We start from the raw sequence: 60,948 nt of genomic DNA on the forward strand, positions 1-60,948 counted from the left end.
TTAAGATTATGTTTTTGTTCTCACATGCCGACAGTATTGCATGTATAATATTATTGCGGAAGTGGAAGAACTGTTCTTTGTATGCCTGTTCTAGCAGCATCCTATGACTTTCACGAGATAAAAAAAAAAACAAAGGCAGGCTTCTGTAATAGTAAAAAAGAAAGCAGTCGGTGGCCTGTATATTCAATGTACAATGTTATGCGCCCTACACCATTCGCTTTGCTAAAGCATTTTCCATTAGTGGTATTAGCTTTGCTAAGCCTTGGAATGAAATTGACATGCAATTGGGTTATTAATTAACTGATGAATATCTGTCTTAATAAATAAAAAGTAAAGGGTTCAAATTTAGGTACCTTCTGTCCTTTTGGAATTTATAAACTTGTTGTGTGGTAAAAAATAAATGAAACAGATAGAAAATACTGCAATCTCCTTAGAATTTGATAGTACTATGTTATCATTTTTACCAGAGCATCTTTATATGAGTTACCGAAGCATTTTGTAGCCACATTTGTTAGTATTTGGGTTGATTTGGGTCTTTATTTGTAGGTCTTTCATCTCCTGCAATTTGTCTATTTCAAATGGAATCTTGATTTCATATATAAAAAGAAAAAGAGAAAAATAATAAAGGTGAATTTCTCTGATTCTGTAATACTTATACGAATTCCTTTTTTATGAGAGAAAGTATTGAAAAGTATTTGAGCAAGAAATTCTTTTAGTAGGAATCAAGAAAAACAGATTCTTTCAAGTTATAAGCGAGGACCTGATGTCCAGGGTATACTCGAAAACCAGTCCCACTATCCAAAATTCGAACTTGATTTGATTTTAAATTTCACTGCCTTTAGGGTTAAAAAAGAAATTCACTTTTACATAAAACGAGGGTTGTCTTACAGAAAACCACTAAACATACCTACTCGATACATGGGGATTATATAATTAGAGAACTGGAAAAAAAAGAATAATAAATAAAAGAGACCCTGAACTCTTCTGATACTTGTCTTGGAACTGCATCAGTTTTCTTGATGCATCTCGGCATGCATTTGAAAAAAAAAAAAAAGGAAAAGAAAAAAACAGAGAAAGCTTGGAACTTGTTCCCTTATGCTGGAATGGTTGTCCTGTTCCTGTAGTGATCTCCAAGTTCTGCTATGCTTTGTATTGGTCCAAATTCTAGTCATTAAATGAATATTATAGCAACATTTCAAGTCTTGTAGTTTATGTAATTTTTCCCTTAGATTTTCTTTCCCTTTCTTATTGTATTTTTAGAAAGTAAACTGGAGTAGTAGTGGGTTTAGTTACTCTTGTGGCATGCATTAGTTTGAGAAGTCATTATCAAAATTTGGCCTTAAGTTTTTGTTGGGACTTTGTGAAATTGTGTTATTAAGTACAAACTATAAAATGCTAAAGAGCTAAGTCATCACAATTTCTTTTCTCTGGCCATTAGGAGTAGAAACTTTTATAAAAAGAGGAGGCATCTTATCTTCATTTGGTACCAAGTTCTTGATAAGATGAGAAACCACCACATGGCATTAATCTAAAAGACAGTTGTATTTTTAGAGGACCACATTGGGTCTATTTCATCTCATCATTTGGTGCTCAATTGTTTTCTGCTAAATTAACAAAATCCTTACTTAAATTTTATTTTTTATTTTGATGATTTTATTTTACCAAATTTCCTTGACAATGAGTGCATTAAATATTTACAACACTCAACTCTTTCATAACACAGGCAATGGTTTGTTGGCAGCATAGGCCCTTTATTTTCTGTAGGCCTACAGTTTGGTGGGTAGCAATATGTTTCTCCCCTTAACTCTTACCTAATGCAAGCCAAACATTTTAAGAAGCATAATTGAGTAATTAATTGCTTATTCCAACTATTTTATCCAATTTTAGCATTCATTTTCCACATTTAAAAAAGAAAAAATGACACTGTATTTATTTGCATGTCAATGTAAATAAATATTAGTTAATTAGCCTCGACAAGGAATTCACTTGTACAACTGTAGAAAATGAGAATCTGAGTAACTAAAAATATAATAGAAGAAGCAGTCCTACTATAGCAAATAACAACATAAAAACAATAATGCAACGAGCATCTTCATCAAAAAGTGTCCATGAATGTACAAGAGAATTTTAATTTTAAGTTAATTAGCACTAGAAACTGGTAGAAAGTTTGAGTTTGAATTTTTTATTTATAAAAAATTGATGAGACTTTATTGTTTTTATATTAAGTGTAATATTTTATATATTAATCTCTTGAGTTTAATAATAAAATGATACCGCATGGAAATATTAATGTATTTGTAAGTACATTTTCTTTAATTGGAATGAAAAAAAGGAAAAAAAAGAAATGGGCTCTTTACGTAGAAAATTTATGTACCTCTACTGGTTAATACTAATCGACTCAACTAAAGTAACACCATTATAATAGTTCAAAGGTCTATGAAAAAACAGTGACATGAACGGACCTGCCATTGGCAAAAAGTGTGGACCTTCACTACAATGCTTGCTCATTTTATTTTCTTCGGATTCTCGATTCTCGTGCTCCAGGGACCCATCTATTAACATTTAACCCTAGTTACATTTTTCAATAAATTTAATTTACATTTGACAAAATATATATTATAATATTTATGCTGCCGACGGAATTTATAGCACAATAGAACTTGACATTAGTCCTAAATTCCTGGAATTACAATCCGTAATTTGCGTGGGTTTTTATTCTATTTATAATAATAATACAATTCTTTTTTTCTTTTCCTCTCCGTCCCTTTCCATTTTCGCTTTACCAACAGGCAGCAGGGGCTCTGTTTGCAGTTTACTTTCCACTATTCCGTTTCTTTATTTCACTGTTTATTCTCTTTTCATTACTTATATTTTATACTAAAAAACTAGTTCTTTTTAGACTGTTTTAAAAATAAATATTAGAATATTAAACTTACCAAACTTAAAAGGAAATAATTGAACACACACTAATTTTTAAATTCTTAAATGGAAAATATTCAAATTATATAAATATGAAATAAATAAATTTTATCGAATACGATTTTCGGTTTTAGTGGGTTCGAAGGAACTTTCTCATTTTTTCAACCTAAATTTACGGAGATAATTAATAATATCAATACAATATTATTACATTATGTATTACGTTTTCTGTTCCTTTGTCAACTTTCAGCTTAAAAAATGAATGCATACATTAATAAAATTATTAAAGTCCCAGTGTGTTTATACCTTATATATATATATAATACAGTTGTGTCTCTTGGTAGAATGTGATTTTGATGGCCATGCTGGTGATGATGATATACACCAACATTCATGCTTTTTATTTTTTATTTTTCAGTATTTTATTACATAAATAAATTTATGAATATTCAATTATATTATTTCCACTTGTAATAATAATTGATATAATTTTCATCAGTTATTTTAAAATATTAATTTGGTTACGAGACAATGAATTTCTGATGTAATAGAAGTAACTTGCATATTATAAGTCACATACAATAATACATTGAAAATAAAAGGTTAATGAAAATTGTTGCTTGTTCCAATTATATTCTTCTTTCATTTTTTATTTTTTTTTTACCCCTTCTCTTCTCTTTTCGGATAGGATTCTAACTCTTTTGATTTCATATTCCATTGAATAGCAAGAAAATTAAAAATAGAATAAATATATTTCTAAGTCCTTCAATTGTTTAATTTTATTTTGTTAAACTTCTTAATTATATTCTACTTTATTAAGTTTTTATAATGTTTTTTACTATAATCAATCTAAAAAATATAAAAACTCAATTGAAAAAATAAAAATTTTAATTAATGTAAATTATAAATAAAAATTAAAAATACAGCAAATAAAATACAATAAAAATTTGGAAATTTAGTAAAATAAAACAGAGAGTATATAATTAATTAGTTTTGGGGGAAAAAGAATCAATACAAGAAAGGCAAAAGGAAATGTAGTTGTAGAGAAAATCCAAGACGCGTGGAGTTGATGCAGATAATCATTAGCCTACGCACTTTTGTTGACTCTTATACATTGTCTTTTTACCAAAAACATACGTCTCTAATTATCTTCTAGCAACAATTAAAAATTTGGATTTTTATTTAATTTTAACATTGATAACCTAATTATTAAGATAATATCATGTTTAATTAACATCTACAAATTTCATAATTCTTAACACATAAACTAACTAATTAAAAATATAACCTGTTCAAAGGATACGGTCATGTAATTCCAATAAAACACATTTGATTATTATATGTATTATTTCATATATTTCTTAAATATGTATAAGATTATATCAGAACTCTCAAAATATATACTAAATAAATAAAATTTTATAAATATCAATTAAAATAATAAATTTATGTAAATATTATGTAATATATATATATATTAATGTAAAGATTATTATACTTAATAGATGTAGGGTGGGGGTAGACTAGAGGGGTTCATTTGGTCTAAAAGTTTGTTGTTGGAAGGATTTGAAAGGCAAGCCGAGTATAGGGGCCAAAATGGGCCTTTGTCCGTCAATTTTATTTGATGAATGAGTAAATACGGCGGTTGCGGCAGCCAAGAGAGAGAGGGTAAATGGTATGGCTCGGAATTAGGAATTAGGAATTAGGAAAGAGTCCGTGTCTTGTTTGCCACTCTTAGCATTTGGCGTCTAGAGTTGCTTAACAGCTGCATGAGGAAACTCGATTATGACGTACCTCTTTTTATTTTCTTCTTATTGACACGTGTCCTCCTTGAGCTTCACAGCTGGCATTTGTCTTCGACATCTTACGTGGCTCATCGGTCCCACACGCTCTAGCCGTATTATCCATTTCCATCTTTTGGATTTATACTTTGTACAACAAAAACAACCATATGTATCATTTGGTTTTTTTATTTTCTTATTTAGATTCTTCCCGCTACAACTTGATGTTTAAGAAAAACTGTTGTTTAGCATTTTGTGTTTAATTAAGGTTAAGCTTTTTTATTATTTTAAATTAGGGAAAATAACCAAAAAAGTTAAAATGGTTTTAGAATTAGTTTGCTAACACTTTATAATAATTTTAGTTTAGTTACGGCACCTTGAAATGGTTATAAGAATAACAAAACCAATCATTTGCAAGTCATATACTTTAATTAACTAAGAAGGTCAAAATCTAAATTCATTTAGTTTTAATGTAAAACGTAATTGTTTATGTTTTTCTAAATTAGAAGAAATTGTTCAATATTTTTTAATCAAAATATTGAATAATATTTTAAGTGAAGAACACACTCAAAATAAGTTATCCTTGATGTATTTGATATATTTACTGAAAATAAATAAACCTCCTAATATTGTTAAAATTAATGGTAGAAGAGTGAAAACTAAATATGTATTAAAAAAGAAAAGAAAAATATGAATATAAATGCAATATAAAAAACAGAATATTTAAAGAAAGCAATGTCATTGACTAGAAAATAGGATGTCAATACTGTTACATCATTCCTAACAGAAAGCATAAGAATAACAAAGATTTGTTTTCTTTGCTTTTCTTTTTCCTTCTTTTGTCTTTTAATTCTGTGGAATTTTAAATTAGTTAAAAAGCGAAAACGCGTTTAAAGCTAAACCTAGTTATAGCAAGTAAGCAAAGGCTTATTCCGGTGGAGGGCCATTTTCGTCCACAAATATAAGAGAAAAGCTCAAGAAATTGAGAACGTTGACGCGTACAGGAACGCGGTGCACCACACCAGAGTGGGACCCTCTTTTTTTTCAAAACGCCGACGATCCAGCCGCGCGGAACGTGATGCATGGGCCCCTCAAAACACTTTGCTTGACGATGTCGTTTTCTCTCATTGGCGCTTTAGATGCTGAGGGACCCATGCCTACCCTCTCTTCATACTCTATAAACTGAAACGGCACTTGCTGCTAAATTTAATGGTTTATTTATTAATTTATTAATAAATATTTATTTATCTATATATTATATTTTTTATTTTAATTATAATATTAATTATAAACTTATAATATTTAATATAAATAAAAAATTACTTTTAAATGTTTCTAATTTTTTAAAATTTAAATTTTGATTAATATGATATTATATAAATTATTTTAGAAATATTTATTAATTATTTTAATATTATATAACTTAATACTGTATTTAATTACTTATTATTTTTAAAATTAGAATTTTATTATATAATAAAAATTAATTGTTATTAAATAATAATATTAAAAATATCATTTAAAACGTTATTTATAAAATTATAATTATTATATAATTAAAAATTAGTTAATTAATTAATATAATATTAAAATATAATTAATATGTAATTTTAATGATAGAATTAGTATTATTGTCTGATTAGCAAACTATTTATTAGTTAATGTAATATTAAAATATAATTAATATGATATTCTTTAAGACTATAGTTAATATTTAATTAATAATATAATTTATTAATCAATAAATTATTATAAAATTATAAAATTACATTTAAATTTAAATTATATGTATAAAAAATAATACATATAATAAAATAAAAATTCTATGTATTAAAAAAGTTTAGATTTTAAAAATTAATATATATATAAATATATAAATTAATAAAATATATAATCATAGTCAATTTGTCATCATCAAATATCAAACAAAATGTTTGATAATCATCCAATTCCAATGATAAAGACTAGTAACATGCATAATGGGGTCTCTCAATATGTTGCATTTTCTTTTTCATTTGATTGATGTTAATAATGTGAAAGTAACTTTGTCTTATGATTCGGTTATATTTTGTTTCATTTTGATAGGTAATCTCACTATCTGCTTACCATAACTAACAATTGATGATGATTTTTAGGGAGGAAGAAAATGAAAGATATCTGAACTAAACCAAATTCCTTCTTCGTTTTCTTTTATGAGAAATACAATTATGATTTGTGTTCAAAAGAAATGCCAAGACGAGCGTGCATTAAATTAACCAATGATTTAACGTGGTGATAAAATATTTTTTGCATTTAAAATACCACCATTATAAATTCAATTTCTAAAAAAAAAAAAAAAGTTCTCTACAATAAGATTTTATTATTTTTCTATTGTGACATTATTAACATTTGATTATTTTCTTTCCTAATAATTCTAAAGAGATTCATTGATTCAGTATATTTCATTTGATTTCAAGAATACATATATGAGATGGTTAATCAAGATTTCGAGTTCAAATTTTAGATATGCAGCTGCATTAAAACTCTCAAAAAAGTGTTTTGCTATTCATAAAACTCCTATTCCGCACGCCCTAGATTAATTCTAGATATGTGTATATTAAAAGTTAATTATATTAACTATTCTTAGAATAATCAAATATTAATTAACAATAAAAAGATTTTATTAATTAGAATAATATTTTTAAATAATAATTTTATTTTTAATTGCATTGAACCAAGCTGAATGTAATTCTTATAAATATAAAATACAATCAAAGGATGGATAGCTGTAAATAAAACAGGTTATATTACTATTAATTTGTTCTTCTAGTATGCAAAAGCTAGGTCAAATTACATTTGTTTTATTGAAAATGCAATAGGTTCCTTAGTTGTTAGTAGTTTACTAATAACAATAAAGAATAAAGAGTAATTTTATAAATCGGTGGGTCGTTAGCTATATTCTAGAATTCGATAATTTTTCTTCCTTTTTCTTTTTTCAGAAAAATAATAAAGAATTATATAACAGATATTAATTGTTGCTTCTTTAATGAATGGTGGCCAGCCATGGACGACTTTGACTGTATTTGATTTTGAAAATTAAATGCAAACTGTTATTCTACATATTAGAGTTTTGTTTTCTTACCAAAATCACCATATAATATAAATAATCTTCATTTCTGTTCATTTTTAAAAAGGAGGATTATTTAACTATAAAAAAAACTTTTCTAAATTTTCTATCTATTCGCTATATTAGTTAAATATAATCAAAAAATATAAAATATTTTAGCCTTGTTCCGGTCGCATAAAATAAATTTAATATGCTAAACTACATTTAATCATTATTATGTGAATACATAGCTTCATAATATTTATTTAACTTCTTTTAATAAAAAATATTTATTTAACTTTACTTTTATCATCAAACTCTTTATTTACAATAATTATGACTCTTTCATCACTCGTTATTATCATCATTCAGCACTGTCGTCACTATAATAAATAAATATAAAATTATTAATTTATCATTAACACTCTATATATTTTCATTATGTTCATATTTAAATACATATATTAAATAATGATGATCATTTTTCACCGGTAACATATTGTATAAAATAAAATAATCATAATCCAAATGAATGATCTTAAAAAAATGGAAAATAAGAAAAGAAATGAAAGGAAGGAAAAGTAGAAGATAATTATGTAAATTATATGAATATGTGTGTTGTAATCATTATAGAGTTTTATTTTTCTCTTATTCTTAATGATTGGTATTGTTTTGTCTTTGCTTTTATAAGTGTCAAAGACGCAATGCATCGCTGTATAGACTAAAATGGTAGCCTGATGTGTAGAGTTGAATCTCTTTTTGTATTATCATTTTGGAATATTTTTCTATAAAATAGTTCAATTTTACATTTACCTTTGGGCTGCAAAATCATTGCTAATAAAACTTGAAGAATGGTATGTATTTGTTTTTCCATAGATAAAAAGAAATAGCAATATTAATGAGACAAAAGTAGGGATGTTTATTTATAGAAAATTTTATTATTTTTTTATAAAAAATTAAAAATAAAAATTTATATTTATTTGTGCTATTTTTTTTAAAATAAAAATAGTAAATAGATATGCTTGCTTATAGAAAATTATGTTAATTTCTAATATACTTTTCAAATGAAAATAAAAATAGAATAATTTCTAAAATACTTTTCAAATGAAAATAAAAATAGAACTTCATATTTACTTGCGATATTTTTCTTAAATAAAAAAATATTTTTTATATTTTTAAAATTATTAACTAAACTTTAAAAAACTTATGAATATAAGTTTAATATATTTTGTATATTTTGCTTTATAAAATAAGTCACTTGTTTTTAAATGAAAATAAAAAAATTTGACTTTATTTATCTAAGTCTACAATTTATACTTAAACTATTACTTAAATATAAAATAGAAATTTTTTATAAAATAAACATATTTTATAAATTTTATAATTTTTTATGAAAATAGAAAATATTTATTTCTAAAATTAAAAGATAAAATAGAAATTTTTTCTATAAATAAACATTTACTTATGTTTTTAAGATTATAACTAAATCTTAAAATAAATTTAACATGTTTTTTATTTATTTTTATATAAAAAGTCAATTATTTTCAGGTAAAAATAAGAGTTTTTATTTGAAATATTATCTAAATATAAAATAATTTTTAAAAAGTAACATGTTGTACAATTTTTATAAAATTTCTATAAAAATGATATTTTTTAGATTTTTTTAAAATTAGAAAAATAAAAAAAATCTCTATAAATTGATTGAACACATGAAAAAGTTCTTAGGTGAATTTTATTCTGTTAGTGGCATATAAATATGTTGTTTTTTTTAAAAAAAAAATGTTTATGCCTATATTAATATTAATTAAAAAAGAAAAAATTATTTCGCATCTAAAGAAATAACAGGTAGAAAAAAGTTTGAAAAAATAAATTATTTTAATATTTTAAATTTTAAATTTTAAATTAACACTAAATTTTATTAAAAGTCTTAATTTTTTTATTTAATCTAGTAAATATATAAATTTTTATATATTATTGAATAAAATTATATATTAAAAGAGAGTTAAATAATAAAATTTAAATGTTGAGAAAAATATTGAGCTAAAAAACTTTAATAAAGTTAAAAAAAAAGAGATCTTAAAATAAAAAATTGGACTAATAACTAGCAATGAAAATGATAAAGTAAAATCCGTCGAAATTAAAAGAGAAAATATATGTTCACAGCAAATGCTACCTGCAATGTAATTATCCCTCTCACAAGCCGTACCAAATGCAACCCAAAAGAGGTTAAAAGTGGAACCCATTCGATTTATATAAAAAGAAAAGGAGTTATTTTACTTACCGGCAGTTCATTTATTCTGAAGTAACAAGTCTGATTTGACAATTGACACCCACACCACCACTAATCTTACCATATTCTCGTGCAAATTTCACATTCATCTCGTGATATCATACCCGCTACCTGCCGGTTCAGTTCAAAAAAAATTTAATGGTCAACCATGCCGGAATTTGGTACCACCGACTATTTTTATTAACAACTCTAGATTTTTTGTTTTCTTCTTCTTTCTGCATTGTAACAGCAAATTCTTTTAAATGATGAACAATAATTAGCACTGATATTTTTTTAAAAGTGTTAGCTGATTCAGCTGAATAGGAAAGGGGTTTGAAAAAATAAAATATATTTTTTTTATAAAAGGTAGTGTATTATTAGTGCTGTTGGTATAACAGTCTTTTATTTTATTTTGTTTATTAGTTGAATGTGAATGTGGTTTTAAATTAAGGAAAGAAAATCATATAAAAAAGTGGCAAATAATGAAATATACACACACATATTTGTAGATTTTTTGAAAAAGAAAAAGAGAGAAAATTGAAGAGAGAGACTGAGAATCTGGTGGGCTTTGAGCTGTGACATAGCTGTCCTTTTTTATTACATTATTTCTCTTCACACACATCTCCAAAATCCCTAGAAAAAAACCCTCTCTCTCTCTCTCTACCTTTGTCTCAGATCTCTCTCTTCCTCTCTAAACTCTAAACTGCATTTCCTCTAAAGCTACATTTACAAATTCTCGGTGCATCAAATCATACAGAGAGATAGAGATAGCAAAGAGCCAAGATACAAACACAAACAAGAACAAGAGGGAAGAGAAAAATAAATAAAACTTGGCATTTGGGTATATCAGATGTCTCATGTGAGATGAAGAAGGCCACCACTACCAGTACCCATTTGTCTCTTCTTCTTCTCATTGCCATCTTCCTCTGCATTTCCTTTTCTTCTTCTTCTGCTCAAAACATCCCCACCCGCAGCCATGGTCGCTTAACCGACGCCGAAGCTTTATACATCAGGAAGCGCCAGCTTCTTTATTACAAAGATGAGTTCGGAGACAGAGGAGAGAGGGTCACTGTCGACCCATCTCTTGTTTTCGAGAACCCAAGACTCAGAAATGCTTATATCGCATTACAAGCTTGGAAACAGGCTATTGTATCTGATCCAAATAATATCACTGTCAATTGGGTTGGATCTAATGTTTGTGGCTACGAAGGTGTTTACTGTGCTCCAGCTCTCGATAACATGACTGAAAGGACAGTTGCCGGCATTGACCTCAACCACGGTGATATTGCTGGTTACTTACCGGAGGAACTTGGGTTGTTGGTGGATCTTGCATTGTTTCACATCAATACCAACAGGTTTTGCGGTACTGTACCACGTAAGTTGGAAAACTGGAAGCTGCTGTTTGAGTTGGATCTTAGCAACAATCGTTTCGCTGGAAAATTCCCACTAGTGGTCCTGAAGCTTCCTGTGCTCAAATTCTTGGATCTCAGATTCAATGAATTTGAGGGTACAGTGCCAAAAGAGCTGTTCGATAAAGATTTGGATGCAATCTTCATCAACCATAACAGGTTCGTGTTCGATATCCCTGACAATTTTGGTAATTCTCCGGTTTCGGTCATTGTTTTGGCCAACAACAGGTTCCATGGTTGTGTGCCTTCAAGTTTGGGTAACATGTCTAATCTTAACGAAATTATTCTGATGAATAATAACCTCAAGTCGTGCTTGCCACCGGAGATTGGTATGCTCAAGAACTTGACGGTTTTTGATGTGAGCTTTAATCAGTTAATGGGTCCACTGCCAGAAACAATTGGAGGAATGTTTAGCCTTGAACAGCTCAATGTGGCTCATAATATGCTGTCTGGAAGTATTCCGGCGAGTATTTGTCAGCTACCAAATTTGGAAAACTTTACCTATTCTTATAACTTCTTCACTGGAGAGCCGCCTGTGTGCTTGAGCCTCGGGGACTTTGATGATTCGAAGAATTGCTTGGCAGGTAGGCCGTCACAGAGATCTGCAGCCCAATGCAGGGCGTTTAAGCCTGTTGATTGTAGCTCTTTTAGATGTAAGCCTTTTGTTCCTACTTTGCCTGCTCCTCCTCCACCTTCACCACCAATGCCAGTGCCTTCTCCTCCTGTTTACTTGCCTCCACCTGTTTACTCTCCACCTCCCCCACCCCCTGTGTACTCGCCGCCTCCACCTCCACCTTCACCTCCGCCACCAGTATATTCACCTCCTCCACCACCACCGCCAGTATATTCACCTCCTCCACCACCGCCGGTATATTCACCTCCTCCGCCTCCACCTTCCCCCCCACCGCCACCCCCACCAGTATACTCACCTCCTCCACCACCTTCTCCACCACCGCCTTCTCCTCCACCACCAGTATATTCACCTCCGCCTCCTCCTCCATCTCCTCCACCACCATCTCCACCACCGCCCTCACCCTTGCCACCCTGTGTACGTCCCCCACCACCGCCACCACCAAACTCCCCACCACCTCCACCGCCATTATTCTCTCCACCACCACCAACTCCTTACTATTACAGCTCACCACCACCACCTTCACCACCACACTCACCACCTCCACCCCCACATTCCCCTCCACCACCTATCTATCCCTACTTATCACCACCCCCGCCGCCACATCCTGTCTATTCTCCCCCCCCTCCACCAGTTTATTCACCACCACCTCCTCCCTCTCCGCCTCCTTGTATAGAACCACCTCCACCGCCACCATGTGCAGAATATTCTCCACCTCCACCATCCCCATCACCACCCCCACCAACACAGTACAAGCCACCACCATCCCCATCACCACCACCACCACCAGTTCACTACTACTCGCCACCGCCGCCATCTCAATCACCGCCACCTCCAGCACCAGTGTACGAGGGGCCATTGCCACCAATAACAGGAGTCTCATATGCTTCACCGCCACCACCTCCCTACTACTATTGATTCTTTTTGAGAAATTTTCCTCTAACCTTTCCATCAAATTCTATCCAAAGAAACCAAAACAAATTTATGATCTCTTTATCTGTGAGCAATTCTCATCGCTCATAGAGAAAGGAAATAACAGTTCTCTCCAAGCAAAAACAAATGATATGGGCATTATCAAGCAGAGATCATGATGATGATGAGGATGATAGAGAGGTAAGAGGAGAATGTTTCTCTCCATATTTATTCGATTGTTATGGAATATTTGAGTCTCAGAAAACAAAAATAAAATAAAAAAATGGGCAGAAAGAGTTTAGGTTTGCAGAGAAAAAAAAAAAGAAGCTGTAATGTATAGTGATGGGATCGGAGACCATAATCAGAGCTTACTACTACTGAGTACTGGCTGCTGGTTTCGGGCTTTTTTTTTTTTTTATTTTTTTCCTTTTTTAATTGTCATTATCTCTTCTTTCTTCTTCTTCTTCTTCTTCTTCCTTTTGATATCATACTTTTGTTTCTTTATTTTTATAGTATCATCATCAACATTTTATTCACTTGTATTGATTTCCAGAATTCTTCTTATTGCCTTTTCTTCTTTGTGGTACTGTCCTCCATTTCTTTTTTAGTATCTACTTGTACTTATATATTGGATAATCTAGCAGTGTACTGGTGGTTATATTAAAGAGTACATAACTCCATGTGCTTGCTGTGTGCCATTCCCTTAGATATCAATTGTCTGTTCTGGAAATTCATATCATCCAAGTTGAATTTCTTGAATTTGCCATTGAGCCAAGAATTTCCTGCTTCTGCGGCTGACCATAATATATTTGTATTCTTGTAGAAATTGTTTTTGGGGAGATTAGGGAGTGGTCAATGCACTCGTGATAGAAGACCTAAAGCTTTTGTGTTGTTTTCCATGTGGAATTTACAAATTTTCTATGGAGGTTGCAGATTGTAATTGAGATTTTGGTAGGACCCAGAAACAGCCCATGCCCATTTCTCCTTGATTGGTGGCTGATTATCAGTCCCATGTGCATACCCGCTCTCTAATTGTGTTTCTAGGTTTGAAATTTTAAACTTTTAAAAACCCTTGCAAAAACCTGTAAAATGTCGAATCATAAAAAGCTTAAAAAGTTGAAGTCAAATTGGGGAGAAAGTGAGTGAGAGAGAGAGATTATATAAATGAGAACTCTTTCAAATTGTTCCTCTTGTGGAACTTTCTTTTTCTTTTCAGGGTTAAACAGTGACTTGTGCTATTTGCTCACAATATATTATATCTTAATTGATTTTGAATCATGAAAAGCTTTAAAAGGTTCATGTAACATTGCAGAGAGAGATCTCTTTCAGATTGTTCCTCTTGTGGATCTCTCCTTTTCTTTTAGGTTCTATAGTGCTACTACTATTGATTGCTGCCGCTTCTTATGTTGTGTGCCTTTTCTTTTCTCTAAATATCATTTCTTGTGAAAAAGCTGCAACAAAAACTTCATGTCTGCACTTTATAGAGTTAGAAATTTTGATGATCACTAGCAGCATTAGAAATTTCTTCTTTTTCTTTCCCTTGGGATCATTTTCCCTTCACCTGATTAAACATAAACTTTCTCACTGCTGATATTTGTCAAGATGATGAAGCTCATCAAAACAAAAGACGTTGATGCCTTTGCCGCCACCACCACCACCCTCTTAGCCCCACATAGACACCTAATTGCATGGCACCATTTTTATTCATTGGTATCAACAAATTGTGCTCCTAGCTAGCAACTTGAGTGAAAAAGCCCACGATTCCCTTCTAGACAATGTTATGGCACAACTTGGCATCTTCCTCTAGATTGAGAAAGCCATATAATCAGGGCAAGTGATAGTCCCTTTGTGTAAAAGATAAAGGGACCCACACATCACATTAGATAACGACTACACCAATTTTGGTAGAATTTTTGTTTTTGTGTTGTTGGCCGATTTAAAGGCAAGGGCACAAAAGATTTCATGGGTGCTTTCTTCCAAAAATATGGTTTCTATTCCTTAATAAGTTCTCCTTTGAAGGTTTGAGGGAAGATTGCCCCCACAATTTCTTCTACCACTTACAGAGGCGTCCATGTGCATAAGTATCAACCGTTCCTTTTTAAAACCCAAGTTGTGCTTTCCTTTCGTTAAAATTTCTTCATATGAATTGAATTTTTCACTCGTAGGGATGCTACAAGTTTGTCCATATTTATACCCATTAGACTTAAAATTAAAAAAGTCAAAGAAAAAAAAAACAGACCCTTTGATTCTTGGTCAATTTATAATTATGTAGCAAGATTGGATGGGTTAAGTTGTGCATTTTAAGCAAATCCATACCAGTCTTTAAATTTTAGGCGTCTATTGTTGTTTGTAAACTGTATTATACTATTAGAGTTGTAATTATGGCCAAACTTGATCCCTTAGCTATCTTACAAGGTACTATGATTGCTGAAATATATATTACCATGGAATTGGTAGAGAATACCATAAATGAATGTCCCCTTGTGTAGGGAAAAGAAAAAGAAAGAGATGCCGTCTAATTAAAGGCAGTGACAAAATGGCATAATTAGGTTGGGCGTGTCATCATAATAACATGGCAATACTTATATCTCTTACCATTTACTATTTTACTATTTACTATTTACCGACTGCCCATACTTTTTGTGAATGCGATTGAGTCTGTCATCTTGATAGATCTCAAAAATGAATAATTTTGGACCAACAATTTTTTAGATAATAATATTAATAATTTAAATCGTAAAGTTGGGAATCTAAATCTCAATAAGCATCATCTATTTTAGATTTACGATTGTAGTGGGTCAATTTTCCTTCTCTCTTCATCATACGATACGAGAATATAATTGTATCCTACCAAACGATAGTGATAAAAACAAACAGGGCCTACATTAGATGATGATCACATACGCTGTTAGGGTTTTCCACATCAAGTGATCTTAAATTCAACACGTAAGTTAGTTGACTTGTTTTCCAAATGGGACATAACTATCATTTAATTACAGGCTCTACGGACAGGCTGTGATTAGGTCAAAATATTAATGCCACGCTCATGCAATTGACTCCATACTTTAAAACGAATTCAAAACCTTAAACTAATGTTTAATTCTCCGCCAAATCCCCTCAATAATCAGAAATCTCCCCCCATCACAACTATTACCATAATAAGAATTGCCTTAATATGTTTTTCATTTTTAAAAAAATATTTATGGAAAACTTAATCAACTATAGACAATAATTATTAGTTGTTATTCTCTTCTACTTATTATAAAAATGACAACATATTCAAAGGAAACGTTTGGTTTGGTTTATCAATATAGCTGGTATTCGGTGGTTGATAGCTGATAAATTAAATCATTTGATAAAATTTTGTTAGCGATTGCTGTCAATATGTTAAATGACCATTGACTATATAATTTATCGTAAAATATATATTATTTTATTATATTATATCTAACGATATAAATTAATAAAAATAACTTATAGTAGTTAAAAATATTATAGTTAATTTTCTTTAGCTCAGTTATTTTTATTGTTAAAAATAATTGAGGTAAAAATTATATTATAAGTAGAAATTTAAATTTAAATCTTACTAATAGAAATATCTAATTTCTAATTTCAAATATCATAATTATAAATATTATAATTATTTAAGAATAATTTTAAAATAATAATTATTTATTATAAAATTTAAGAATTTAATTATCTGGTATTAATTTAAAGTAAGTTATTATTAATAAGTTTTAGTAAGGATAACTGTGTCCAAATAAATTTTTTTAAAAAAATCAAATCAACGATCAGCTGATCAGAAAGAACTCTAAATTAGAAATGACACAATCAGCAGTTGATTGAGATTAAATCAGATATCGGTTATTGTTTCTTAAATCTTCACAAAAGGCTTTAATATAATTGTTCAGTGAAAAATAACTATTAACTGCTTCAAATCTCTAAACCAACATCCTCTTAGTGTAGAGTAGAGGACTTAAACTCAAACCTTTTAAGACTAGTTAAAGTTAATCTCTAAGTGTATTTGCCATTGGATAAGTAACTCAACAATCCTTTTATATTATGACAATTATTTTCCTATAATATTTGTTTAAATGGCAGAAAGAAAAAAAAAATATATATATATATATATATATAAGATAAAAGTTCAAAAAGTGAAAGTGATTGTTTGTTTAATATAGAAAAACAAGTTAATTTCAGACACTATTTTTTAAAAAAAATCTTATTGGTAGAAAAATAATGTTTAAATCCATGGGTGGGATTGAAACGGTCATCTTAGATAGAAGCCACTTAGATGCATATAAATATAAAGGAAAGCTGCCAAAAGGAAAATATAAAGGTTAAATTCAAAATCAATGGTGATGAGCAAACAGTTAGTTAAATGAGAAGGGACGGCAAGGCTAACTAATTCACGTGCAATTACTTAATCATAGGCATCAAGATTGCAATATTCTTAAATTGTTTGCTTATATTAATTTAGGTTATGAATAGGGCATTTTATTTGTGTTATTATTTGCTTGTGAGCCCATCTGCATTATTCAATAATGCCAGCTAATATTCTCCCTGGCTTACACTATAAGAACCTTTGAGAAAAAAAAAAAAAAATACTCTAGCAATCATTAAAAATGACAAAAAGTAACAGAGTTTATCATTCCTCAAGCCCTGTTACCTGTCTAAAAATATAATAATTTATTTGTAAGTCTTAAATTTTAAAATTTTTATAATATGAATTTATAAGTATCACTCTTGTTATGTATTACTGACAATAATTAGAAATGTGACATATATTGAATATAAAAAAATTAAAATAATATATTACTTTTTATATCATCCAAATATAAAAAAATTGAGAACGTATATTACTCATTCAATAGTTGAGTGAAATACTTCTATTCAAAGTGATTAATTGATATTCCTGTTGTAGAAATTTACCATAGGCATGCTGCTAGTTTACATGTCGTAATGTCCAAGGGCAGCATCACCAGTGTTCTTTGCAGTTTTCTAAAGTCAGTGAAGAGGCCCATTGGACTACCCAAGGCAATAAATTTATTTACTAAAATATCTTAAGCCCATTTTACAATGGGTTGATTGTTGACATTCGGGGGGAAATGGAAAGACTTGCTTATAGTAGCAAGAGGCCTTTTTGCCTTCTGGCCACTGGTCTATCACCCACTTTGGTTTCAGAACTTCAGCCGTATAAAGTTGAGCGCCCATCAGACACTATGAAGGAGCCGACCAAGCAAACCCTTGGCCCCTGATCCCTGTCTAAAGCCCAGAGGTTGACTTTGGATACAAATTTCAAAAGCTCTGATGAAAGCTAATTCAACCTCTTCCCCAACAAAGTTCAAGAATCCTAGACTGCTAATTAATACAAAATATCATTCTTACGAGTGTAAACTTCTTAAGGAAATATTGTTTTTTTTTTTTTTTTTTTTTTTTACTTTTTAAAAATCACAATATGATTATTTTTTAGTTTTCTTACACTTGTTTTTTAAGTTTTACTAAAAAATAAAAAAAATCATAAAACAACCAAAATTTAATAAAAATAAGACGTTTGATATTTTAACACAACAAAAATAAAAAAATAAAAAAGTGTAAATTTAATAAAAAATAAAAAAGATAAATTTTTTTATATTACTCCATTTAATTAAGTTTTTTTTAGATAACGTTTAATTAAGTTAAACAGTAACATTAATATATAATTTATTGTTAAATATAATTTATTATATTATATTATATTTAATGATACAAATTAATCAAATATAACTTATAATAATTAAAAATTTATAGTTTATATTTTTTAGCTCAATAGTTATTATTAAATATTTATAAAAATACTTTAAAAATATAAATTTAAATTTAAATTCTACTAATAAAAATTTATAATTTTAAATACTATAATTTTAAATATTATAATTATTTAATTATTAAGAATAATTTTAAAATAATAATTATTTATTTTAAAATATAAAAATTTAATTATATAATATCAATTTAAAGTAAGTTATTGTTAATAAGTTTTAATAAAGATAATAGTGTCTAAATAAATAAAAAAATCAAACCAGCTATCAGCTCATAAAAAAAAAAAAATTCTAAAATAGAGCTGATACAATCGGCAACTGATTATAACTAAATCAAGTATAAACTGTTATTTCTTAATTCTTTATCAAACACTTTGATATAGCTATTTAGTGAAAAATAGCTATTAGTTACATCCTCTAATCAAACAGTCTCTTAATATGAAAGGCTTGAGATATTTTTCCATTTAAATTATAATCAATAATCAAAGGAGATTAAGAAAGAGTATATGCAAATATATTTGGATTCCAATGAATCTTATTGCAAATTGAAAGCAAGAAGTGAGAGCAATTCCTTGAAGGTGAAGTGATAATATTTGGGGAGGAGTGGTGGTACAAGTTTTACCCTCTCTTTCCCTTTACCTGTAATCTAAGTTTGGTCACAACAAACAAAATGATAATAAATTACCAACTTATTGTCACTTTTATGGTACAATTAATAAAGTTATTGCCTTAAATTAGTTTAAGGCCACAAACGGCTCCTTAATTGGCGTAAATGCCCGGCTTTCTCCCAAAATTATAAACATAAAATAAAAATTAAATAGAGGAAACTACAATAAAGTATTGTGCTTCCATTCTTTTCTATAATTATTTTGGGTGACGGTTTTATTTTACTTTTCATTGTTTAATATAAATTTCAACTAATATATATTTTACAATGCATGTGGGACCATTCAAGATTAATTCTAATTATAAAATTATTCTCTAAGTAAGCATTAATAAATATCTTTAATTTTATTTAAAAAAATAAAAATATGATTTTGAACGAAGATTTATACTATTTGTAAGAGTAATTGTATTATTATTTTGATAAGAAATACTTGATAAATAATTTACTAATTATTCATATAAAATTACACAGCTTTAAAATATTTATCTGTGAAATATTAAATAGTAATCAAATCAAAATCACAGACCTGAAATATAAAAAATTTACAGAAATGTAGGTGAAATAATAACCTTTTATTTTTGGTGTTTATTTTTTTCAGATTAATAAATAAAAAGAAAAGAAGAGAATGTAGATTCATAGGGAGTGGGCAAAGCAAAGGGGAGATGGGATAGGGTAGGAACCACATGCATGCACATGGGTCTAAAATAATAGTAAGGCAGCCACCTTTTGACGACATTCTTACGCACAAAATTATACTTATTATTCTTAATGGGTTACACTTATAAATACTCTTAGATTAATTCTGTATAATGGAATCCTTCTCAGTTTTGTTATTGTCTCTTTCTTGGCTTTGATCGAATTCTGATAGGAAAGCATATTATTAGAACTGAGAATGTTCTTCCTTAATTTCATGCCGTTAGGAATATTTTGTTTTAGCACATTTCAATTTCCATGTGCCTGCATTTTGTAGAAGGTTAGGCGGCTTTTTTATTTTATTTGAAAAAAATAAATCCTCTTAACTTTATATTTATTTTTAATTGATATCCAATGATATTGAGATAAAACTCTAAAATTTTGTGTAAAAAATTTATAATTTTTTTTATGCACTGAATAAATAGATAATTTATATATATTTATTAATATTATTACGGGGAACTATTCAATTATTTTTATTATTTTCTGAAAAGATGAAGGTATATTAATATCTCCAAAACAGTATTAGTAAAACCGGCTGTAATGTAAAAAAATACAAGAAACTTAAATGATAAAAATGAATCATGGAAGAAAAAGAAGAAAGTACAAAGAGAGGGACGAGGTGATGGATCGTATAATAATAATTTAAAGGCATGGAGAGCCAAAAACCCTTTGTAGAAAGTTTGGTAAGGACACAACACAAATGAGAGAGCGATGGTCTGGTGTCCACCACTAACCCATGCCATGATTGCTTTGCTGCGGCGCGGCTTCATCATTATTACCTGTGCCGAATCCACCCAACAACACTCTCTTCTTAAAAGGAAAACATGCAATTGTTTTCATCATATTATAATCCCTTTCACCTTCTGCCTTTGCTTCCCACTAAACCCTTTTTCTCTCGTATTTTATTAGTCAAAATTCTCGAGTATAATTAGTTTAATTTATTTATTTATTACTATTAACCATCTATTATTACAAATTAACTAATAAAAATATTATAGCATACATCATTATACAATTAATTTTATCCATAAATAATGTAATAGATTAAATTTATTTAAATATTTTTTATTAAATTTTAATTAATAGAAGAGCAGGTTATAAAATAAAATAGTACTAGATAGAAAGTAAATGTATTTTATTAGTATCATTATTTTAAATTATGTCTCCAGGATTCTCTTATCTAAATTAATTGATTGAATAAGAAGAAACTTTAATTTCTTTAACTGTTAAAATATACCTCTGAAGGCTCAATGTTCCTTTGCAACTAACGAGTTAACAAGCTAATTGTTCACGGGTCATATTCATTAGAGAATTAATTAGATGATTAACGTGATGTTTTATTTCGAAATCAAATCATTAACGTCTAATCTAATCCGCTTATACATCAACATGCTATATAAATTTATGGTGATTCGTAATTAGACAATTTGCCAATCCCTTGTTCATTAAAAGGCATTAGCATAGGCATAGGCATAACTTTATAAAAATAAAATAAAACATTCTTTGTGTACTGCATCCATCTAATAGTTTTCTGAATGAATACGCGGCGGGTGCTTAATTTTGCAAATTTAAATTCTTTTAAAGCAGGCGTCCGAACATTGTAAATCTCTTTTTTAATACTTAAACAATTATAAGTTCTTTAATACTAACATTCCATTTTTTTTTAATGGTGTTAGATTAACTATTTTTATATAAAAAAAGGAGATATTTCGAGAGAAGGGAGTCCGTAGACCGGCTTAATATCTTTTCTAGCTCTAGACAATGTTTAGTTATACATTATAAAAATTATTTTTCTTACTTTTTGATATTTTAGAAAGTAAATATTTTTCAATTGATAATATATTAATATTTTTTGTGATATATTTAACAAATCATTTTTATTATTTTTGTTAAAACTACCATGATGATAATGATTGATAATATTTTACAAGCTATTCATGTATTTAGAAAAAATATATATTTTTTTGTAAAGTTAAATATCTCAATTGGTATTATTTTTATTTTCTGTTTATGATTTTTTTATAATATTTAATTAAAAATAAATATAAACTATGAATATTGCAAATTTTTTTAAAATTTAAATAACTTGTTTTCAAATCATCGACCTATCTCCTAAGCAGTTTTAAGGTATATTTTCTTTGGGTTTAAAATATTTTAACAAGTTACCAAGTATATTATTATTACTATTAAAATTATTTAAAATATTATAAAATTAATATATATATATATATATATTAAAAATTAAGACTCTTAATGTTTTAAAAACTTTTATTTCGGGACTTATGCTTTCCATTCTTGACATGGATTACACAACAAGAGATAATAAGTTTCTTACACTCAACTATACTTAATAGGCTGGGCTAAGTGCAGTGAGACTTGTCTATTAAATGAATTTTAGGATCCACTTTTATATGAATTCTTAATTCCTTCATTTTATATTTTAATATTGTTTTTGAACTCTAATAATATATATGAGCTGCGCAGAAATATAAACTTGGGACGCATTATCATATACCACTACCACTGAGAATAAAAAGAATTTTATGTGTAGGTCGAATCATATATTATGAAAGTGAAAGCATCCATTATACAGATAACACAAGAGGACTATTAGACAATAAATTCTAATTACTTCATAGCTCAAATCCCAAAATTAAACCATAAGTGTACCATTACGAGGCATATGATATGAGATTAAATACTTAATCAGCCAATATTAATTTCTCAACTTGGAAAACACAAGTATGATTTCCATAGAAAATATTACATCATCATTACTGCAAATACATAGGCTGAAATTACAAGTAAACTAAGGTAATTAACGAAGTTAATTACGTATTAGTTCTACCTTGAAAGATACGATGTGTAAGAAACAGGAAACTCACAGCAGGAAAAAAAGACAGAATGCCAAGGGAAAAAGAAAAGAGAAAGCTCCAAAAAGCAACCGCTACCTATCTCTCTTTCTTTCACTTAAGGAAGAAAAACGAAGGGAAAAAATAAAAGAAAAGAGTAAAGGTTTTAAAAAAAGACAAATAGGAAAGCAAAAAAGAAGGATTAATTGATAGCTGCAAAGTTAAATCTCTCTTCTTCTTATGTGTTGTTGAGATACAAATCGTGTTCAAGATATTAGAGTTTCTCTCTTGTGTCTTGAGATATAAATCTTGATCAATGCCTATGGCTGTTCATTAGATCTTCAAGATCACTTCTTCTTTTAAGGTACATTGTTTTGTTTCTGTATGATTCTTGAATTATGTTTGTTAACGTTTTTGCTTTGTTCTGTTTTGTTTATCTTTGCGGGCATTTTTGAGTTTTTCTTCAAAGTGAGGTTATTTATCAGCAGGTGAAAATGATTGTAGTATAATGAATCAAAAGATGTTGGTTTTTGAGCTTTGGATTTTGCATGAAAATGAAAGATTTTGGGAAGTTTGTGGATTCATTGGCTTATGTGAATGTGGAAAGTTTTGTTTCTGTTTCTTTACTGGCTCGATATTTTTCCCGAGAAACAAACAACTGCTCGTTCTCTGGTCCTGAAACAGAGAGGATGTGTAGTTTAAAGAATTCTGCTTTGATTTCATTGTGTTTTCACTTTCCTACGTTTTCTCAGGAAACAAACAAAAACTAAAGTAACTATTAATTTAAATTTTGTAAAGAAAGAGATTGTGTGTAGTTTTCAACTCAGATCACGTCTTTCTTTTTTTCTTTCCCCTGCTGTATTGTGTAGTACAGAAGGCAAGATAGAACGACCTACAATGAGAAAAGAGTGAAAAAGACCAAGCCAACCCCAGCAATAACATTTTTATAAACAAAAAGAAATCGTCAGGAAGGATGGGTAAAATGGTCCGGAAACTGTTAATTAAGAAGACTTGCAAGGGAAGAAGGAAAAGATTCCCTTAGACTCATATCATTTTGCTTGCACGACTCCCAAGGAGTATTTTGTTGAAAATTTCGGAGAGAAAAAAAAGAAAGAGAGATAGAGATAGAGACAGAGAGAGGATTCTTTAATGTGTCCATAAAGCTATAAAACTTGGAAGGGATACGCTTGCACACAAGAAAAAGATTCAAACCTGAACTGAAACTTTTTTTTCTTTTTTCTTTTTCTTTTGTCAATTCTGTTACGTACCTGTACTACAGGTTAACTCGTGCACGCCAATCTTGTTAGTAAGTCAGGCCATAATATGTTGATGTTTTTTTAAATATATATATGGTTATATTTTCTTGGTTTTTGTGATGAAAAGAATGAAATTAGACAAGGAAAGAAAGGAAAAGATTTCATCTTTCTGTTCAGGAATGTGTTTGGTGTGAGTAGAGAATAAGTTTCATGTGCAACAGGAACTTATTTCAATAAGTTAGAGAGAATTTAATTAATTTCTTGTTAGGATTACTGATTTTCAAAGCAAGCATCGAGTAAGTTTTTGGGTTCCTAATATTCTCACAGATTTTCTAATCAAATTATCTGTGCATATGTAATGAGTTTTATCCAAAAAAAAAAAGTCATTTTCCTTCAACATTCTTTTGGTTAGGTCAGGGAATATATAGCCTTTTCTTTTTTTATTCTTTTCTATATTAACTAGACCGGCCCAGTTGGTTTTGTTTTTTTTGACTAGTATAAACTTGTCGAGTGTATGTATTCCAGTTCAATGTGAACCCGGTAGTTTTGAATTTTGACATTTAGGTAATAGTTGATAAGAGTTTTCGTCCTGTGACAGAATCTGAGTGTGCCCTTTGCAGGTAGAGCAATGATATGAAAATGAATCATATTCATACTATGCTACATTGATATTCTATGTAATGAAGAGTAGTGCTGCTTGGGAGGAGAAAATCAAATGGAGAGTGGTACAAGCAGCAGAAATGATAGGAATGCAGCAATACTCAAGGACCCCTCATGGTTTAGCCAATTCAGAAATGGCTGCAATCCTTGGATGGCTAGATTTGCTTATGCTTTGATCTTTCTCTCTGCCAATCTCCTAGCTTGGGCTGCTCGAGACTATGGCCATGGTGCTTTATCAGAAATGGAAAGTAAGATTTGCATACATTACGTTTTAACTTTCACTTCTTGTTTTACTTGAGTTGGTTCAATAATAAGACTAGTGGGGATGTGAAGGTAACTTGCATTTGGTGTAAAATTGTGGATGCAGGACTGAGAGTATGTGCTGGTAAATCTGACTGTTTGGGTGCCGAAGGTGTCCTGCGCGTAAGCTTGGGATGCTTTGTATCCTTCCAATCATAAGCATTATTCTAAGCTATCAATATAGGATATCACAAAGTTCATATATTTTGCCGCGAATACTGTTTTATCCTTAATGCCACAATAGGTGTTTTTCATGATAATGTTTCTTTCAACTGTTGGTACCTCAAAGTTTCATGATCCAAGAGATTCATGGCATTCTGGATGGTGGGGTCCTAAAATCGTCCTGTGGATTGCATTGACGATCATGACATTCTTGGTTCCTTCTGCATTTATTCGGCTTTATGGTTCGTATAATCTCTCACTCTAACAAAGCCTTACAAGCCATTTGGTCTTTTTTCTTTTGCTTTTTGGTCAATATTGATGTAAATTTCAACTCATTGTGCAGGAGAGATTGCGCATTTTGGTGCCGGGTAACATGTGATTTCTATTATGAACTCCTGTCTATAAAGCAAGTTCGCTCTTTAATACTAGTAGAATTACTTATTTGATTAACTTCTTCACAAATTCTATTTCAGGGTCTTTCTCTTGATTCAGCTAATAAGTATAATCAGTTTCATTACATGGTTGAATGACTGTTGTCTATCTGAGAAATATGCAGAAAGATGGTAGGAATCCTTTCATTCCACTTTTTAAACTAATATCAATATATTATAAGGCCTTACTGTGATGATTTTTTATTTTTTTTTCAATTTGTCTGAAATCATTAATTTTTGTTCAAATGTTGCTGTTGAGTCTTTACTGCTGCAAAGAAGAATGGTCGTTTGTCCTTTTTAAAAATGCGAGTAATGCAGTTTAATAAATGCAGCCACATCCATGCAATGCTAATTGCAACAGTTGCATATGTTGTATGCATAGTGGGGATCATCATGATGTATATCTGGTATACACCAGAGACATCTTGCCTCCTTAACATTTTCTTCATTACTTGGACACTTGTGCTCCTACAAGTCATCACCAGCGTCTCTCTTCATCCAAAGGTAAGCATCAATCGTCGTTTTCTTTCATTTGATTAACGCTGTTCTACAAAGATAAGTTGCTGATTTCTCTTTTCTCTCTGAAATAACACAGGTGAATGCTGGCTTCTTGACTCCAGGGCTCATGGGTCTTTATGTGGTGTTCCTTTGCTGGTGTGCCATAAGAAGGCATGTTTTATCATCTCTGTTTGCTGTTCTCGAAAACCCAAAATCATGTAATTGTATTTTAGGGAATCTGAATGCTGTTGCATTTTCTTTTATTTTTGTGTTTCTAGTGAACCGGCAGGTGAAAGTTGCAACAGGAAAGCTGAAGCTTCAAAGAGAACAGACTGGCTTACCATAATAGTAATAACTAAATCCTTACTGTAACAGCTCTAATCATGTCCAAAAATTGTAATAAGTTTCCTATCAGATTGACAAGTTGTAACTCTCATCCGTTCACAGAGCTTTGTTGTTGCACTACTTGCAATTGTTATTGCAACATTTTCAACGGGTATTGACTCGCAATGCTTCCAGGTATCCTCAGAACATTTAATTGTTAACTATCATCATTTTTCAAAAGAAGAAAAAAGGGGCTGACAGTGGCTACAGTTCAGGAAGGGTGAAAAGGAAGCTGAGGATGATGTCCCATATGGTTATGGCTTCTTCCACTTTGTTTTTGCCACAGGAGCAATGTACTTCGCGATGCTATTGATCGGTTGGAACACTCATCACGCCATTAAGAAGTATGTTTCGTTACCAAAGTCTTACCACTATTTATTTTGTTTAAGCATCCTCTGCCCTGTCCATATCCTTACCTTTCCAACTTAACAGAAACACCCTTCTCTAAATTTCATAAGAGGACAACAAAAGTTGTAATGTTACTTACATGACTATTCTGCAGGTGGACAATTGATGTGGGCTGGACAAGCACATGGGTCAGAGTAGTTAATGAATGGCTAGCAGTTTGTGTATACTGTAAGTGCATAAAAGAAAAAAAGAAAAAACACATGCCTATGTAATTTGGACTACAGAATGAAGTAACACTTGTTAAGTAATGTTGGGAAATTTTAAATTGCAGTGTGGATGCTGGTGGCTCCAATCATCCTGAAGTGCAGACAAAATGCACAATCTACTTGAGACATTCTATTCTGGAATCTCCAAATCATTTTGCGATAGCATCTACCAGTTGTTGTTGTGTACAAGGTGGTCAAAACAGTTGCAGACAGAAGACAATTGAAAGACTTGAGGCTGGAGGAAAAGAAAAAACACGATACATGTGCTGATCATTTTCTGCATTCTTTTTTGATGTTACAAACCTATCCTCTGATTAACCACAAAGGGGGCAAAAGAAAAAAGAAAAAAGAAAAGCAAAGAAGGAGGATGAATACAATTTAGTCTACTTGGAAATGCAAATTGATATCTGTATATGTGCTCAAATCTTAGTAGAGAACGAGACTATAATTGTTAATAGCTTTCCTATTATTAATTATGGCATCTGATGATGGAAGTTGAGATGTCATACCCCTAATTAGTAAGAAAGAAAGGAAATGCTTATCAACTTTCCAGGTTTAACATTTGGGCCTTTTTGTTAACCATTTGTTGGGGGGCTTCTCCAATTTTGTCAACCTTTTTCTCAGCCGCAAAAATAGATCAACTGTAACTAAATTTCTTTCTTTTTTCAAAAAATAAAAAAAATTACGGCACAAAAGAAATGCTAAATGTGAACTTATTCCACTTTATTCGCAGTGGCAAATAACTATATGAATCAGACACTTAAGTCAACGAAATTTCAAACGAACTGCAAATAATGAACTCTAGATCCGATGGTTAACATGGACAAATTTTGATCGAGCATTTAAAATGCAATTATTTTCTTCTTATAAGCAAAAAGCAGACCGATTGAGACCTTGTTTCTCTGCAGGCGTCCTTTCCATAAGGCTGTTTGCCAAAGATAGGTCGATTTATAGCCAATTTGCCTCCTGAGCTTGACATTGATGACCAATTTATTCATATTCCTTTTTATGGCTAATTTAGCCAACAATCTGCCACTTTTAGCTAATTTATATATTTATTCAGCTGATATAATCGCATGAAGCACAAAGGTTATGTTTAGAATGAACAATATTATACATTTATTCTGAATTAGCTGAATTGACAAGTGTAATTTAGAACCGAAGGTATCAATTTCGAAACCTCATATGTGATTAATTTCCTATAAAATAAGACTACCCATAATGACTTATCTAAAAAATTATCCGTCTCCTAACACTAACTACTAATATATTAACTATATTTGTGGCAAAAACAATATTAAACAAATATAAGCTAATTTGTTATAATGCTCATAATGCTTATTTTTAAGCAAGTGAATACCATCAAAAAGATAAAATGCTAATTATTAAAGAAAAAAAAAAGATATTAACGTTTAATTTGTTTAATGTTGTTCCCTTGCTTGAAAATAAACTTTTTGCTTCGCGTGAGCTGATAAAAGAGTAAATTAGCCAAAAATGGAAAACTACTGGTCGCATAGGCGATAAAATAGAAACATAGGTAAATTAAGTTTTGACGCCAAGTTCAGAGGGGCAATTTGGGATTTCAGCCGTATGCAGGCGCACGTGTACCGGATGGAACCATTTCATGTCTTTCAGATAAAAGGTAATGGGAATTGGAGAGAAATGTAAAACTGCATCTCACCGAAAAATCATCTTAATATTCAACAATATATGCATACAAACTGTTATCCCTGGTAAGAATTGTTCCACTAGCTTTTCACAGACTTGAACACCTCGCCGAAACATGAATATTCAGAATCATACATGAAAAGAAGAAGGAAAAAGAATTATGACTTCTAAGAGCAGCAGGCAACACACAAAAATGATACAGGTTCTACGGGTGACAGACAGCGCAAAGATCACCCAAGAACAATACAATAATGCCAATAGATATCATAGGCACATAAAAAGATAAAACCTAAATCCCCATGGAGGTGTCTACTCTCTTAAATTATACTCACTCTCTCTCTCCGAATAATTTTCAGGGTTGATATGGACATTTACCCTTCAACTTGATAAAAATGGGGCATGCAGTAATTTGGCTGGATGATTCAAGCAGAAGAATAGAAACCAAAAATTTCCACCCAGCTATCTGGATGAAGCAACAAGTTGATGCTTCCGCTAAAATGAGGACACTTTTACTCTAGTTCAAGTTCATCCAAAAGGGTTCCCTCCAACAGAAGAGAAAGGCGAAGGGGCTGCAGGGGCTGGGAATCTACCAGCTAGCTGTTGATTCGTATTCATAGCACCAAAAGCAGCTCCATCAGCACCGAAGCCTCCAGCTCCTTGGTGCCTGCAAAATATAATTAAGTGAACAAAACGTTAATAAATGACATACATACAAATCTGCCAATATATTTTCATCATCTGGATTAAGATCAAAGCTTCAACATTCTTCAGGTGGAAATAGTGAAAATTCTGGGTCATGAGACTAATTAAAAGTTTTACACACTGTTACCCAATCTCTCATTCATGATAAGAAAATAATGATGGGATGGTTTCCCAACTTCTACAATAAAACGTGAACTATGCAAAAACCAAATGGAAAACATGACATAAAGAAAATTAAAACAGGAAGAAAGAAAAACAAAGAAATAATACAAGGCCAATGAATTTTTACATAAAATAGAAACCTGATCCAAACACTAGACCATTAATTACACAGATTTCACAGTTAAACATGACCAGCCCAAAACAATTAGGTCAGCCGAAGTTTAAAATGAAGAGATTTAAATTTGCTAGCCACCTCTATAGGACAAAGAGAAGGGAAGCTAATTCAAAATCTATAATCTTTTGCGGAAGGAAGAGCAAGGGAGATGCTCATAGAATATAAAGTACACAGGAGGAACATTTACCCAGAAAGTGGCATGTTATTTGATACTTGCTGTGCCATGTATACCCCTGAAACTTCAAAACAAAAATTAAGCACAATGCTAGATAATAGTACAATCCAGAAAGAAGAAAAGAATAAGGCAGAAGGAAATACAAAGGATGAGACAGTACTTGGAGGCACAGCTGATGCATAAGATAGTGCCTGCGGAGGCAACGCTGATGGATAAGGTAATGAGTGGGATGGCATCCATGCTGCTGATGGAGCACCAAGACTGGAGGTACGCTGTAGGCCTGAAGATGTTGGCATATTTGGGAGAGCACTTTGCAAGGATGCCATGGAAGGGAACTGCGTTACAAGGAGTAAAAGTTATAAAAGCTAGAAATAAAACTAATTGGCGGATTTGTTAATAATTACAACCAACAAAAAAATGTGTTCCTTTGTTATTAGTTAAGTAGGAAAAAAGGTCAGTTTCACTACATCCAATCATACAAGTACTAGAGCTTCATGATTACAAAATCCATTACTGCTTCATACTGCACAAAGATATCCACACCATCTTGCCAACAAATGTACCATCAAGTTGTCCCAATATTCATTTCATGGCTTTGCCAACATTTTATGGCAATTTATTTTTCACTTCTTTTCAAGATGCCATGGCAGAAAGATTATATCAAACAAGACCAAGGAACTCAAGTAATAAGCTTAAAATCAAGTGAATTCACATACAGTTTGGGCTTGCACTGTAGACGGCTCATTAAGATCAAATGGATTCATTGACTTGGATGGCTGAATAGAAGTTGGCATGGGCTGCAATGAAGAGATTTACAGTAGTAAGTACAATGAGAAGCAATGGAGCACACAAACAGCAAATCAGAACAAACTCAGTGATATATTATGGTTGGGTCAAGAAACTTACTGCTGCAGCATTAATATATTGCATAGCAAATCCCACACCATGGGGTGGAGTAGTTTGCCACCCAGGAACTGGTGCAGGGAAAGATGAATAAGTTGCGGTAAAAAGATCCTGCAGATAGTTCAAGAAGACTTTAGAAGGCATTCATTATCAGCTGGATATGCATGATATATTTGAAAGATGTCACCATTACCGCAGGCAGTTCTTGTCTTCCGCTTGATTTTATTTCCATGACTGGAGGCTGTGATACACCAGGTGTAGATACCACCTGAGTGGCTCCCATAGATGATGTACTCAAAGATGTCTGCACATTAGGGGCCGCTGACAAATTCCATGGCTACCAAAAAGGCCCCAAAAGCAATGAGATAAACAAACATTATATAATCACATATCTCCAATACAAAATTCAAGAAAACTAGTCTACCTGATTGCCTGATGCTCCATTGAATGGTGGTGTAAATTGTTGAGTGGTAGACTGACCACTGGAAACAGGAAACAGAAAAGGTTGGGAATGCTGCACATTAGGCCATTGCCCAGCTTCATTAACTTTGACAAAGGAGTTACCACCACTGACAGGTATTTGAGGTGCCAATCCAGGAGAAGCTGATGAAATGCCAACGGGAATAAATGCTGACAAGCTATTAACCGGTGTCACTGCAGATGCACTGCCATTGGGCGGCAACACAGGTGCATTTCCTGTTGACAAAACAGGTGAGGCACCGGTGATTGTCAAATTTGCTGCATTGGCTGCTAATGGAGCACCAGAACCACTTGGCATTCCAGATATCTGACCAGGTGCAGAGGCTGGCACTGATAATTGCGAGAGAACAGATTCCAGGGGATTGGCAGTTGAAGCAACTTGAGACACCTTAATTTCAGGGGCAAAATCAAATGAAGCCCAATTGTTATCATTAGTTGTAGTTGCTGGTTGTGCAATCGATTGAGAGGCAGGTGTTTGTTGTGCTTGACGCACTGCGGTAGTAACAGGTGGTTCTGGATCGGCATCAAAATCAATTAAGCTTACAGTATTCTCCAATTTAACTTCTGTTGGATTCCCGTTGGCAGATCCCAAGCTACTAGAAGAGGCAGTTCTCTGCAATGATATGCCACAAAAATCTGAGACCATTTCTTCCCTCCCAAGTTTCCCCCAACCCACTTACATTTAAAATTAAAAATGGAGCAATGCAAGCATATAGTGAATTACTGTTTACAATTGCAACCAGTAAATTCCGTTGCTTCTCAAACAAATTTGCTTGTTTCCCTAATTAAGTGTGAGCATTATCCAATTAAAATCAAATGATTAAAGCAAACCAACTCATTTCAATTAAGTGAATTCAGTGTAGAGTCTGAAGATATCTGGTTTCAGATTTCCATTCAGTTTTAAAAATCTAAATTGAAAACTGGAGAAGCTAGACTACCCTACCTTTTAAAATGCCCCATTACTACCCCATTTTCATACACACTGATTTACAACTCTAACCTAACATGTTTCTACTCTTGTTTGACCAATTCTGCCACCTCGTCATTATTGTTTCTAAATGAACTGTATGAATGCTCTCCCCTAACTCAAATTACAGCATGCACAACATAATTACCAAACACAAGAAGCAGCATGAAGAAAAAAAGAACAGGGATCAGCCTGGTATCAAAGCAGCTCCCTGTTCTATGCTAATAGGTGTTCTCACTTGAAGGTCAAGAATGTTACAGAGATCCACATACAAGAGCCTAAAAAAATTGAAAAAAAAAAAAGAAGGGGAAATGACCCTAAGTGTTTGGAAAATAAAGCGCCTGAAAAGTGATAATCAAACAATAGAAGCAGAAAGAAGAAATCTAAAAAACAAATTAAAAAGAAAAGATGAAGAAAAAGCTGAGAAGTTATATATGCAACTGAAGAAAACAAAAGCACTACCTGTGTCTGTGAAGAGCCATCAGCAGCTCTTAAATTAGCTTTGGGAGGTTCACTTATACGAAGAGGCACTATATTATCCCCTAAGATTTCTCTTACGGGTCGTACAACAGGGGGACTAGAAGCTTCTGGATCTTTCGGCCGTTCAGGTGACCTGCTTTCCAGCTTTGATTCGCCATCAGATACTCTACGGTCATCAGCTCTCTTTCCATTTCCAAATCTATCTTCCCGGCGCCAATCATTGACTACCTCAGGACTTCTCCTGTAATCATTATACTGTCGACTTTCTTGATCATATCCAGGGCTCCTCCTTTCATCATAACCATATCTGGAATTTCTGTCATCACTTCTTCCACCAGGACTAGACATTTCACTGTAACGGCGTTCATATGAATCCTCATATGGTGGACTTCGAGACCCTCCATGGTACGAGTCCTCTTTGTCACCCTGCATCATAGAAAATTAACACACATTTCTAATTGGAGATTTTACAGACACCAAAAACAATTAAGTTCAATTTCAGAGCAAGTATGCATGCTAAGCTAATCCAGCAGTATCATCAACACTATATAAAACAGAAGAATGGTGATCTTACCAACTTCACACTAGGAGGCTTTCCGGAGTTCCTATCACCAGTGTATCTTCGATCCACATAAACATGCTTAATAAAGTCCCGAAGTCTATCAACATTACTGGTAGCAAAAACATGAATCAGAACTGCAATCATTATTAAAATTCACAGTGAAACTAGACATAAATGAGTAACAACCTGACATCAGGAGCAGACTGACGCTGTGGATCCCATTCTTTAAGATAAATGTCTCTCGCACGCTGTGAAGAAGAGATACAAGTCAAATAAATGATAAAGACTGATCAGAAAACTTAAAAGAATACACTGGGCAGATATCTAAGGGATGTGCAAAAGGAGTAGCAGCATACTTTGTTTCCTCCTTCTTGAAGGGCAGTAACTTCTTGTGAAGTAAATTTAGCCATTGATACTGATTTAACTCTGTGCGTGAATTCCCGACTAGAAATAATTTCAAAAAGTTCAAGTCAAGTGCGACACACACACACATAGATTAAAGAAATTTCTCAAGCAACACACTGTAAAAAGACAAATATAGCCATGCAAGAGAGAAAGACAGAGACAGGCTGCTGACAGGAACTTGAATACAGCATGTAAATGTACTTACTGTATTCCACTACAGGTAGTGCAAACAAATGTCCAGAAATTTGTGCAAACATATTGTGGTCCCTGCTCAGACAAGATAAAAATTAACATTACAAACACATACTCAGCGCTGCATTTCTCTAGCAGAATGGTAGTGCATGAAAATCAATTTGAATGACACAAGTATCCTGATCAATATATGTTGTAACAACCAGATGGAAAAGAAAAAAAGAACAAAAAATTCACGTTCATATAGCAGTGATTCAATATTTCAGGCTAGTCTGTACAAACTAAAAATTTGGATCAACTTCTCTGAAAACTCAAAAAGAAAAAATGTATGAACCCATCTAAAATTTAAACTAACTGATGCAGTACAATTTAGTGAACAAACCTTGAATTGCTAAAGGTTAGCAAAAAAAAAAATGTGAAACTTCAACCTAACAAACTTTAACTATGAAGCATTATAAGAGTATGAAACTGCCTTGCGATTGGTTCTCTAACTTCAGAAAAAATAATTTATATATAAAAGAAAAAAACACTAAGGTATTCTTCCCAGGCAACGATAAAATCAGTAAAGCAATTATTAGAGCTTCCTCTTCATTAGAGACTTTAACCCTTTTCATACATCAGGAAACAATTGGTTGATTAAATTACTAATAATTGACAGTTCAAACATTTACAAAGCAATTATGAAGCATACGACATTGCATGATTGTTTTATTATCCTTCTACATAAAGATCCTACACCAATCTGGAGCTGCAAGCGATTATCACTATCGAATTTATTTATACAATAAGTCAAATAAGTCATCTCATACTTAGATTCAAGTGATATATATTAACTTTAACATAACTAACTCCGATGCCAGTTAAGCTTCACAACTGAATTGCAGGCGATACTCCAATTTTGTTTATGGTATAGTAACAGTATCTGTATTGCTCTAATCACACTTGAAAGTAATTAAAGAACTTACCAGACTATTACAATTAATGCATCTACGATTCTCAGGTAGCTTCAAAAGTCCTCGAATTATTCGTTCATTTCTTTCATCTTCTTTCACTCGATTCGCCATTTGCTACTGCCCTAATTTGATTACAGAAAAGAAAACACATAGAAGAGAAAAGCTACACTAGTTACTTCAATTGATCTCAAATGATATTTGATTATTCACAAACAAAAATAAACTTTGAAATTCACACGAGCTAAATAACAAACAAAGCAAAAGTTTAATTAACAGAGAGATAAAGAAAATCAATTTCCTGATTCTAATACAGTAACTAACCGTCATCAGCCGAACATATGAAACGACAGGTTAAAACATAATTCAACAATATAAAACGACGGATCTAAGAAGGAATATAAAAAGAAAGAAAAAGGAGAAAAATTCAAAGTAATAAAAGTATATAAAAAAGAAACTAACCTGAATTTAGATATGGACTTTGCTTTAAAGCTTTAATATAAAGAGAGATCCAGGGCTAAGACAGTGTTTGCTTGCGGGGTTTAATCTAGATAAATGAAAGAATTAGAAGTTGCAGAGGAAAAAAAAAAAAAGAGAGAGAGAGAGATTAGAACAGATCTTTGAAGAGAGTCGGTAACTATAAAGGAAGGAGAGAGCTTTTTTTTTCTTTTTCTGTACAGCTAAGAGCTAACCAAAGTCTTGCTTTTCCCAAAAATGTAGAGAGAGACAGACAGAAGCATGAAAAATTAAAATTAAAATCAGTTAAAGGGAAAAGAAAAGAAAGAAAAAGGAAAGGGATATTTTATGGTGCTCTCGGACACAGAGGAGGACTGTACCCTGTCCCTACGGGCATGCGATGCGGATGCTATGGATGTTATGAGCGTGGCAAATTGGTCCTTTTTTGACGGTTTTTTTATATTTTTTCCAAAGTTAACAGTCACTGAGACTAGTCTAAGGTCGTGCAAGGCGACTGACTGGTCCAGTCAATTTTTCTTTTTCTATTTTCTCTTTCTCTATTCATAATTACGCTGTTAATCCGGGGATTTGTCGTAGTAATTGCAGCTGCTCTACATCTCTCAATTTTGACTGTCATTTACTTAATTACTTCCCCCCTGTTTTAGTCCCTTTTCTTTTTTAGTATTTATCCACTTATATATTTCTTATTTATATTTATATTTATATTTTTTTCTTTCAAACAATAATCAAAACCTAATCTAAATGGAGATTTCGTTTTCCCTGATCCCAACATAAGAAGATGATTGAGCAAAATTTACCCATTTTATGGTGTGGAAGATAATAATAGAGAAAAATAAAAATAAAATGAAAATAACGTTTTTATATTTAGAAAAATAAAAGAGAAAAAAAATAACCATTATTTTTTTATCGTATATCCTTTTATATAAAAATAAAAGAGTAAAAAATAAAATTAATATGTATTTCTAATTATATTTCATCATTAATTGAGATCTAAGGAATTTAAAGAAATAAATAAATTTTTTAGTAAATGTATTTTAAAATTCTTAAATTTTTTAATCTTTTAATTTTTATTTTGTTTTGTTCATTCTTATACTTTTATATTTTTAGTAATTAAGGATCCAATAATTTTTAATAAAAATACATAAAATCTTACAAAATATATATATGAAGTACTTAATTCAAGAGAAATAAAAAAAAATCTAATAAAATAAACTGAAAATTTTAAGAGCTTAATAATGGATTTGTAGGTATAGTACATTTAAATTGTAGATCAATTTTTTCAAAAAAATGTTCATCTATAAAAGGGTTGGAACAAAATTGATTACCACGTCAAGAATATGAAAACAAACCCAAAGACTTCTACTAAAAAGAAAAACAATGAATATAAATAAACAGCAGTTAATATCTAAAATTAATTTAAATATTGTTTAATAGACAATGATGAAGAAAAAAAGAAAAAAGAAGAAAAACTTAAAAGATATCACCTTGGGTGAATGTTAATCAACTAATGGTGGTCAACCATTTAGAAAGGTTCCGGTGGACAGGGATCGAAATGGGCGGTACGGTGAGTTCTCACTTGTATCACTATCTTAAGCATTATTATATAACATTTAATGTTACTATTGTCTATGCAAAATGTGCTTTGATTTCTTAAAATATATACAAAATGATATTAGGAAAAAAGAACACACGGCGAGGAGTGGAGGCTCATCTATCAAATGATTCGCTTGTTTTCTTATTGTTCATTACTTATTTTAAGGCTAAATGTTATGGTAGTTTAATTTTTTGATTGTGTTCTTATTAACTTAACTATAAAAACAAAAAGAACTTGTAATACAGATACATTGATGTAATGGTAGATCTATGAATGGACTAGGCACGGCTATGGTCCCCAAATCTATTTAAAATTCTTTAATGTCATAATTTATGGACCCAATGTGGCAATCTATATCTATCAAAATAATTACAATAATATTAATAATTCTCAATAAAAAAATAAATTTATATGAATGGAGAAGCAACTAAACTTACTATATAAGATGGATTATTTATTAATATACTGACTATGTTATATGAAATTAATTAATGAGTATATATTATTAATATGCTAGTTTTAGATTAAATATGAATTATATATTTTCTAAAAGTAAAAAATTGAAGATATTTACTCTTTTAGGATAAAAATAATTATGGCCTAAGCAATGAGTACAAAATAAATATCTAAGAATGTTTAGTTTAAAGAATTTTATGGCATAATACGCTAATGATCACATCTTACCGAGTATGTTAAATAAAAATACATATTATAATTACTATTTTTATTTTTTCATACTAATTTTATGATTATAATAATTATATTTTTAATTATAAATTTATTAATAAATATTTTCAGTCGATATTATACAATGAATAACTCACATGTAAACTATATTAATGGAAAACTACGTATAATAATAATATTGATAGAGGACCACACAAATTTATTATTATTACTATATATTTTCACAATAATTTTATGATAATAATAATTGTATTTTCCATCATTAATATACTAGTTAATATTATATGTATATATTATAAGACGGCTTTTAATAAATTTAAATAATAAATAAATCATATGTCAAATATGTTAATGAAAAACTACTTTTAATAAAAATACTGATAAAATACATATAGAATTGAATAAAAAAATTACGCTAAATTTATTTATTTTTTTTTTATAAAAGGAGTTATTTTTCAACTCATAACAAATATATTTGCAAGTGTTCTACTTATAAGGATTCATATATTTTTGAAAAATCTTAAATCTTCTCAACAATAAGATACAAGTTTACATAAGTGTTCATAAAAGATTTAAATTTTGTGGGTGGGGCTAAATATCCTTTTGATTTTTAGTCTATTATAATAAAAATATTTAATATTTGAGCTTAAAAATTTACCAGTGAATAAAAAAAAGTTAAAATAAAATAATAAAATTAATATTTATTGAATTCATAATTTTTTTAATATTATTATTAATAGTTGATTACTTATTTATTAAATTTAATTTTAAAATTAATTTATTTTTATTAAATTTACTTTCTTAATATAGAAAATAAAATTCACCCTCCTATAAACAAAAAACTAAATTGAACCACAAATAGTAAGTTTTAAGGTAAAATGATACAAAAAGTTAAAAGCCCGCCTATTTGGCTATGCTTTTAAAGTTTAAAAACCTATTTAAACATTATTTTTAAAATTTTATTAGGGTATAATTAAATTTAAATTTTGTACTTAGTCAAAATTTATAAAATTTATATATTTTGAATAAAATAAAAGTCTAAAATTCTACTTAATTGAAATTATGTAAAATTAATTATAGTTAACTTAAATCCTAAAAAAATAGATAGAATTTATAATACCGAAATACCTCTTTTAATTTTATTATTTTTATTTTATTTTATCTTTTATACATTCTTTTCAAATGAATTTTTTAAATTAATTTCAACCAACTTTATTTGAACTTAGCATCTTTTATTTCATATTCAGAGGATTTAGAAAGAAACAAAGAAAAAAAAAAGCCAGAAGAACAGAACAAGGCATAAAAACACAAATAAACACCAAACGAGACATTTAGCTCTAATTGGTCTAGGACATGAAACTCCCAATCTATCACTATCATGTAAGTAATAAATCATTGGAGGGCAGCATCCTGCAACACACGAACCCTTCTGGAATAAGATAACACCTGGTTAACCAAAACAATCCACAATTTGGTTACCTTGTTTGAGTACATGATTATAAGCCTAGTTGGTACAAAGTTTTAGCTAATCTCAAGCCAGATTAGTTTCTAAAGATTGACACGTTATTAGAGAGTTGGGCGTCGTAAGCAAATTTAACTGTACAGACCTTGCAAATAGTTGCTATTAAAAACAATCATCTCAAATTTTAGTCCCGGTTGGCTTATGGCTCATGGGAGGAAAGCTAACAAAATAGTGGCTTGGACTTTTTTTCTAAAAAAAATAAAAGGAGGCTTTCATTAAAAGTAAGTGAGAAGTATTAATTTGTAGTAGATAAGTACATATGAATATATTTAAGAAATATATATAAATTAAGAATTACATACAAATTTTTATAAAAATGAGCTTTTCCTCTTAACTTCCTTAATCGCGTTGATAAAGCAATTATGTACAACACATTCGGCAAGAAACATATTCCACTTAGTGGCTAGAGCTACAGATCAAGTTTATTGTCATTTGACTAATCTTAAAAAGAGTCTGAAATTTTGAATATAATAATCAAACTCATCTTAACTCCTATGATAAAAAACAAATAAACTTCCATAAAGGAAGTCAAAACAAAACATTTATAATATTTAATCAATGAAGTTAACAAACAACTAAAAAAATATATAAAATAAGATTTTAAATGAATTTTTAATCAAATAATTTCATTTTTATTGTTAGAAGGCTTAGATTTATCTCCAAATGTGAAGACTTTAGTACTCATGATATCTCCTTCCATACATATTTGATTTGTCATCTGTTTACTAAAATTCACTGCAAATATAAGAGAATTTGAAATCAAAATCTATAATCTCTCATCAATTCATATAAATAAGACGAAAATATATTTTGATTATTTTATTATCATTGAAAATATATTATTAAGAAAAATAAAATAGAAAGTAAAGAATTGAAATTAGCTACCGACAACTACTGACAACAACGATAAAAAAAAAAAAAAATTCTTGCAGCTAGAGTTTTTCTAACAATTTGACTCTCTTTAAATATGTTATTAAAGACTCTGCATGTTGAGAATAAATTTCAAAAAAAAAAAAAACAATAAAGGAAGAGATTGGAAAGATACTTAAATCCCTTAATTGAGAATTTTTTTTATCAATACATAAACAAAGTCTTGTTTTTGGATGGAACTAAATCTTTATATAATGATTTCCTATATAATGAATTTTATTATTGATATATTTCTAATGAAACATGCCTCATCATATTTAGGTATGACCATCTATATATATTCTAATTTCTAAAATTTAATATTTTTTGATAAATGTAAAATTTTTATTTTGACATGTGTACTTTTTTGACACGTAAAATTTAAATTTATGTATTAATTTTATAATTTTTTATATTAATTAATTGATTAATAAGTTACATTCCTAAATAAACACTTATTCTAATATTAAGAAATAACATATTACTAATAAATTAATTTTCTAATTAGATAATTATTATTCTAGAAAATAGTAAATCAATTATATTTTAATATTATATTTATTAATAAATTATTTTTTAATTAAATAATAATTCTAATTATAAAAAATAAAATTTTTAAATATTATATTCACTAATAAATTACTTTTTAATTATACAATAAATTTTAATTTTTTAAAAATAATCAATTATATTGATAGATTTAATTTATATAATAGTAGAGTTAATAAATAAATATTTTTAAAATAATTTATTGATAGTATTAATTTAAAGATAATATTAATAAATAAATATCTTATTAATATAATAATATAAATAAAATTTTCTAAGAGGTTAAAGATAATTAAAAATAGTAAGTTTGTTTTTTTTAAATTATTATAAATTAATATTAAATATTGAATAAATAATTAAATTATATTTATAAATTTAATTTTATAATTAAATAATAATAACTGTTGTGCAATGTGCAATGTATAAGCAAACAATTAATATACTATAGTTATAGTTATGAAATTCAAATTTAAAAAAAAAAAAACAAAAACCAACTTAAATGATTGTGCAGTTCACCTATAAATAAGAAGAAAATGATGTCTGATCAGAATTTCATTAATATGGAGATTGATTATCTCAATTTTTTTTTTGTCTACGTTGAATAAGTTAATTGAGTTGATTAGTAAATTGGAAAAACAAAAAACACCAGAATTTGTTTTATTGAGCAAAGAGGGAGCGGGAAGTGCGCTTATCCCAGAGCTGACGTGGCAAACCCCGACAAAGAAGGGTCTGCCAGATCGACAGACGACTGCGTAACACACATTCATTTCGGCGCAGAGAGTTTGGATTGGTAAATAAAAGCAAAACTTGGCGCTCTGATTCTCTTTTATCAGAAAATAGCAGCACCAGCCGTAGCAACAGAGAGTAATATGATTATTATGAGCTTAAAAGTTCAAATACAAACAGGCAATCTTAGCTCTGCAGCCGCAGTAAAAAATCTTCTTTGCACTCTGTTTTTACCACGCGTATATCATCTATGATAATCTCTAAACAACTAAAAGAAAATTTTCAGTTAAATATTTGAACTTGCGTCTTTTTTCTTTCTTCTGTTTTTGTTCTTGAAATTAGGGTTTTAGTTTCTTTTGGTTAATAACCAAATCAGATGGTTAATGAAATGAAAAGCGAAGTGGAACAATCTGGTTACGATAGTAGCACTGATCCAGAGGAAGGAGAGTGCCGGTGTATGCGAAGAAGAGAAGCGAGCAATGACGGTGATGAAAATGATAAAAGCAGACAAGAGAGAGATGTGCGGACTCATAAGAGGAGAGAGATTTTTGGTTTTGAGGATGAAGTTGATGGCGTCGAAGGTGCACCAGAAGAGAGTGACGAGGAGGATAACCCATCGTATTTTAACGAACTTGAAAAAGAAGAAGAAGAAGAGACTCCGGTTTTGAAGGAGAAATATTGTTGAAGCACCCAATACCTGCATAACTCAGCAGGCAAAGACCAACATTAAGGACCAACAGTCTTTAACTGCTGGTCAACGCCTCAGATATTAAGATCATCACAGGCCTAGTGAGGGAAAAGGAGCAACACCTCTCCCCTAAGGGAAAAGGCTGCTTCTACCTTTCCCTAAACAAAAAATTACCGTTGCTACAAGTGTATATAACAGGATACACACTTTCTTTGTAAATTCAAAATTTTTAATCATCCTTTTATCAATAAAATCTCAGTTCTTCTACATTCGATTTTCCCACATGGTATCAGAGCAGGATTGATCCTGTCATCATCTACCCAACAATCAGAATTTTCTTTTTTCATCATGTCACAAAATAATCTCACCAAACTCACAAACATTATGTTAAAAGGAAACCAGAATTATTTCGAGTGGTCAAGAGCAGTTTACATTGGTTTGAATGGCAGGAAAAAATTAGGGTTCATTACAGGAACCCTAACCAAGCCAACAATTCAAAACCCGAACCAGCCAACTAAAGAGGAGATTGAAACCATCGAAGAATGGCAGACAAACGACCATTTGGTCATGTCCCTCATTACCAACACACAGAGCCCACCTCATTCTATGACGCTAACACCAATCCTAATTGGTGTAAGGCTATGCAAGAGGAACTCCAGGCTCTGAAAAAAAATGAAACATGGGATCTTGTTACCCTACCATTAAATAAAAAACCAGTTGGCTGTAAATGGGTATATAAGATCAAATATAAGCATGACGGTACCATTGAAAGATACAAAGCCCGGCTAGTAGCAAAGGGTTTTACCCAAACTTATGGTGTAGATTACCAGGAGACCTTTGCTCCAGTAGCCAAAATGAGCACAGTCCGTATTTTATTGTCTGTTGCTACTAACTCAGGGTGGAGCTTATTTCAGATAGATGTCAAGAATGCCTTTCTTCAAGGGTCTCTAGCCGAAGAGGTATACATGAAACTTCCACCAGGCCATACATTAGCCTCTGAGCCTTCCCTGGTATGTAAATTAAAAAAGGCAATCTACGGGCTGAAACAATCACCACGAGCATGGTATGCCAAGCTTAGTCAGTTTCTCTTAAAAATTAATTTCAGCAAGTGTACCTCTGACTCCTCTATGTTTGTTAAACACACTCACACTCATACTATAATTATTTTAGTATATGTGGATGATATTATTATTACAGGGAATAACAATGAGAAGATTGAGGATGTAAAACAGGCTCTAAAGAAGGAATTTGATATCAAGGATCTCGGTCAACTAACTTACTTTCTTGGGATAGAAATAGCCAAATCTCATAAAGGTCTATTCCTATCTCAAAGAAAGTATGTCCTGGATCTTCTGCAAGAAACAGGAAAAATAGGAGCCAAGCCTGTAGATACTCCAATGGAAACAAAAAACCGTCTCAATCTAGAGGATGGCAACCCTTTAAGTGACATAGGTCACTACCAGCGGTTGGTAGGAAAATTAATCTACTTAACTGTCACCAGGCCTGATATTAGCTATGCCGTAAGCATGATTAGTCAGTTTATGCATGCTCCCCGTACTTCCCACCTGGATGCGGTCGACAGAATCCTAAGATATCTCAAGGGTACTCCAGGTCAAGGTATTCTGATGAAAAATAATAATAATGCTAACACCGTTGCTGGTTTCTCGATGCGATTAGGCGGGTCGACGTAAAATCGACCTCGGATTCCGTGTCTTTGTAGGAGGAAATCGGTAGCGTGGAAAAGCAAAAACAATCAGTGTAATGAAGATCTAGTCGAGCCATGGCATCAACAACCAACGAGCTTATTTGGATTAAGCAAGTGCTTACTGACATTGGAGTAAAGTGCAAGGATCCAATGGAGATGTACTGTGACAACCAAGCAGCCAGACACATAGCATCAAACCCAGTCTTTCATGAAAGGACTAAACATATTGAAGTTGACCTCACTTCATAAGAGAAAAGGTCCAATCAGGAGAAATCACAACCCCGTTTGTCAGAAGCCACGATCAACTAGCAGATATCTTCACCAAGGCCCTAGACAAAGCAAGCCACCAAAGACTTCTAAGCAAGATGGGTTCTATCAACTTATTCGAACCCACCTTGAGGGGGAGTGTTGAAGCACCCAATACCTGCATAACTCAGCAGGCAAAGACCAACATTAAGGACCAACAGTCTTTAACTGCTGGTCAAGGCCTTAGATATCAAGATCATCACAGGCCTAGTGAGGGAAAAGGAGCAACACCTCTCCCCTAAGGGAAAAGGCTGCTTCTACCTTTTCCTAAACAAAAAATTACCGTTGCTACAAGTGTATATAACAGGATACACACTTTCTTTGTAAATTCAGAATTTTTAATCATCCTTTTATCAATAAAATCTCAGTTCTTCTACATTCGATTTTCCCACAAATATGCAAAGGAAGCGGAGGAGGAGGGGCAAAATAGGAAAGAGGAAAATGCGCCGGTAGTTCCTAGAATTGGTGCATTCTATATGCATGATGATCGATTTGGACGCAGGTGCTTACGTCACACAGTAATTGTAGTTCATTATGAGATCACACATTAAACATACATATGAGTTTTTGTTTTGAATCATTGTTATGCAGGAAATCAATCCAAAAGTATATCCAATGTTTGTTGTTTATATTCAGGCTTCAGGCACCATATCAATTACGAAATTCTGTTTTGAATTCTTTATGGCCTGCAGAAATTTGTTTGGTGCGCTTTTGAATTGACACTCCTAGTTTAGTTATGTGTTTACTTAAAACATTGTTCACATAAATAAATCTGCTAAAACATGGATTTTTCTTTTTGTACTTTTACGAAAAGAATTTAAAGCACTTTGCAATAATTCAAACAAGAAAAGATATGATATTTCTTTGTAGCGTCACCCTGCTTATATAATTCTATAAGACATGTTTAAATTTATTTTGTTTGTCACCGGAATGAATTAGAAGTTACTTGATAGGTGTTAATTTTTGTCCAGGAGAGAAAAATATAGGTGTTAATTTTGTAGTTCAACTCTGTTGTTGTATGTTATTTTATTAGTGCTACTATGAATATTATTATTGACATTTACTGATATCCATTTTTTTCCATAATGGGGATGCTTCATTTTCTCCCTTGTTGATGTGCTTAACCAAATTTATATATGTTCATTCAGGATTACTTCTGGCAGAAGGAAATTGCAGGAATTCAAAGATGAAAAGAAATGGCAACATGACAAGTTTGAAGAGATGACCAAAGTTCCGTCCACTTGCTGAATGCTGTTTCTGATTTCTGAAAACTTTTTTATATGGTGTTGGGAAGATAATTTAGATTGATCCATCTTTTATGGTTGAATTTAAGCATTTTGTCATGGTGTGACACACAGTATCTGGATTTATCTTCAGGGGTACAGGATTTCTGATGAGCATAATCAAGGATACTATGGACACCAGGGCAGAGGCTACCATATTAATGCCGACCAGTTTAAACCTAATGATAACTTTAACGGACAAAGCTACTCATCAAGACCTATAAAAGGGAGAGGACCTGTAAAGTGTAAACCTCTTAACAGCAGCAGTTATGTAGTTCCACTAACAAGAAATAAGGAGTAAGTTAATATGTTGTTTTCTTCCTTGTGTCACCTTTTGAGTAATAACAGCAGTAACAGACTAATAGTCATTCTTTCCAAAAATTTCAGATCCAGGAAGCCCCCTGGTATGAACTCAAATATCAATTCAACAATATTGTTGTCACATGCTTCAGAGATAGGTTCTGATTCACTCATCTCCAAGTCTAAGAAGATGTACCATCACGCAAGCTCTTCCAATCCTGGGATTTGTGTACCAAAGAAAAGGGATGTACAACCTAGAAAAACCGAAGGATATCTTCCAGGTGAGGACGTACGGTTGCCATGTCCCAATGCACATCTAAAGGGAAAGGATGTAAGCAGATATAATGTTGAATCTCTCCAATTGATAATTTCCCATCTGTCACTGACATCTTCTGACCAAGATGATAATTTCTCTTCGATGCGCTACCATCCTGCTGAACAAATATCTCCTGAAAGTCCAGTTTATTATCCTTCACAAGTGTATAATCACCAGTTTAGCTCACATTATGAGATTGCGCCTCAATCTTCATTTATAGCTCCATCACCAAGTGGATCCGATTTTGTAGTGGTGGCTAGCTCAAGGAAATCAGAAATGGCATGGTCTGGAAGAGGAATTGGCACTGCTCAAGGCTGTGGAACAGGTTCCCAATTTGGCGAAACCTATGGCCATCAAAACTTCATCACCACCACACCACTTATGCATAGTATGTTGTTTTTTCTTTTTCTTTTTCCTTGTACTTTTTGAAGTAGCAGTTTAACTACTTGCACTAGCAGCAACTGTGATTATAATTATTCACGGTCCCTTATCTTAGGCCTATACCAAAAAATACCTGAACCATCACCTTTTTTATGATTTTGATCCTTATAGTACTGTGATCATTGGAAGTTGGCACTCCCTGCCTTCATTTAATTTCAAATTTTGAAATGATTCTGAATGCAGCTATGCAAGTTATCAACCAGCTTGCTGTGGGGGATCTTATCGAGCTAGCTGCTGAAAGCAGTGCTGCTAGATATATGACTCAGATCCACATTGGTTTTGGTGATTCTGAGTTGACTCGATATGCTATCCCAAAGTTTTCTTTTGTAGGTTTCTTCTTTAGTTGCATTGCAGTCACCTGAAATATCAAAAAGTTTAGGATCTCAATCTAAGGTAGCTCCTTGGATAAACCAACCCACCAAAGGCAATAATATCACAAGATCTGTATCAGAATGTACTTTGTGTATCAATATGTTCTGGGTCATGGTCGTACCATGGTTACTGGAGAAAATTAAACTGGCTGAGGATTAGGATCTAATTCTTGCTGTCAGTTCTGTTTCAGTAGTGGTGCATATTTCTCTAATAAAACTGCAGTTTTTTTTTTGTTACTTCTTCTGCATTGGGTGTTTATTTGTCTTTAATCCTGTAACATAATTCATGCTCTATCCTCCTATATGAGGCAACTCACAGTTTTTATTTACTTCTGAGCATTTCTTAATTGCCAGGCCTCAGAAAATCGTTTCAATTTATCCTACTCTTCTCTGCCTTGGAATTTCATTTTAAGTGCCCCTCACTCTCTTGCTAAATGACAAAACTCTTACAGAAGTATATAACCAGTTTTTACAGTTGAAGTAAAACTCAGTTTTCTTCACTTCCTCAGCAGCAATGGAGCAGGTGCAGGAAGACCTGGTAAACCTCCAGATGGAATTGGTTAGTAAGATTATGACATTTTTGTCTAGCTACTGCTTGTTGCTTCATTATATGTTAGTTTACAGTTAATGATTCCAGATGCAGGCACTGCAAAGAATCAATACAGGCACCAAAGGATCAAGCCTCAAAGGCAAGTTGACTCTTCTGCCTATTTTTTAGCGGATGTATATGCTTACGCCAGTGCCTCGTGTCTATGTTTATTATACAGATATTCAAGGATGAAATTTTACACACTAAAGTGGACAGATTAGGTCATTTATAAATGAGCAGGTTGGCTTATTGATCCTTTGCAAATTGTATCTTCTATTGAATGAGCAGGTTGGTTTATTGATCCTTCCGCAAATTGTATTTTCTATTGTGAATTTTGAGATGCTTTAATTTTTGATGCCTCAGATCTTCCTTACCCTTATATTTCTAGCTACCTAGTCTTAATTACGGAGTACAGACCACATTACTCCGTGCACTGGTATGTGAATCTTAGCAGTTCAAGTGCTTGTTTTTAAGTTCATTACCTGATATGCATTTTTTTTCCTAATCTGTAAATACTTATTAATAATGTTTTACAATGTAGTTTTTGTTTAAAAGGCTGGATGTACTAATATAATTCTTTCTAATTTTTCAGCTATTTTTTTTCTTTATTATGTATTTCTGTTACTTTAATGTCTGGTTTATTATTGAAGAATACTCTTTTGACACTCACCTTTGCTTTTCTGTTTTATTTTTGATGTTTTATTCAATGAAATTGTGATTAGTGCTCTATTTGCTTAAAATCTATTAAAAGTTCATTTGCAAATGAATCTTCATGTTTGAATGTTAAATAATAACTATAGAACTCATTTAAAATGAAATAATGATTGTATTTCGAATAAATTGCAATAAAAAAATATTGAAAGAAAAATATGGGAGAAAAGAATAGAATAAAATGTCGAAATTGCAAAGATATTTTGATCCAATGAAATGTATTGATTTAATAATGTGAAACTTATTTAAAAATTTGATCTATTTTTCAGTTGTAACCAATTTTATAAATTTAATTATGTTACAAATTCAAACACATAAATTATGAAATTGCAAATAAATTGTTTTGGGATTTATTTGAACCAAATACAATGTATGTAGATGTAGGTGTAAGGTTTATGATGCTTAAGATCTATCTCCGGGTATGACAATTAGAGTCTTGATATTTTATTTTTCTATAGTACTTCAAATGATTTTTTTTTCAATCTTACGAGGAGCTCAGAGTCTGAGGGTTTATCGTTAGTTGTTGCTTTCTGTTCGTCTTTCCATGCTGAAGAAGTACGTCTTAATATGTATTTTGGGTATACATGAATTATAAATTTCTGTAAAGCTGATAATCCAACGCTGCTTGATTCATGTTGCATTTTTTGGTGTATCAGAAAGACGATTGATGGAAAAGAACTATTTGATATCGTACGGAGGCAGTTGCAAGCCTTCATGGAGCAAATGAACTGTCGGGACCTCCTACTCCTTTTTGTACAGATCACGGATACAGAATGACAAGTGGGGGAAACAAACTCAACACGGTTGCTTATCAAGTTTGAAGCTGCTGTATATACTTTTAGCTCTCTCTTATTTACACGCATACGCTCAAAGGCAATCTTCCTTTATGCTACTGATGGTCATGATACACAAATTCAAGAAACTATGCATTTTGCGGAGAGCCCCTTTCATGGTTAGTACAGAGCACTACTAGACTCTGATGCCAAGATAGGTTATTTTCAAATTTTATTATTTGAACTGCTTTCTAATTTCTAATCACTATTAGTCCAATGAGTTATTTAGAACCCTATGGACTAAACTAGTTGTTGCTCCCATCGTCCCCAACCTTCTCTCCAGATGCAGGTTTTGATGTGTGGGTGGGTATCACCTTCCTTACAAAATGTAAGGCCATTTTTGCACAAATATAATAAGCCACCGTCTACCTAAAAAAAATCTTGGTACCTGTATACATCTTGATTGGTTTATAACGATACATATTTTTAGACTTTAAAATTATCCTAATATATATTGTTTATTCAATTTCTAGATTCAATATATTGAAGAAGCTAAAAAAAAATCCTAAAAAGTTGGGTAGATAACTAGATCAAAGACATCTTTTATAATAATTTTGTTTACTTTACTTTATGGAAATCATATATTATCAGCAACTACCATTATGAAATAAAGCTCATCCCATTCTCATAAAATAAAATAAAAACAAAGTAACAAATAATAATGATAATGATAAAGTAACCAGAATGTATCACTACTCAACAAATTATTTCATTAGTGTTCAAAAAAAAATTATTAAGTTTACAAAATTTATTAAACTAAACTATCTGTAACTAACTAAATTTTCTTCTTTCATTTTTACATTTCTATAATATATCATATATTATATCCCTCTTGCTGCAAATTCTGAATCCAAACTTTTCAAAAATCCTTAAATACATTTGATTTTCTAATTTTTTAATGTTTAAGGTTTTATGAAAACGTTAAAGAAAAAATTTATCAAAATATTGTGGAAAAACTTTTGTAATTTTTGATCAATTTTTTCTTAATTATTTAAATTTTCTATCTATACAAGGATATCAAACTTTTCCTATTTTATTCTTTCTAAATTCTGTATAATATTTTTACATTTTTTTTAACTACATCAAATGAAAATCCACTTTTAAAATCTTATTCAAATTAATATATATATATATTTACCATTCGATTAACCTTATGAGTTGGTTATTTACATCTTTAAGCTCTTTACATATATTAATGAAATTAAACCTAAATTTCGTGGAAATCATATTGGTCTTCTAATTCAACAACTAATATTTAAACTAAACATTTATTTTTAAAAATTAACCTTTTATTTAAATAAATACTACATTTATCATAAAATATATTAAATAAAAGAATTCATTTTTGTAAATGAATTCTATTTGAGACACTGAAAACTAACAACGCAGTACTTCCAGTCTTCCGTTCTATTTTTATCTACCATTTGTAGGATGGTCATTAAACAAAATTTATATATACATGCTTATAAAAAATGTACACATCAATTCATTACTTTTCTTCTCGTTATTGTAATTAGTTGGTTAATCTTATTATATATATAACAAGACATTTATGACTGAATAAAATTTACGACTATAAAAAGATTATAATTTAATGAAGTATTAAGATTTTTTTTTTAACTTAATATTTAATATTGTTGGTAAAATAATAGGAATGAGAAATAAGATACATTATTATCTTAACATATTATAAAAATAAAATTAAAGGAATAAAATAATAATATTGTAAAACAAATATAGCATAATATATATTTAAAATATATATATATATATATATATATAAAATATTTTTTAAAATAAAACTTGAGAAATTTATAATTAATTACAAGATAGAATGTATTCTCATTGATTCTGGTCAAATGTGTTCAGGCCTGATCCTGCAAGACAATAAGAGCGAGGAAAGAGTGTCAGTAGAGAGACTAACAAGGCCACTCCAACGAGCAAGCAAGTGTGGGTTCATAAAAAGGAAGGAAAAGAACAAAGAACAAAAGGTTTAAGAGTTAGGGTGATTTTCCCTAATTTCTCTCATCATGTATTCTATATAAATACATATGAGATAAGGATAGGATTTTAGGAGATTTTTGCTCCTATTGGTCCATCCATTTCCTTCTTCCTCATTAGTTGCTTCTCTTAGTACTATAGTCAGTTCATTGGCTGCTGGTACTGTGTTGTTTAGAGACGGACACAAGTCTTATTTTTGTTGCTTTGGCCTTAAGTTGGATTGTTAGATGATTTGTCGGGTCTTCTAGATCAGATCTTTTCCAATGGAAGTTTTCATGATTACTGTCGGTGATGACATGCATAGTAGGAGGAGCCCATTTAGTCTCTTACCTTTTCGGTTTTGTATGCTTGAGAGACTATGTGCAGTCTCTATGGAGATCCATCAGTCTTACTGCTAATGACTCGATATCAATATCTATATGAAACTATTCTAAATTGTAACAGGAATTTTTTATAATTATGTAAAAATTATTTTTATATAAAATATCACTATAGAGATATTTTATTTTATATATATATAGTGGTGCATTACAGTTGGTGATTAGCGAAAACAGTCCGAGTGAGGAGAAGCTGAGAGGGTGCTTCTTAGATGAAAGACATGTTCTCTCAATTTTCGCTGTATCCTTTTATCCTCTGCTTCTTAGATGCTCTACCACATGAAATTCTTGCACCCAACTTTTATTGGTTCCATTATATATATGAAAAGGTCATGTGACCAACATGAATTCACTAATTCTAGCTTTTTTTATTATTATTTTTTAATTCTCCTTCAAAATTCGTCTTCTTCTTTGATCCATTATAAGAAACATTCATCACATGGACCAACCTGTGTGGAGAATAGACCCACTAATAACCTAAAAGAAAAAAGAAAAGAAAAGAAATTTTTTAATCTTTCAATAATTTAATACCCTTATGAGCTCATGGTCTCCAATAATTCATAGCTTCTTGTCCCATTTCCACTATTATGTATTGAAATTGAATGTTCCAACACAGTTGTCCAACACCTTCTGCAGTGTTTTTCGACTATTAATCTATAAATTACCCACTTTCTCTTTTATCTACCAATTCATGTATAGCCTATCTGAAATAGAAATGTCTACAATCTCATAATGGTATAAGAGATATTACATCTGTGTAATATTCTATTCCTAAACACTTGTTTTGACCTAATATGCTCAGTGGGGGCATGCAAAACAAAGATGCTTATCCAGACTAATTTACACACATTTTTTACTACCAGCATGACATGTTATGAAGTTTGATGTTTCTACTTCCACTATTGGGTGGCGGTGACCCTTGTCTTCTCTTCCTTTTTGCTTCACCTCTTGAGCATCATGAAATGACCTTTTCTTTTCTTTCTTTCCTTTTTTTTTTTTTTTTGTTTTCTTTGGGGCTTACAGTGAAATAGGCATTTATATCCCTTGCCTTTAGTGCATGTTATATGTGTTCCCCCACTTTTAGTTCCATACTATACTCCATTGCTGATTAATTAAATTTCATTCTCACATGAAAGTTCCCTCCTTCCAAGCCTTTTTATCGAAGGTAGAATAGATCCCGTCTTCTTTTAGTTCATCACATGACACGATCTCTATTTGGGTTCTTGAGTACCTTTTTTTCTCTACATTTTAATCAGCGATCTATACATGAAAATAGGTCATCAATCATAATAATGTCTTTTCTTTTTCATAAGTTTCTTTTGGGTTGCTCTATCTTCTGAGCTTTTTTGCCTTTCCCAACAAAATCTGACCTTTGTTCAGTCTATAATGCATGCTGCTGGTGTGCCATAAAGTGGTGTTTTTTAGGTATATATTTAAATATAAAGAGATAGAGGGGTTAGCTTCTTTGATTTGTTTTGATTTCTATTGGTAGGGAAGAAAAATATTCTTTTGTAAAAATGGGCAAGCTCAGTTTTGGCAAGGTATTGGATTGCCTTTGTCTTACCTCAGGTACAAGCTCATGCTTCTGCATGAATTCTTTGGAAAGTGAAAATGAAATTGAGAAAACACCTCTGATAGCAAGTGAAAAAGGCCACGGACAGGTCCTGAGATTGAAAGATGTTGTTTCTGGTAATCAAACATTGGCATTTCAACTAAAACCCAAGGTTAGTTCATTCTCTTATCTTCTCTTTCTCAGAGCTGTTTCATCCTGTTATTAACTTATAAAAGAAACGGGAATTTAAAATTATCAGAAATTGACTCGCAGGGATCCACCAATTTAACATTTTCTTACCAACTATTTATGCTTAATGTAGATGGTGGTGCTAAGGGTGTCTATGCACTGCATTGGCTGTGCAAGGAAGGTTGAGAAACATGTTTCAAAGTTGGAAGGTACCTGAAATAATCCCCTTCTATTTTCCTTTTATAATAATCACTTCCTCCTTCCCAAATTTTGTTTAGCAAATCACCCAGTAATTAAGTTTTATAAGAGAATGTCATTTAACTCCATAGACATTTCTACTGCCTTACTTTTCTACCTGACATACTGTCTGTGATCTCGTTCAGAAAGAACACTTCATTGTATGCTCTGTCATACATTCAATCTCAACTCTGATCATCACCATTTTCTTCTGTCAAATTAGCTTACAAACCAGGGTTTCAATGGGATAAATATTTTAAAAAGATGTCATTAACATAGATGGAGTTTTCCTTTTTCCTGTTTTATTTATCGTGCAGATACATACTTATAGAATAACCTTGTCTCACTCTCACTCTATATAATATGTGATAAAACAGGAGTGACTTCGTACAAAGTAGACCTAGAAAGCAAAATGGTGGTTGTAATTGGAGACATAATTCCTTTTCAAGTGCTAGAAAGTGTCTCCAAGGTGAAAAATGCTGAGCTTTGGAATTCTCCATCCTGATCATTTTGTTTGTATCCATACATGATTCCACCTCATGAATACCACTACATATATGATATGTGTATCCTTATTATTTATACATAAATATTCTTTTGCTGTTTATTTTTATTTATAATAGCTTATTATAATATATATACCTTGTATGATACACATGCCAAGTCTCCCATCTTTTCTGTCTAAATTAGTTACTTATTCCATCTGTTGCATTTTTCTTTTAGCTTTGTTTTGTTATGGGTGCAACTAATGCTCAAGGCCATTAACATTTTCCTAATTTATATCAGGGTTGAGATTTGTTTTGTTCATGGTTAACCTATATATAATATGAATTGCAGTATGAGATATCATGCTCTAAGACTAGAAAGAAACAAAAAACAATTATGTACCCAATAACACAAAGAAACCAGATAAATCTAAATACAATACAATAATGAATAGAAGTAAAAGTCTGAGAAGATTAGCTTGAAAGTAGTTTCAGTGTCCCAGTCAAGCTCCAGTAAGGATTTTGGGTTGGGGACCCAAATTGGTGTAGCCAAGAATCTTTCTGCTTTTGATGGTGGTGCAGTGCTGGATGCTGTAGCTCCAGGCAAACACAGAAGATAAATAATGTGTCCTCTGCAGCAAACAAGATAAATCATCTTCAAGATTATAACTATTTAGCATCAAAGATTCTGAATCAAAAACCTTAGGCCATCATCAATTATTGGAAATATATATATAGCAGCTTGTGCACTTCTGCTGGTCTTAATCTCACAATTTTTTGGACAGAACAAAAAGGATATAGCATGTCGGAAGAACATCGTAAATAATGGGCAAGATGTACCATAGACCCTTTTTTTATACAGAGGACAACAATGACAAAAAAAAAAAAAACATAAACTTTTATTATTTAGTTTTTTTAATATATTATTTTTTATTTTTATTTCACAAACATCTAAACTTATTTTTATAATATTTTATTTTTTCTCGATTACTTTCAGAGAAACTTAAATTTTATTTTATGATGATATTAGAATATTTAATGCTTAATATACATTGACGTGTAGAACGAGATCATATATTAAAACGTATTTAAATATCTCAATGAAATATTTAAATATTATAAAAAAATGATCCATTTACAACGTTAAATTAAAAATTAAGGTATTAAAATAATCAAATGGCCAGAATTTAAGTGTCTAAATATGAATCCAAACGTAATAAAATTTGAGAATAAATGACATATAATATTAATTAATTTTATTTTTTTTATTACATATCCATCTTAAAATAAAATCACTTTACAAATTAATTTTAAATATTTTTCTATTACATATCCATCTTTATGTTAATCAATTAAGTATAATAATGTTGGATTATTAGTTAATATAACTCCTTTTTATTGATAATATGGTTGTCTCAGTTTATCTAAGAATTTGTTGGTACAAAGAACATATATAATTTTTAAATAAAATTTTAATGTTATTGATAAGGAGTAGTCTGATTGTAATTACGTGCGTAAGTGGGTCAAGTCAAATTGAGTACTAATCTAATTAAGCTTGACTAATAAATTTAATATTTAAAAAAAATTGACATATAAATCATTTAATTATTATATTTAAATTAATTATAAAATTTTATAATTTCTGATATGCACAGAATTGTATATAAAATTATATATTTTTAAATATCTATCATATATATAATAAAAGTAAATAATTTATAAAATATAAATATAGATAATTATATATAATTCATGTTAAAACTATCAAGTTTTATTAGCTATCATATATTATAATGAGATTAAATATATATATATATATATATATATATACATTTAATCTAGTAGATAAGGTTTATAGATGTTATGGATAGATCAAGCTTAAAGCATAAAAATAATAGGTTTGATGAAAATGATCAACAAACAAGAAAGGCTAAAACGGATTCGTATAATTTATTTACATAGGTTCATAACAATACATGTCTTCTTAGGGTTGCAAGTTTAAATTTCACTCTCTGCATAATAGTTAATTTCTTTTTCCAATTAAGTCTAAGCTCAATTAAGCTTGCGAGCTAGCTCGAATTGAATATTATAAAACTCGAACTTGGCTTGATTAATATTGAGTAATCTAAGTATTTTTCGATTAACATTGAATTAATCTAAATATCTTTCCAGTCGATGCTAAGTAACTCGTAAGTTGACTCGAACCTCTAATTGTAATTGATATTTTCACATAGGATTAGTTTTTTTTTTCTATAGAAGTTAAAATTGAGATTACAAGCTACAAGCATTTTAAGAAAATTAAATATTTTTAAATAATGTAAAATAAAAAAATTAAGTTCTTAAGCAAACACAAAAATAATAATTTTTAAAATATCTTCTCTTAGAGTATTCTTAATTACAAGTAATTAATAAATTAATTAGAATCCTTTATTATCTAAGTAAAGATGTTCAAAAATTCTTATAAGATACCGAAATTCTAATCCTAAATGAATGATTAAGATTTTATTATCCAATAAATAAGCATGTAATTTTTTTATTAAAAGCTAAGTTACATTAAAGTTTAAAATATAAAATTTTGATAATATGAATAATTGTAAGATTTCAAATTAAAAAACTGGAAAATCAAAATTTCAAGTAATAAAATAATAAAATTTGGAAATTTTTAGAATTTTAAATCTCAACGGAAAAACAGATTTTGTTATGAGAATTTAGAAGGCTTTCAAGTTCAAGAATTTCGTTCAATGTTCGCTGCATTTGAGACAATAGAGAAGACACTATCTATTTCTTCTGAGTAATTCGTTGTTCATTTGGTCTTCCATTGACAGAGATTGAAAAAGAAAATACAAATCACGTCACATCCTTATTGCAATACTTTTCTCTTCTCCTTTGATGCATTTCTTTAAATTCTTTTTTTGGTCTCGGCTTAACATATATCTCTGTCTATATACTAAATCGATAAATAATTGAAATATATTTATTATATGTGTTAATTATCAAATAATAAAGTATAAAACGCTCAAAAAATACATATTCTATTACTTGTGGTGTATATATAAAATCTAGGTAATAATCATCCAGTAATAAAGTGTAAAATACTCATAAAATATATATTCTATTAGTTGTGGTGTATACACAAAGTCTAGATAAATATTTTTTTTAATAAAAAAAAACTTTCGATTTATTTTAGCACCCCAAAACAAAAGTCTTTTTCCTTTAGTTTATAGATAAATATTTTTTTTACACTGTGTTAAATATATTTTAAACAAATTATAAAATTTAATTAAAAATTCAAATTCATCATAAGTACATTAAATTAATAAATTATTTAAATGAATTTCAAACTATTAAATTCACAAAATTATTAAATAAACTATCCGTTATGAAATAAATTTATTTCTTTCTCTTTTATATTTCTATATAATATTTTATACTTACCTTTAGTGCAAATTCTGAATCCAAATATTTTAAAAATCTTTAAAAATATTTTATTTTCTAATTTTTTAGTGTTTAAAATTTTATGAAAACGTTAAAGAAAAACTTTATGAAAATTTTCTGAAAACTTTTTGTAGATTTTATACAATTTTTTCTTAATTATCCAAATTTTCTATCAGTATAAGGATATAAAATTTTCAGAAATATTTTAGAATCAATAAAAATATAGTTTTTTGTTGTATAATTTCTTTTAAAAAGTATTCTCTTAAAATTTAAAGTATAATATTTTAATTAATTTTCGATAGTTTTCTTAGAATATAATCAAAACTGTATTTTAAAATTAATTTTTTCAATAAAAACAAAAATATAGAAATATTTTCTTTTTTTTTTTTCAATAAAAGATATCGAGATTAGGGAACCGTGCTGATGATTGAGGTCTATGAGGCTCTGCTAAATTCATTTGGACCTTTATGTTGACCCAGTTAAACCCATTGGGTTCGTCCAAAGAAAGAAACTTAAGCCCATTGGGTAACCGTAAAGCTTATTTTAAGCGGCGTCGTTTGTCTTGTCCACATGGTCAGATATTATCTAGCCAACGTCAATTTTCTTTCTTTTTTTTTTTTTTTGTTTTGTTTTTTTGGATATCTTCTTCCCAAACAGTTAGTTCCTTAAAAAACACTCCTCAAAGAAAAGAAAAATCTCACTCCCCAAAACGACATCGCAATGACGAAACTTCTCTCTCTCCTCTCGCTCCTCCTCCTCCTCCTCGTCCTAGTACCTCTCTCCTCTCAATCAACAATCGCAGGAAACCCGCCGTCTGCGGCCCACACCGAGCTAACAAATTACGGCTTCCCGATCGGTCTCCTCCCGGCCTCCGTTGTCAACTACAATCTCAATCAAACCTCCGGCGACTTCTCCGTAAATTTCGGTGGTTCGTGTAAAATCACGCTACCTCCAGACAATTACTTGGCCACGTACTCTAAAAAGGTGACCGGTAAGATTGTTGCGGGCCGGATCGCGGAGCTGGATGGTATACGGGTGTGGGCATTTTTCAAATGGTGGTCTATAACAGGAATTAGGTCAAGCGGTGAGGATTTGGTTTTTGAGGTTGGAATGGTTACTGCTAAATATCCGTCTAAGAATTTCCTCGAGAGTCCTCAGTGTGAAGGCAAGCACTCCGCTTCATGAGAGGGCAGGTTCGTGTTTTCATATTATTTGGAATTTAATTTATTACCTAATTATGTCTTTTAGCTGTTTTGTGCAATTATTTTTTATTTCATTTGAATTGTTTATTGTTTATGTTTTTAGCTGTTTGGTTAAGTTATTAATTTTATTTTATGGCAGTTATTGTCTAATTACATTTAAGAATTTATATTCTTGCTCCCAAAGAACCTGCTCATAATTCTTTCAAAAGAAAAAGAACTTGCTCAAATGCAAGACTTCCATTCAGTTGGATTTTATTTAATTTAGATCGTATTTATAAATATGAATTTAGTTCCGTTAACTTACTCTGATAATCATAATATACCATACTTGTTAGTTTTAATCCGTTCTACCTGAAACAGTCGAGATCTTTTGTTTTAAACTAAGATTCGAAATCAAATTATTTTTAAAAAAAAAAAAAAAAAAACTCTATTTTATTGTATTCAAAATATTAGTTGTTCCAGCTTATTTGGGCACATTTTGGCCGAGATTATTTTTTATACAGTTGATTCTTTTCTTTTATAATTAATACCGTTGATGAATTAAGATTTTATTAAATATTAGAATTATTAATTTATTAAATTTATGGAGAATGAAACTGTAAAATAGTATGGGAGTAAGATTTTTTTTACGTGTTTATATAAACTTGTTCATTAAATTTAGGGCTAATTATAATCATGAGCTTCAATGCTTTTTAATTTTGATAATTTCAGCACCAACTTTATATTTACTTGGACACCATGTCAAAAATTCTACCTTTCTTTAATTGCTAATAAAATCATGAAGTTTAATTTTCTTTATAATTTTATCAACAATGTTTTAAATTTTAAAAAATCTAGTACATAAATACTAGTTTTAATTAAGATTAGTGAATGATAAATTTAATTACAATAATAAAAAATTAAAAATAAAATCTCTGGTAATTAATATACAATTTAATTAAATAAGAAAGTTATGCATTTAACTAAAATAAAAATATAAAAAATAATAAATAGAAAGGGTAAAATGGAGATTATTTTTTATTTTTAAATTACTAAATTTTTTAAAAGATTATATATGTGATTTTAATATTAATACTAATTAATTATAAAATTATAAATTGTTATGACTTATAATCTAAAATTTTATAATTAATCAATATTCATATGAAGATTTTGCATGACCAATACTTAATGTTTAGAATAATCTAAAATTTAATTTTTCTCTTCATAAGATATGAAAAATACTTTTTATAATTTTATTTTAATCTTCTTTAAGATATGGTTAATATATGTTACTTATTAGTGTTAATAAGGTAGGAGAATTTTTTTTGGTGAGTTCCTATGATCTTTCACATTTTGTCTAATTATTTTATAAAAGATAAAACTCATAATAGGTGGAGAAAGGTCTTAAATTCAAGACCTCTAATTCCAAAGGCAAAACACATGGCTTTCTTATTGCAATTAAATTTTATATTAATCACTAAATATTTTTCTTCAATGTAAGATGGATGGAAACTGAAGCAGGATAAATCATTTGTAACATTTCTCCATAGTCCGTAAGTGCAATATTTTTAAAGAATCTACGACAGGCACATCTTAACAACTATTTTTGGACGTTGCTTGGCTATACAAACAAGCTCATTCTTACTCTTCTTGGGAACTCACAGCATAAATGCTGAAGTATTGCAAATACCTTTGAAACTTTATATGATTCTTCATGTTTTATATGCTTATCCTTTTCGGTATTGAATTGCAAACTGATGAACTTTCATCTTTCGTTTCCCCTTGCAGGGTCTGTCTGTTGGATGCATTCATATTTCATTTCATGTTTTTCTGTCCTAAGCTAGAAGGCTTTATGCAGATTCAATAAATTATTATAAGGCAGTTGTATTATCTAGTGTACAATGATCTGGAACCTCATGCATAGCTTTAGATCTGTATATATGCCACTTGAAGTAATGCTAATCTTATTTGGACTTGCATATTGTGATAGTTCTTACGGTATTGTTTTGAAATTATTTGTTGTTGGAGCACTGCAATTGATGGAGAAAAATTTAATCTAATATAAAGCAAAGCTTGTCCTTGTTGTGCCTATAACTTGGATGCTTTTTGCAGTTCTATATAATGGCAATGAATTAGTTTTATAGATCCATGTTTGGATGGAGAAGTTAGAAGATTACGGTAAAGCAAAAATGTGAATTACTGAAAACTCCTGCTGTTTCAAGTGATGGAAAACAGTGGACATGAAAATGGTTTGAAGAATGTCAATATCATTACCTTATGGCATGGTGGTCACTTTTGAAGCGTTTTCCTATTGAACACAATTTTCTTTATAT

The 60,948-nt window shown here is 30.5% G+C and overlaps 6 protein-coding genes across 9 annotated transcripts; 5 read left to right on the forward strand and 1 right to left on the reverse strand.

Moving 5' to 3' along the window:
• The first annotated feature begins 10,660 nt into the window (after positions 1-10,660).
• LOC8278605 (leucine-rich repeat extensin-like protein 4) lies at positions 10,661-13,570 on the forward strand. Its single transcript, XM_048371847.1, has one exon. The coding sequence runs from the start codon at positions 10,919-10,921 to the stop codon at positions 13,010-13,012; it is 2,094 nt and encodes a 697-aa protein (XP_048227804.1). The 5' UTR covers positions 10,661-10,918; the 3' UTR covers positions 13,013-13,570.
• A 9,451-nt stretch (positions 13,571-23,021) lies between these two features.
• LOC8278604 (probable serine incorporator) lies at positions 23,022-27,888 on the forward strand. Of its 2 annotated transcripts, XM_002515542.4 has the most exons (13): positions 23,048-23,386; positions 24,899-25,186; positions 25,306-25,379; positions 25,483-25,642; positions 25,744-25,768; positions 25,874-25,963; positions 26,164-26,335; positions 26,427-26,500; positions 26,608-26,677; positions 26,777-26,848; positions 26,924-27,057; positions 27,216-27,289; positions 27,393-27,888. In XM_002515542.4, the coding sequence occupies exons 2-13, from the start codon at positions 24,994-24,996 to the stop codon at positions 27,449-27,451; spliced, it is 1,197 nt and encodes a 398-aa protein (XP_002515588.1). In that variant the 5' UTR covers positions 23,048-23,386; positions 24,899-24,993; the 3' UTR covers positions 27,452-27,888. The 2 variants fall into 2 exon arrangements, with proteins under 2 accessions (XP_048227678.1, XP_002515588.1); XM_048371721.1 differs by lacking the exons at positions 26,777-26,848; positions 27,216-27,289; positions 27,393-27,888 and having other exon boundaries at positions 23,022-23,386; positions 26,849-26,926.
• Positions 27,889-29,004: 1,116 nt separating this feature from the next.
• LOC8278603 (probable ADP-ribosylation factor GTPase-activating protein AGD14) lies at positions 29,005-35,907 on the reverse strand. Of its 3 annotated transcripts, none has more exons than XM_048371719.1 (14): positions 35,611-35,907; positions 35,164-35,268; positions 34,212-34,273; positions 33,958-34,045; positions 33,788-33,849; positions 33,614-33,710; positions 33,022-33,465; positions 31,537-32,205; positions 31,306-31,449; positions 31,116-31,223; positions 30,926-31,006; positions 30,370-30,544; positions 30,222-30,273; positions 29,005-29,659 (listed from the first exon to the last, which is right to left on the reverse strand). In XM_048371719.1, the coding sequence occupies exons 2-14, from the start codon at positions 35,260-35,262 to the stop codon at positions 29,521-29,523; spliced, it is 2,220 nt and encodes a 739-aa protein (XP_048227676.1). In that variant the 5' UTR covers positions 35,263-35,268; positions 35,611-35,907; the 3' UTR covers positions 29,005-29,520. The 3 variants fall into 3 exon arrangements, with proteins under 3 accessions (XP_048227676.1, XP_048227675.1, XP_048227677.1); XM_048371718.1 differs by having other exon boundaries at positions 35,164-35,273; positions 35,611-35,906; XM_048371720.1 differs by having other exon boundaries at positions 30,222-30,267; positions 35,164-35,273; positions 35,611-35,905.
• An 8,173-nt stretch (positions 35,908-44,080) lies between these two features.
• LOC112534125 (protein MLN51 homolog) lies at positions 44,081-51,387 on the forward strand. Its single transcript, XM_025156725.2, has 10 exons — positions 44,081-44,236; positions 44,680-44,813; positions 45,460-45,541; positions 45,689-45,891; positions 45,982-46,598; positions 47,532-47,581; positions 47,660-47,711; positions 47,790-48,047; positions 48,979-49,274; positions 51,025-51,387. Exons 1-8 carry the CDS (start codon positions 44,081-44,083, stop codon positions 47,801-47,803), a joined length of 1,308 nt encoding a protein of 435 aa, XP_025012493.2. The 3' UTR covers positions 47,804-48,047; positions 48,979-49,274; positions 51,025-51,387.
• A 937-nt stretch (positions 51,388-52,324) lies between these two features.
• Positions 52,325-54,312, forward strand: LOC8278600 (protein SODIUM POTASSIUM ROOT DEFECTIVE 2). Its single transcript, XM_002515538.4, has 3 exons — positions 52,325-53,257; positions 53,408-53,483; positions 53,889-54,312. The coding sequence occupies exons 1-3, from the start codon at positions 53,051-53,053 to the stop codon at positions 54,014-54,016; spliced, it is 411 nt and encodes a 136-aa protein (XP_002515584.1). The 5' UTR covers positions 52,325-53,050; the 3' UTR covers positions 54,017-54,312.
• A 3,746-nt stretch (positions 54,313-58,058) lies between these two features.
• Positions 58,059-60,594, forward strand: LOC8278599. The gene is made up of 2 exons (XM_002515537.4): positions 58,059-58,624; positions 60,404-60,594. The coding sequence occupies exon 1, from the start codon at positions 58,152-58,154 to the stop codon at positions 58,614-58,616; it is 465 nt and encodes a 154-aa protein (XP_002515583.1). The 5' UTR covers positions 58,059-58,151; the 3' UTR covers positions 58,617-58,624; positions 60,404-60,594.
• The last annotated feature ends 354 nt before the right edge of the window (positions 60,595-60,948 follow it).

Source organism: Ricinus communis, chromosome 3, assembly GCF_019578655.1.
Source record: "Ricinus communis isolate WT05 ecotype wild-type chromosome 3, ASM1957865v1, whole genome shotgun sequence".
In the NCBI taxonomy this organism is placed as follows: domain Eukaryota; kingdom Viridiplantae; phylum Streptophyta; class Magnoliopsida; order Malpighiales; family Euphorbiaceae; genus Ricinus; species Ricinus communis.

Coding starts and splice junctions, on each gene's coding strand:
- LOC8278605 (XM_048371847.1), top strand. CDS start 10,919: ATGAAGAAGGCCACCACTACCAGTACCCATTTGTCTCTTCTTCTTCTC.
- LOC8278604 (XM_002515542.4), top strand. CDS start 24,994: ATGGAGAGTGGTACAAGCAGCAGAAATGATAGGAATGCAGCAATACTC. Junction 25,187..25,305: donor TGCTTTATCAGAAATGGAAA/GTAAGATTTGCA, acceptor TTGTGGATGCAG/GACTGAGAGTATGTGCTGGT. Junction 26,849..26,923: donor TTGACTCGCAATGCTTCCAG/GTATCCTCAGAA, acceptor CAGTGGCTACAG/TTCAGGAAGGGTGAAAAGGA.
- LOC8278603 (XM_048371719.1), bottom strand. CDS start 35,262: ATGGCGAATCGAGTGAAAGAAGATGAAAGAAATGAACGAATAATTCGA. Junction 33,711..33,787: donor CAGTCTGCTCCTGATGTCAG/GTTGTTACTCAT, acceptor TTTTGCTACCAG/TAATGTTGATAGACTTCGGG. Junction 31,007..31,115: donor AATATATTAATGCTGCAGCA/GTAAGTTTCTTG, acceptor TCTTCATTGCAG/CCCATGCCAACTTCTATTCA.
- LOC112534125 (XM_025156725.2), top strand. CDS start 44,081: ATGGCATCAACAACCAACGAGCTTATTTGGATTAAGCAAGTGCTTACT. Junction 44,237..44,679: donor AAAGGACTAAACATATTGAA/GTTGACCTCACT, acceptor ATAAAATCTCAG/TTCTTCTACATTCGATTTTC. Junction 45,892..45,981: donor CCACTAACAAGAAATAAGGA/GTAAGTTAATAT, acceptor CAAAAATTTCAG/ATCCAGGAAGCCCCCTGGTA.
- LOC8278600 (XM_002515538.4), top strand. CDS start 53,051: ATGGGCAAGCTCAGTTTTGGCAAGGTATTGGATTGCCTTTGTCTTACC. Junction 53,258..53,407: donor CATTTCAACTAAAACCCAAG/GTTAGTTCATTC, acceptor TGCTTAATGTAG/ATGGTGGTGCTAAGGGTGTC. Junction 53,484..53,888: donor ACATGTTTCAAAGTTGGAAG/GTACCTGAAATA, acceptor GTGATAAAACAG/GAGTGACTTCGTACAAAGTA.
- LOC8278599 (XM_002515537.4), top strand. CDS start 58,152: ATGACGAAACTTCTCTCTCTCCTCTCGCTCCTCCTCCTCCTCCTCGTC.